This window comes from Triticum urartu, chromosome 6, assembly GCF_003073215.2.
Source record: "Triticum urartu cultivar G1812 chromosome 6, Tu2.1, whole genome shotgun sequence".
NCBI classification, from domain to species: domain Eukaryota; kingdom Viridiplantae; phylum Streptophyta; class Magnoliopsida; order Poales; family Poaceae; genus Triticum; species Triticum urartu.
The window spans coordinates 66,384,199-66,455,541 of NC_053027.1; the positions used below are offsets into that span (position 1 = coordinate 66,384,199).

Sequence of the window (71,343 nt, forward strand, 5' to 3'; positions counted from 1 at the left end):
ACAACGTCAACACAATGCAAAGATCTTGACAATAAGAAGTGACAACGGCACCGAGTTCAAGAACTACACCTTGGATGAATTTCTTAGTGATGAGGGAATCAAGCATCAATATTCCGCACCATACACCCCTCAACAAAACGGTGTCGCGGAGAGGAAGAACCGGACGTTGATGGATGCGGCAAGGACCATGATGGCGGAGTTCAAGTCTCCATACAACTTTTGGGCCGAAGCCATCAACACCGCGTGTCATGCATCCAATTGGCTCTACCTCCGCAAGGGCTTGAACAAGACCCCATATGAGATACTCACTGGCAACAAGCCCAACCTCAAGTACTTCCGGGGATTCGGGTGTAAGTGTTTCATTCTCAAGAAAGGTGTTCGGTTGTCTAAATTTGAGGCTAGAGCTTGTGAGGGCATATTCGTTGGGTATGCTACAAACTCTCATGCTTACCGTGTCCTCAATAAATCCACGGGACTTATTGAGGAGACGTGTAACGTGGAGTTTGATGAGAATAACGGCTCCCAAGTGGAGCAAAATGGCACTTGTGATGTAGGTGATGAAATTCCTCCTCGAGCCATAAGAAGAATGGGTGTTGGTTTCATCCTACCCATTGAGGAACCCCTTGTGGCCGAAGGATAAGGACAATGCTCCACTCAAGTGGAGCCATCACCAACCCAAGGCCCACATGCTTCCGAAGAACAATGTGAAGGCCCTCAACCTCATGAACAAGACCAAGGGCAAGATCATACTCAAGACGGTGTTGACACACCAAGTGATGCCCAAGGTCAAGTTCTCTCCCCCGAGCAAGTTCAAGATCAAGAACAAGCTCATGACGGCGCTCAAGATGATCAAGTAACCTCTCCTGAACTCACCACCGAGGAGGAATTAGAGCGTCGTGCCGCCAAGGTTGCCTCCAAGCTCTCCACCAAGGATCATCTCATGACGAATGTGCTTGGAAGCTTAAGAAAGGGGGTAAGCACTCGTAGACAATTAGCAAATTATTGTGAGCATCACGCGTTTGTCTCTTGTGTGGAACCCCACAAGGTCTATGAGGCGCTAGAAGATCCGGATTGGCTCAATGCCATGCATGAAGAACTCAACAACTTCGAGCGCAACAAAGTGTGGAGATTGGTGCCAAGGCCAACGGGGAACCATAATGTCATTGGAACCAAGTGGATATTCAAGAACAAGCAAGATGCTCATGGGATTATCATTCGCAACAAGGCCCGCTTGGTAGCACAAGGCTACTCCCAAGTCGAGGGTATCGACTACGGTGAAACCTTTGCTCCCGTTGCTCGTCTTGAATCCATTCGCATGTTGATTGCATATGCTTCTCATCATAACTTTAAGTTACAACAAATGGATGTGAAGAGTGCTTTTCTTAATGGTCCCATTAATGAATTGGTTTACGTCAAGCAACCCCCCGGGTTCGAGGATCCCTACTTTCCCGATCATGTGTATCAACTTGATAAGGCACTCTATGGCCTTAAACAAGCCCCACGTGCGTGGTATGACCACCTTACCGAGTTGTTACAAGACCGTGGTTTTGAAGTTGGGCTAATCGACCCCACTCTTTTTACTAAGAAGGTCAAAGGGGAGTTGTTTGTGTGCCAACTATATGTTGATGATATTATCTTTGGTTCTCCTAACAAAGCTTTCAATGAGAAATTTGCCGCTCTCATGACCTCAAAGTTCGAGATGTCCTCCATGGGAGAGTTGAAGTTCTTTCTAGGGTTCGAAGTGAAGCAAAGAAGAGAAGGAACCTTCATTAATCAATCCAAATACACCCAAGACATGCTCAAGAGATTCAAGCTAAGTGACGTCAAGCCGGCCTCCACTCCAATGCCCACCAAGTGCCAACTTGACTTAGATCCCAATGGTAAAGTGGTGGATCAAAAGGTATATTGTTCCATGATTGGTTCCTTGCTTTACCTTTGTGCATCTAGACCGGACATCATGTTGAGTGTGGTAATTTGTGCACGGTTTCAAGCCGCACCTAAGGAAAGTCACTATGTGGCGGTCAAACGAATCTTTCGATACTTGGCTCATAACCCAAACTTTGGCTTATGGTACCCAAGAGGATCAAACTTCAAGCTTGTAGGGTACTCGGATTCTGATTGGGCGGGAGACAAAGTGGATAGGAAGTCCACTTCCGGAGGGTGCCAATTCCTTGGTTGCTCTTTGGTAAGTTGGTCTTCCAAAAAGCAAAGTTGTGTGTCTCTCTCGTCCACTGAGGCGGAGTAGGTTGCCGCCGGTAGTTGTTGTGCACAACTTCTATGGATGAGGCAAACTTTAAAGGATTACGGTGTCACTTGTGACAAAGTGCCTCTTTGGTGTGACAATGAAAGTGCCATCAAGATTTCTCTCAACCCAGTGCAACACTTCAAGACGAAGCATATTGAGATTCGGTATCACTTCATCCGGGATCACATTAGGCGAGGAGATATCGAGCTCAACTATGTCAACACTCATGACAACCTTGCAGATATCTTCACGAAGCCCTTGGATGAAGCAAGATTTCGCGAGTTAAGGCATGAGCTAAATATCATTGATTCGAGCAATGTTGCTTGAACCCGCGCACACCCTATCACGCTCAACTTGTTGTCTAGTTTAGGTGTAGGCATGGACATAGGGGGAGTGTTGTTCTCTCAATGAACTCTCCCTCCCCCCATTATGCATAAATTGATCAAGTCTTTCACTTTAGCCATTGTTGATGGCACTTGTGCTTAAAAGACGAGTTTTGGTCATGGGCCCAAGGCGGTGCCATACCTTTTGACTCAAACATAGGTGGCCTCGGCCACCGCCCTCTTGTGAAGAGGTGTGTCTTGGTCGTTTGCTGGTGTGTTTGCCGTTGTTTTGTCGTTTCGTCGAGCTAAAGCCGTGTCTGTTTAGTTGTCGTGGCATGCTGGGCGGTACTACCGCTGGTGGTGCGCGGTACTACCGCTTATAAGCGGTACTACCGCCCCCCAGCGCGGTACTACCGCTGAGGGATGGGACCAAGGGGTTAAGTCGGGGCAGGGGGAGGTTTCTTCTCCCCCATACCCATTCACTTCGCCCCTCTTGTCTCTTCCTCTCTCCAGCCTCCTCTCGCCATGGGAGGGCTCCGGCGGATCTCCGTCTCCGGGGCGTCCCTCTCCATTTCCCTTGGTGGAGTCGATCCCCACCTCGTCCTCTTGCCATGGATGCCGGTATTGCCCCCGTTCTTTCTTTCGTTTTGTTTCCTTTTTAGTTCTTGTTTCTTAGGGGCGATGGTGGTTGCATCTCTAGATTTTTGGCTAAATCTAGGCTTGAGTTGGTTGGAGAAAGCAACTAGACTATCTCGATTAGAGTTTGGTAGGATTATTTTTGAATTTGGTAGGCCGGTAGTGCCGGATCTGACCACGGTAGTAGGAACCCGCTGTTTCACTACCTCGTGCTAAGAAACTGATGTTTCTCCGCCTCAAGCGGTACTACCGCTCTCTTGGAGCGGTACTACCGCTTGAACTAGAGCAGTACTACCGCTCTCTCTAGGGCGGTACTACCGCTTTGGGCGGTACCACCGCGGGCAGGTCACGGTACTACCGCTGCCTGCCATTTTCCATCATTTTCCTGCCTTACCTTGATCTTTTATTGAGTTTGTTGGCTTATGCTCGTTCTTTCTGGTTGTTTCGCATTGTTCTTGTGTTTGGCTCCAGGTGATGACCGTTCCGAGCAGCAAGGTCGCCGTATCAACCCCGGGCGTGCCACATCAAAACGCTACCGCACCTCAGAGCCTACCGGTGGTTCCTCGAGCACCCAACCGCCTCCAGCAAGTGCTTCTACAAGTGTTCCTCCACCTCCTCAGCAATCGAAGCGAGCCGCCAACAAGCCAAAAGGGAAGACTGTGACTGAGATGACCAACAAGGAGTTTTGGGAGAAGCGTCGCCGCAACCCCTATGCGGTGGACCAAGAACCCACTTTGGTCAACCGCCCGTTCTGGAACCGTTTTCAGTTTGCCATCTACTTTGATGTGATCAAGGCCAAGAAGAATCTTTTTGTTGATGTTCGCTCCATTGACACTGATGCTATGGAGAAGGATCCGGAGTACTTTGGCGAAGCTCTTTAGATGTGCACTCAGCTAACATTCTTAGGATCATGCAATTCAATAAGGATTTCGATGCGGATTTGGTCGCTTAATTCTATGCCACCGTCCATCTTGGGATGGATGTCGACAGGACTCTGACATGGATGACCAATGGCAAGCTGCTTTCTGTCAAGTGGAAGGCTTTCATGGAGTTGCTTGATGTGGTGGATACCGGGCTTGAGACTCCTGTCGGTTTCCGTCCTCACCGCAATGCTACATCCACCCACAAGCAAGCCCTTTGGCCCTACTGCACTGTGAAGATTCACCCAGTAACTGAGAAGAAGACCTATGAGTTGTCTTCGTATCTGGACATTCTTCATCTCATATTCCGTGAGACTCTCTTACCTCGGATCGGGAATCTGGATATGGTCCACTCTTACCTCGTGGACATGCTCCTTTTCTGTCAGCATGAGAAGGAAGCAAGCACTGGAGAGAGCCTAGATATCTCTCATGTCATGTGGTCTGAACTTCTATCTGCCGTGTCTGAGCGCAAGTGTCCTATCTATGGTCCATTCATCATGAGGCTCATTGAGAGGGCCTGGGCACAGACTTATCCCAGAGTGCTGCTAGAGACTGGAGACTTGGTGTCTCACGAGATCAAGCGTCTGAGGAAGAAGGACAACTGGACAGCGCCTCACACAGGGGGTCCATCTGCTACTGCTGCCACAGGGGGTCTGTCTGCTGATGCTGCTGCTGCTGCCATGGGGACCGAGGGTGTGGCTGCTACTGATGATCCTGAGGAGAACTTTGGCCCCTCTAGTGCAGAACCGTCGTGGGCACAGAAGCTTAAGCGCAAGATGAAGAAGCTTTTCTGCATGGAGTCTCATGGTCAGTACATGACTCATGTGGCGGAGAAGCATGCCAGGACGCGCCACAAGGAGCTCATGCATCAGATGGGAGCAACTGTTGTCAGTGGGTCTGAGGGTCAGATCACTGAAGAGGAGGACTGGATTCATCAGAATTGCCACTGGACCGACTCCGATGCCGAGCAGTTTTCGACCCACGATGAAGATGCAGAGATGTGATGTTCGAGCTCTTCCTCCTCCCATCACCTGGAGTCGTAGTGTCACTCTATGCCCTTTTTGGTGTCTCGCTGCCAAAGGGGGAGAGAGTGTAGGGATTTGCTTCTTGTGTCGTGCTTTGAGTCGTCTTGTGTTTTCTTGTGTGTTCCTTCTTTGGTTTGGTTTGGTGTGAGACCTAAGTCCTAGTCATATGGTGTAAGACATATGCTCCCTATCGCTACCTTATTACTTATGTCATTTCAGAGTACTGTAGTTTATTGTGAGATGCATGCTTGTCCTGTTTACTCTCTTCTCTCATATATTTTGTGCTTAGTATTGTTGGACTATAAAATATAGGGGGAGTGTTGATCCGAATGTGTGTGTCGTGCCTTCTCTAGGTGCACACATTCTGGGGGAGCCCGTCTATATTTTGTAGTTCTTAGTTTTCTTCGTTTCATCTCTTTTCCTTGCGCAAATCCCTAGTTGTCATCAATCCACCAAAAAGGGGGAGATTGTTACGGCATATCTCTCTCAAGGTAGTTTTGGTGATTGATGACAACATGTTTGCGGACTAATCTTGTGCGTTGAATTATTCACAGATTCTCCCCTGGCACGAGACGCTTTCTTCCCCTCGGAGTGTATTTCAAGACGGTGTAGCTCTTTCATTTCTTTCTCGATGGACTAGTTGCGTAGAGGGCACCGTACTATCAAGAGGGGGTCCGCTGGGGTTTTGCATGGGTGGAATCATCACGTACACATCAGCTTCTCACCCTCCGAGCTTTTCCTGTCCATTGAAGAGATCTCTCCTCTCTTTCTTGTTCTGTCTGGGTCTATGCGGCAGTACCGCGCACCCAGCGGTAGTACCGCTGAGAAGCCACAAGCGGCAGTACCGCTTCGCAGCGGTAGTACCGCTGGGGGCCTGGCACATCCGCCGTGTCCTCAGCATATTTGAGAGATCCCTTCTCTCTCGCGCGCGCCCCAGCGGTAGTACCGCACTGCCTGCGGTACTACGGTCGAAGGGTCACAAGCGGTAGTACCGCTCCACAGCGGTACTACCGCCCTTGACCCCACTGCCGTAGTACCGCTGGGTAGTCTGGCTCCTACCGCCTCGATTCCAGAGGTATTTTTCTCGTGTCGGGTTTTGCGGCACTAGTCACGGTTGTAGTGGCGGTAGTACCGCCCTACCACCGCGGTAGTACCGCATTTGGGTCCGTTCCCTACTAAGTCTCCTCAGCGCGGCAGTACCGCTGGTTGGCGCGGCAGTACCGTCGCCTGGCAGTAGTACCGCCCCCTCTCAGCGGTAGTACCGCCCTATGCGGGGCTGGTTGGTGGGGGGCAATGGGATTGTTGCCCCCACTATAAAAGGGAGTCCCCTTCTTCCTTCTCACTTACCTCTTCCTCCCCCAAGCTCCATTTATTGCTCAAGCTCCATTAAATACTCCAAGCTTCATTTCCGCCCGATCTATCTCTCTAGCCAATCAAATTTGTTGATTTGCTCGGGAGTGGTTGAGAATGCCCCGATCTACACTTCCACCAAGGGATTTTTGATTCCCCCACTCATCCCTAGCAGATCTTGTTACTCTTGGGTGTTTGAGCACCCTAGACGGTTGAGGTCACCTCGGAGCCATATTCCATTGTGGTGAAGTTTCGTGGTCTTGTTGGGAGCCTCCGATTAAGTTGTGGAGATTGCCCCAACCTTGTTTGTAAAGGTTCGGTCGCCGCTTTCAAGGGCACCAATAGTGGAATCACGGCATCTCGCATTGTGTGAGAGCGTGAGGAGAATACGGTGGCCCTAGTGGCTTCTTGGGGAGCATTGTGCCTCCACACCGCTCCAACGGAGACGTACTTCCCCTCAAGAGGAAGGAACTTCGGTAACACATCCTCGTCTCCACCGGATCCATTCTTGGTTATCTCTTACCTTTACTTGTGCAAGCTCTTTATTGTTTCTACCCTTGCTTGCTTGTATGCTTGTTGTTATTGCATCATATAGGTTTCTCACCTAGTTGCACATCTAGACAACCTACTTTGATGCAAAGTTTAATATTGGTAAAGAAAAGCTAAAAATTGGTAGTTGCCTATTCACCCCCCCCCCCTCTAGTCAACCATATCGATCCTTTCACGCCGCTTGTTACTTCGAATCTCTAGGTTTTGCGGATCATCAGCAAGGCAAGTAACACTTTGATCATACCTTTCCTACTACCCAGTTTTATTGCATTAGATCAATCCTCACACATTGCATGATTAGGATCTAATTAAATTGTGGGATGGGAAGTAGTTGAGGTAGTACCTATTACCTGTTTATTATCAAACCTTTGGGAGTTACTTCTACGTTTGCTTATTATGCCAAGCTATGCTAGTAGACGTGGATTGGGTGAGTGATATCCATGAAAGATGTGAGTTTGTTAATTAATGGTTTATCTAAGGTGGCAACTTAAACACACATCTGGGTGGATTGAGGCACCTGGGTATTCCAGGACTTGCCTGTTTTCTTTTGGACCGCCACCCAGGCTCAAAGGGATCATGAGACTATTCATACTAGAAACTTCCGTGTGCAGCCACAAGCTACTATGGGCTCTAGCATAGTTGACTAAGTCGTGTGAACTCTTACAGTAGTAGACTAGCAGATGTAGGGGATGTAGGTGGTACGATCTACCCGATCGTAAGGTGCTAGCGCTTCTGAAAGACTATGTCTCGGTCATCCGTCTTCTCAAACACCATGTAGTGCGAGAAACCAAACGGAGGCGATCGAGTCTTGTGGGGAAAAGTGCGCAAACCTCTGCAGAGTGTAATAAACAAATCATGATTAGCCGTGTCCCCAGTTATGGACATCTTGAGTATCTAGTACCTGGATTATCATGTGAATCTCAACATGTTACTCTAAATTAATTTTGTTGGGTTATGTTTAATGATGATGTTTAATTGGGATTGAGAATGCTGTCAACCATTCTCAATGTTTAACAACTACCATGATAGTAATTAAATTTTATTCCTTTGAAGTAGGGAAAAATTGGCTTTACGCAAAACTGTAACCATAGAGCTTTCCACCAGCCAAATATGCATATAGTATAGCTGTTTCATTCCATTACTCTCTATGTGTTACCTTGCCAGCATATTCCATGTGCTGACCCGTTTTCGGGCTGCAACGTTAATGTTGCAGACTTTTCAGACGATGATTAAGGAGTTTTAGGTCGCGGTTCTATACTCAGTGATGCCGTTGGAGTTGATGGACTCACTTATCTTCCAAGCCTTCCGATGTTATCGTTATTGTATGGCCTTAAGCCATATTTATTGTAATAAGTTCACTTATGAGACACTCAATGTAATAAGTGTGTGATTGCTACTCTGCTATAAATCCTCCGAGTACTATGTGGTGTCAGCATTACTGATCTAGGAATGACACCGGAGCACAGAGATCAGACTGTTTGAGGTCTGGTCGCTACAATGGTCTTGCATAAGGAATAAGAATTAAAGTACCTCCTCACCCGCACGATCAATAGCACAAGCTATTTTAATCACCTCATTCATTCCCAACTTCTTCCAAACCTCCTTCGCTTTCTGACAAAGAAATAGAACGTGATTTGTATCTTCTGGCCCATTCGAACATGATGGACAGATTGGCAAAAAAATTATGTGTCTATTTGCAAGCGTAACCTGGCACGGGAGAGTTCCATGCAACGTACGTCAAATAAAGATCTTTACCTTTGCCATACATGAAAATTTCCAAATCTTAGACGAGATAGGGTTAACATTGGTTCTACCCATACCATTTGTATATTGCAATATTTTTCCCACGTTGATGATTCCATTCCACCAAATAAGCAGATCAAACAGTGAACAAATCATTTTTTGTATAGCTCCAAGCAATGAAATCCGACATACTATGCATAGAGAGGGGAATAGCTGAAGTCGTCGAGCATCATTTGTCCACAATGTTTGCCTCACCAAATCTTCATCCCAAAAGTTCGTGACTGGATCAATAAGATCAGAGACCTTGGACAGAAGGTGCCCTCCTCTAGGAGTAATAATTTTCCTATTTGCACAATTCGGGATCCAAACATCTTTTTAATATCGATATTTTGTCCATTTCCAATTCTCCAGATATAACCATTTTTCAGTGAATTAACTCCCGTCATAATGCTTTGCCCATAAAAGAAGTGACCTTTTTTAAGCTTGCATTCATCAAATCGCCATCAGAAAAATATTTAGCTTTCAATAGATGGGCACATACAGAATCCGGATTATCAAGGAGATGCCATGCTTGTTTAGCTAGTAATGCTATACTGAAACAATGAATATCCCGGAATTACATACCTCCTTGATTTTTGGGACACACATCTTCCACCAAGCCGTCCAATGCATCCTCTTCTGATTGTCCTCGTCTCCCCACCAAAATTATGACACCACGTCAATGATTCCCTTGCAATTTTTTAGGAATTTTAAAGATGGACATGGCATAGGCGGGGATAGCTTGCGCAATAGATATGAGCAAAATTTTCTTCCCTCCAACGGATAATAATTTCTCTTTCCATCCACTAATTTTTTGTATAATACGATCAATCAGGAATTGAAAACACTCACTGTTGTCCATACCCACGTTGGCAACCCAAATATTTGTTATTGAGAGCTTCAGTCATAATATCCAGAATCGGACAAATTTGCGCCATGTCTTCCACTTTTGTATTGAGGCTAAATAAGATGCTAGATTCTTGAACACTCACCATCAGCCCTAAGGCGGCACAATAAGAGTCCAGGACTGATTTTAAAGCTTCCGCGTTCATGGTATTGGCTCAGATAAGAATCAAAGAATTATCAGCAAAGAGGAGATTCGAATTGATGGGGCATCTCTGTAAACCTTTATTCCAGACATGTTTCCATTCTCCTCCGCATGAGCCAAGAGAGCAATCAGGCTCTTCGTACATAACAAGAATAAGTAGGGGAATAGAGGGTCTCCATGTCTCAAACCTCTCGTTGGCTTAAAACTCTTAGTTTCCTCTGTATTGAAGCGAACCCAGTACTCCACGGTGGATACACATTGCATAACTAAGTTCACCCAGTTTTCTTGAAATCCCAGTCTCAACATAATCTCCTTCAAAAAAGGCCACTCCACTCGGTCATATGCTTTGTGCATGTCCGGTTTTAGGCGCCAACTAGGGGTTCAGGCACCCACGCAACCACACTCTTGGGTCCGGCCCAAAACGCGCGCTCCCTGGCTCCCTCCTGGCTCGGTCACGTCGCTTCACAGCTGATGAACACGGTTGATCATTCAACCATTGACTTTAGAAAAAAACATGAATTAAAAAATGTACATGATTTTTTTTAAAGTTCATCAGTTTTGAAAACAGTTCATCATAATTGAAAAAAATTTCATTGATTGATTTGCAAAATAATCATTGAATAAAAAAGTTCATCAATTTTGAAAAAAAAGTTCACAAATCTGTCAAAAATTTCATTGATTTTGAAAAAAAAAGAGTTCATAAATTTGAAAAAAAAATGGAGTTCTTTAAAAAAATTCGCAAAAAAACATCTAATTTTTAAAAACAAGAAATTCTTTATAAAGAGAAAAACCCAAGTAAAACCGTAACTGAACCACAAACCAGGAAAACTGGTTTGGGAAGCTTCCCAAAACTAGGCTTTCACGAACGTGAGAAAAGAAATAAAAGGCCTGGCTGGCACGGCCCAGATGGCCAGCTCTGTTAGCGACGCAACAGCTGGACCAGCACGGTCCGGCCCAGGAACCCTCTCGTCACTCCCTGTTGTTGTTGTGTGACCCCTCCAACGAAACCCCTGTCCCCATCTCCTCCCACCCCGGCGGCCGCACCCCCGCCCGCCATGGCCCCTTCGGCGTCACACCTCGTCGACGAGCTCCTGGAGGAGATCTTCCTCCGACTGCCCACCCCGGCCGCGCTCGCACGCGCCTCAACCACCTCCCCCCGCTTCCGCCGCATCATCACCGACCGCTCCTTCCTCCGCCGCTTCCGCAAACTCCACCCGCCGCCGCTCCTCGGGTTCGCCGACGAACGTGCAGGCTTCCACCCCGCCGAGGCGCCCCATTCCTCCGCGCCGCTCGCCCGTGCCCTCGCCGACACCGCTGATTTCACCTACTCCTTCGTCCCCAAGCCCAGTAATGACCACTCCTGGCGTCCCTGCAACGTCCGCGACGGCCGCGTCCTCCTCGAGAGCAGCCGATACGGGACCTTCAGAGAGCTCGCGGTGTGCGATCCGTTGTCACGGCGCTACGTGCTGCTTCCGCCCATGCCCGAGCACATGTCAGTCCAGGAACAGCGCCCTTGGGAATTCAGGTCCATCCTGGCTCCCATTGCCGAGGAGGATGAGGATGAGACGTCGTTCAAGGTGATATGCTTTGCGGACTATGAAACCAAGCTGGATGTGTTTGTCTTCTCTTCAGTCACACGCCAGTGGTGCATTGCTGCATCTCCCAGCTGGATTTCTTTGGGCGCGGACCGCCCATGGGGGCTGCGCGTGGTGTTTGGGGGATCCCGTGGCTTCTCCTGTTTTGACTATGTACGTGGCTGCTTCTACTCGGCGTCGCCATGGAAAGACAGGTTGCTCGTGCTGGACACGCGGACAATGGAGATTTCCACTGTCAATGATCGCACTGGCTACCATATGCAGCTCAGATGGCTCCCTGGCCAGGCAGAAGGAGTTTCTGCCAGAGACAATGGGCTGGGCAGACTCCGCCCTGCTCAAGTAAGAAGTCTGCCTGCCATTGTAGTGGGTAGAGAAGGAGCACTTGAGATGTTTTCTCTTGTCGGGGATCACAGTCCAAATGGATCGTTTCATCTCTATCACACAGCTCAGGATACTAACAGTGAATCTCCCAAGGAATGGCAGCTGGAGAACATTATACAGTTGCCTGGCCAGTATGATTATTTCACCTTGGGCGCGGCTGAGGGATTCTTATTCCTTGGAGCCACTTCAGAAGACCAGTTGGATATTGATGAAGACTCACCAGTGTGGTTGTCGAAGACTGACTGGGATGTAGATTATTTTTCGCTGGATGTCAAGACTTCTGAACTTGCAAAGGTTTGTAGGAGGAGGAGGGAATTCTTCCACTATGAAGATGTTTACTGGTACTTTGGCTTCCCTCCATCTTTGTCAAAACCGAGTATATGAAGCGGTAAGTCCATTTTTGCTCATGTTCGTTGTGCTTTGCTGCCCTAATTGTTCATGCAGCAAAATATTGTTTTATGATATTATGATAACTTATCAAACCAGGGAAGGTGGCCATGATTTCATTTGTCTCCATCTTGTTCAGCAACTGCCATGTGACCGCAATTTCATTTCATTCCAGCAAAGACATTGTAGGCCTTGGGAACATGAGGCTTTAATTTACCATTCAGATCTTTTGTTTTTGCTACCTTTTGTCTGTATCGCTTCCTAACTGGAACATGATGGCTCTTGGACTCTTTGAAATAGTGACCGAACAGCTTATGTGCTTTGATTCTTTAATACTGTATTTTCAGTTTTGCATATCAGGCCTTAGCCTACCTATGGTAGCAAATCTATTGCATATTGTGAGTTTCTTATTAGAGTTAACTAAAACACATCTGCAGGGACAAACACATTTGGAGTCTCTTGTTTGGGCTATGCGATGCTTTTGAGAAGAAATGGAGGATATACAAGATGGTGATGCAAATATGCTGGCTAGATATAGTACTCGAGCCCTGGTATTATTTATCAGGAACTATCCATTATGTGCTTCACTATATATGTCCGTGTGCAGCATATTTCAGCGAGACATGTTGTAGGAGGTGAATTTGTATATGTACTTTGTTGTAGGCAAGCTTAATTTTATCGAACTCTAATATGTAAGAGTCATGTGTTGGGAGATTGACACACCCTAAACCTATTTGTGGTGGTGTGTTCACATGCCTGGACCTAGTTGTGGTTGCAGCCACAAACAATATGCTTCTGCTCGCTATGTTCATCCAGCTTCCATGCATCTGATGATTCATGACTGTTTTAGTTTTTTTTGCTGATGCTGTTTTCAGTGTTTATGTGGGGTGCTTTTTTGAAGTCATTTTCAGTGTTTACCTTTTCAGAGTCAGGAATGCAAATTTGATAATGTCCTGTTCAAGTATATTTTGAAGCAATCCACAAAATACTCATTGTCACTCTGATTTTAGGCTGGCACAACACACTCCACTCTGCCAAAAGTATTAAATTGTGTGTTGCATTCGATGACAATAGCAAATGCAGAAGTTCCAATGATAAAAATTCTGTGAACAGTCTAAAATTTTGCATACTGAACCTGAAACGTTAAGCCCTAGAAATCAACCACCTGATTGAACAAGTCCAAAATCTTTTAAGCACCGACAATTGCCTCTTGAGTTATTTTCATCCAAGAATCACTGACAAGTTATGAACATTCTACAAAATTAATACATGCAGAAGGTAGATGACAACAAGTCATGAACATTCCAAAGAATTTTGAGCTATCTACATATCTCAAGCAAATTTCGCAGCCTTCCTTGATGACCAACAAAGATTTTGAGCTATCTACGTATATCACCAATATAGAACATCTCAGTGCCAGTTCACCTTGGTGAATCCCATCCCCAATATGAAATATATCAGCTCCTTTTTCCTCACTGTAATGGAGTCGAGACCAACTGGCGAGTTTTCTCCTTGATCATGTTTGAGATTGGCTGCCAGCCCATCAGCCATGGCTTCCTACTTGCAGGGAGCGCAAAATTGAGCTCAAACATCTCCTTGCTGATGTTCCCACCCTCACAGAAGCCAACCAGCCGGGCCACTATGTCGGCGCTCTCTTCAATGTGCGCTTTGTCGTTGGGATCTGCCCAGAGCTTGTTCACAAGCTGCAGCTTCCGCTGCTTCGCCTCGAGGGGGACTTGCCATTTGATGAAGAGGCGATCCCGCTCCTCTTCTGTCAGCCTTGAGCCCATCCTTCTCGCAAGAAATTCTCGCTCATTCCTCAACGCCTTCATGCTGCAGCAATGCACAAATGGATGGAATTTGTAAGAAGTAAGAAAACCATTTTGGAGACAAATAACACCTACACGGGACGAGTTGAATGATGTAGGTAACAAAGCAGGGTAGAACAATATCACCAAAAGACACTAGAAGCATGTCGGTTTGTCATCGTATTTACCTTGAGGCTAGAGAAACTGCTGGGTCATCACCAAGTGCAGCAGGGCTTGCGTCACCGACCTCAGCGAAATGCTGCTGCAGCCATGTCAATCTTCTGACTTCAACCTCGATGTATATCTGATCAGCCATATCCCCTCTGAATAACAGGTAGAACTGGGTCCTGTGTATGATTGATACATGACAGAGATCCCACAATTGTATAATGTGCTGCATCTGCTCCTTAAATAATATCTCCCATGATTCAGGACCATCCTGTTGAGATCCAGCATTTTCAACTGGATCTTCATCCATCTCATTTGCTTTGCCTTCGTTAGATTCCAACTCCAATACCTGTAAGAACATTCCAAGAGAACATGTTTTAGCAGGGGAATAAAGATAATTTCTCGACATAACAAATTGAATGTGTGTGCAAGATCAAGTGAGATCAGAAACCAGAACCTGGCAGACAAGTAGCTGCTTTTGGTACTGAAGTTTTGCCACTCTCTCCTTCAGTTCAGTGACATAATCCCTAATACTTCTCACGTTTTCTTCGGCGGCATTTTGGAACATCTTCTGCATTCTTTTCATGTTCACTGAGCTGGATCGCCTGTAGCGTGGAGTTTCATCACGTGATGATAAATCCCCAGTGTCTCCACTCTTGGTGGGAGTAGCCTTTTCTGAACCCTCGTGGGACACCTTGTCCCCCTCTGGAGCCCTATTTTCAACTTCCAACTCCAAAGGCGTGCTAGAAGAATGGGGAGAGCAAGGTGCTCTTATCAGATTTGGTCTGTTGCTTATACCCAGTGGAAGAAGCGTCCTCTTCTTCTTCTTTGATCTGTTGGAGTTCGGAGTAGTCTCAACATTTGGAAGTGACATCACCAATTTATCAATAGATCTCTGCACATTTTCTAGTTTTGCCTCAAGTTTGGCAATGTCACTGTCCTGCAGATGAAGTCTATTAATTTCATCTTTCAAATCAGACCCATTTCCTTCATCTGTAACCATCTCAACATCTCTGTTCTCAGATCTAACAGACTGCATCTCCCTGATTTCTGCCTGAAGTTTAGCAATAGTTTCTGCTGCATCTTGGTTCCCATGCTTGTGGCATTCAACCTCCTTGTGCAGTACATCAATTGCTCGGTTCGCTTCAACCTCAAGTTGTTGTTGTAGCTGCTCAAGCTTGCGAATTTCATGCTTTAACATAAATGGAGCAGTGGATGATTGTCTAACCGAGCTCCTTATCTTAATCTTATTATTACTTGGCTCAGAGAACGTGAGGCACTTTCTGGTCTTTTGTGGTGAGTCAAAGGGATTCCACCCCTGCAATGAAAGCATGGATTTGGATAATACTTAGTTTACAGTTGCAAGTCAGAACTTCAAAAGTTCTGGAAGAAGAAAGGAAGAAAGGGCCTTACTGGCTGGTTATCACCCGTCCTTTTTTGTATTTCTTCAAGTGCTAACTGTGCGCTATCTCGTTGCTTCCGTAGCTCTTCCATCTCCAGTTCCATCTGCATGGTTGTTTAGGACCAGTTACAAATGATAATGTTCTTATTCGATGAATTCTGAAAAGTCAGAGTATTTCACCCTTGGTCAGAGACCTTACCTGCTTAATCTTTCTGGCGAGGATATCAGAGGAAGAGGAGGCACGGTCAGGGGTCCTCAGTTCTGCTTCTAGCCTAGCAACTTCTGTCTGTAGATGCTTAACAAGTTGCTTATCGGATACAACCTGTATGGGCAATGGAGTAGTGAGTTGACTTCAGCAACTAAAGGTAAGACAAAGAAATGCAGTCTCACTTGACTCTTACCATGTTAACTTTTGCAGTATTTGTGACCTCCTTGGCACATGTCGCAAAGAATAAAGTATTCCTAGATTGTTCTGCATGTGTTAGGGCTGGGCTCATGGTGCAGATGATGGCTGTTCTTGCATTTCCACCCAAAGAAAGCTGCAGAATACGGGTGAGCTTTGAATCCCGGTAGGGTATGTGGCCACTTCTCTTCTCTGAGCTGCAATGCAAGTTTACAATTATTTCTTTTGGAGTTCCAATAACGATGGCCTGTTCTCACTAGATTTTTGCTATTTAAATCGAGAAAACCGATATCAATGACATGCAATACTTTTACACACATAATGTGAATGACATTTCAGCAATTATATGCATTCTAAAAGAAGATGTAGCCACTTCTGAAACATGAAAAACATATCTGCTTAGCAAGAATATGTTCATCTTAATAATTTCAGCAATTTTATATTGTAATAATTAGAAGTGCAAAACCTTAGTGTTTCACTTAAAATAGTAGCTTAGCAACAATATGTTCTGTCTGATGCAGTTCATGAGCACTTGTGCTGTGCACTCTCTTGTGAAACTCATTAGGAGGCAAGTGCCCACTAATTTGCTGAGAGGCGCTACATTTCCAACAGATAACAAATATAATTCATACTAATGAATTAGTTGCAAGTAATTTGGGGACTCATTTCATGATAGTGCAGAGAAGACGCTACTAACAGTAAATACATCTGATCCAAACCAATGATGTACAAGTGGAAATTTTGTTTTTGAGAAATCCAAACCTTAGCTTTCGGATGACAGTAGTCAAAGTCAACAAGCTGCGATTAATATGGCCGCCTTCTTTCAATCTTGCACCAATTGCATGTGTTTGTGCAGCACGCTCGCTTCCAGCAAGGTCAACAAAATTCTGCGAACAAAGCAAAAGTTAATTTGAACGGATTGACCATAATCAGCATACCATTCTCCAAAAGCAGCAAAGTAAGCATACCAAGTTAGCAACAAAAGATTTAACACAGCCTGATGCTTCACGGAGCCTACTCTCCACAGTCTGGATATACATATACACAAAAGAAAGGTTAATCATCTCCTCTGTATGCTTTCCTCACAAAGATCGAATCTAAACCAGAATGGTTCTTCTTATACATACCAGCCTAATGATTTGGTGCGAACGTGAACTTGCGTCGTTTAGTGCAGTTTCCCCAACCTGTCTTTGTTCTGCAGTTATTTGGAAGCTCATTAGGTAACTATCACTACACTATCTTCTTCTTTTCTAAGATGGTAGGCTATACATATGTAGCAGTACCTTCACAAATGCCTATTAGATGCCTTAGATGTTGGCTATCCTTGGCGATTTCTTCATCCAACTTCTCCACGATGGTTCCTTTCTGTTTAATCATATATACATATTATTTCATTGCTGCTGCATGAAATAGGACTTATAGTGTATTAATTCGACAAGATTGCAAACCTCAGGATCATCTAACAAGCGAAGGGGACCAGAGTCAGGTCGTAGAAGATCCTTCACATTCTCATTGTATATTTCCATAGCAGATATCTTGATAATAAATTCCCTTTCAGGATTCTAAGCAATCAACAAAAGCAAGAAAAAGTCATGGTTTGCTTCAAACTTGTTAGAAAACATTCTTGGATAACTGCTCAAAATGATTTGCTCGACAGATCTGCACAACTGAGCCTATAAAAAAGACAACTACTCACGTTTTCGATGTGTTTGTAAATGTCACGGACAGCGCTCTCTGTCACACCTCTCATGGTGAATGTTTTGCCACTGCTTGTCTGACCATAAGCAAAGATTGTGGCTGCAAAACCAAGACAAGGAAAGGGTCACTCACAGATCGACGTTCCACTACAACCAAGCTACAAAGTGAGCAGCAGTATACCATTGATGCCTGTCAATGCAGACATAGCAACATCCTTAGCTCCATCTTCATAAACCAAGTCTGTCTGGCATGCTGGCCCAAACACCTTATCTGCAAAGAGATACAGGAATGAATTGGTTATTCAGAAGGTCACTTTTACGATACAGAATTGCTTCAGCTATTCAGTGATGAATCGTTGGACAGTGTACCAAAAGTGTAGGAGGTGGGTGCTGCCCGGTCCTGTGACGGACCCGTGTATAAGATTGTCTGACTGTCAGCGCATTCCCATGCCACCTTCTGGTCCTTCATGGCCAACTCCCTCTTGCTCAATGGTCGCACCCTCACAGTGACAAGGATCTTCTCCTCCTGGGCTCTGGAGCTGCCACCAGGGGTAACCATTGGTGTGCGTTGAATCTTTGATGCAGGGGTGCTTGGTGTTGGGGGTCTCGATGTACTCATTTTGTAAAATCCCCGAGGTCCTTCAAGTCTTCAATGTGAAGTGGACCCAGGAAGGATGTGCAAAATAGCAATTATCCAGCTTCCTCAAGAAACTAGTCTGGGAAGGGACACCAGGATCTGCAACAATGCAACAATGGTCAGGTTCAAAATTCCTAGAACAATAAGATTAATATCATATAAAATGAAGTGGCAGCTCATTATCATTCATCATAAACAAAAACATTGACAAATTGCCAAGGAAATTGAAGGCCTTGTTGGGGGCCTGAGAAATACTTTTACTTCCGGAAGTAGTATGACACATCGATCTAGCTAGCTAGCAGCAGTTCGATATTTCAAAAAAAAAAGTGTCTGATCGTTCGAAAGGGAACGCCAGATTCAACTACACAGCAGTTCAAGCACAGATCCGGCTTTTCTCCATTTCAAAGAGCGACGATTACATGAAGCGAATCCAAAGAAACGAACTAATTTACAAGCAATCGGTCCTAACCACGTCGCACGGCACGGGTCACGTTCCCATGCCGCCTAATCAAATCACCCAATCCGTCGTGGTTATTAAACAGAAACAAAAGGACCGCCCAATCAACCACCGGGGGGAAAAGGAAACCTAATTAATAGCACACTACGCTTATTATACAGAAACCAAAAAGCACTTCCGGCAACTAATTTCCAAATCTGCAGCGCCCGCGGACGGGGGGAGTCGGAAATGCCGGCAGCCACTTGTTCATCGGTCGAGCGCACGGCATCTATGACGGCCGCCGGCTCCGCCGCAGATCGGAGCACCGGGCGGCCTCAAGAGGGCTCCACTTGCCGTTCCCGGGCGCAGAAGCCAGATGGGGCACAGACGAATTGGGGGGAAAGTCTGCTGCGGGTCAGGCTCCGTCACGAGGGTAGAAACCACTCACCAGAGCAGCGATCCGAGGACGCCCGCCGCCACCGCCGGTGCCGGGGCGCGAGGCGAGGACGAGGAGTGGGACGGCGGGGAGGCTTGTGCTGCTCCCGCTGGCGGTGCGGCGCTCCCGTTTGAATTCTCCGGCTGGGGAGAGAGAGGGGGAGCGGGGTGGGGTGTGGGGTGAGTGAGTGAGGCGAGGAGGCCGCAACGGCACTTTGGGTTTGGGAAGGTGTTTCCGCAACTCGCCGCTTCTTGATGGCGCCGCGGGTGCCGCTGGCAGTGGGGCCCGTTCGCCGTTCGGTTTGACCCCACGTGCTTCCCGATGGGGTTGCTCCTAGGATGCCAGCCACCTGGCTCGTGGACCCCAAACGAGGTCCAACGGTCGACTCCACGGCTTTGAATTAATCACGCTGAATTCCATTTACCTCGTTCTTATTACACCAAATTAAATCTCATTGAGTGTTTTGACTCTTCCCCACTACATCAAGTATATTTTCGACTTACTGCCTCCGTCCTGGTTTAATAGCCATCCTCGTATTTTGGGTCGTATTTTGACCATGATTTTAATTAACTATAAAAAATTACTCCCTCTGTTCCTAAATATAAGACCTTCTAGTAGAGATTCTAATATGGACTACTACATACGAAGCAAAATGAATAAATCTACACTCTAAAATATGTCTATATAGTACATTTGTATGTAGTTCGTATTAAAATCTCCAGAAAGACTTATATTTAGAAACGGATGGAGTATAAGTTACACATAGCAAAAATAATGCCATTGGAAACTATACATGCAAATACGAATCTAACAATATTTTTTTATGACATGCATTAACTCCTACTAGTCAAATATGTGGTCAAAGTTTAAGCCAAACTACAATGGGGATTACCAAATTCAAACTAAGGTAGTAGCGTCTCTAGACCGATTCAAATTGGTCCAAAAATATTCAACTCGATGGAGCATTTTTGGACCAATTTGCATTGTCGAGTATTTTTAGATCAATTCAACTCGGTCAAACATTTTTGGACCAATTTGAACCGGTTGAGCATTTTTAGATCGGTTCAATTCATTCAGGCAATTTTAGACTCAATTTATCCAATTAAGCATTTTTTTAGATTAAGTCTATTCTCTGGAACCTGGTTGAGGAGAGTCGGACATGGGGCCCGGTTAGGTTCGGTTTGCCTCATGTTAGTATATATAATTACTGTTAATTAAAGTAGGATTTATATTCCCATTTTTAATGGTTCAAGTAGTTATTGTTATTCTCTAACTAGTAATTGTGTACGTGCAATGCATGTTGATATTAGGGAGAGAGTTAGTTGGATGGTGATATTAAGTAGGATGTCAATTACTCTAAAACGATCAAGATTCCCCTTACAAAAAAAAAACAACGTCAAGGTGCACACACTACCATCCGTTGGCCTCCTTTTTAACACTCAAAACCTCTATTTCATTTGCGACCAAAGTGACATCCTTCACAATAGGAGGGATGATTTATGGCGGAGCATCATCAATCCAAACACTAGGAGAAGAAAAAATTAGCTAGTGAGACAAGCTCATGTGCTACCATATTAGCTTCCTCAGCATATGATAACATTCATGAAAGATCGCTCCTCCATTGCCGACAAAGCTACTCCCTTTTTCATCGCCTTAATGACATCCATATTGTCAGAATTTACCAGCAATGTATTGCACCCCAAAGATTGAGGAAGGTTAAGCCCGATTTTAAATTTATAACTTCCGTAGATAATACATCCAAACACCATTCAACAGGATTTTCCGCATCCCATAAACTGCCCTGCTGAGTCACTACTTCGGTCTAATTGTGGCGTCTTTGTTGAAGATTTGGGTTGAGGGTCTCAAATGCAAATTTTAAATACAATGGAGGTCAATTACCAAGAAGTACAAAGACTAAATTGCAGAGTGAACTATGTCTAAGGACTTAAACAGAACTAATCTACACGATATGGTAAGCCTGAGAACATATAACTGCAAAATATAGTTGTGAATATATAAATGAGGTGACGTTTGAGGAATCAAATGCAAAACAACCAAAGAAATTAGGTTCTCCATCCTTGGCGGGATTTGATGATCCATTGATTCTGTTTGCTTGGTGGGAGCATGTGTTAGTTCATTTAGGAGTACAGGCTAGTACGACTTGGGAGCACATATTAGTTCACTTTGGGAGCATAAATTTGTCCGGAAACAGTTCATCAAAATATATATCATGGGATCTAGTTTTGAAGATTTCGACATGAGAAATGTGATGGTGTAAACGGTTTGTAACTTTGCATTGCCTGGTTCACGGGAATTTTCATTTTGAAAAAGCAAGTTTACGAATAAAAAGAACAAGCAACCAACCTCCCATGGCAAAAAGTACAACTTAACCAGTAATTTCGGTAAGAGTAATGCTACACGTACAAACGAGTTACAAACTTTTACAAAGAAGATTAATTTGACTGGTCAATAGGTGGCGAGGCGGCCCACTTTCCCTGAAAATTGGGGGGGGGGGCAAGTTTATGATTGGTTAGTAGATGAAAAAAATCTTAATCAGCGTGTAATTGCGTGTAACTCTTTGTATGTTTAGCATTATTGTTTCGGCAATCTCCGCGTAAACATGAAGGAGATTCAGTCCACGCGATCGATCGGAAACACAACAACACATTACATGCATGCATCCCCTCTTGCAAACTAAACACGCATCACATTTCTTATTATTCGAACCAAACAAAGAGGACTACGTACGTGCGTACGTAGCTACATACGTTCATCCGCGCACATACAAAGATCACATGAACTAAACCGGAGATTTATTTTATTCGAGAAGTACCCTGGAAGAAGCTAGCTTCCAGATCATGGCTCCTGCTTGCTAGCCAAGCCATAGCCAGCTAGCTAGCTAGTTGTGCACCTCAGTGCGGTCCATGGCCTCCGGGACGTCGTTGGCGGCCCGGCAGCACCGGATGCAGTCGCCGTGGTACCCACGGCGGCAGCAGCCCCACCGACCGCACGGCCCGTAGCCGCCGCCCCCGCGGCCCGGGTACCCTCCGCCTCGGCCGCCGCCACCCCAGCCGTCCTGGACGCCGGCACCGTTGGTGTCCACCTTCCCCTCCTTGTCATCTGCACGCGATCACACATATAAGAAGTTATGAACACGTACGCACGCGAATGCTGAAAATTATAAGAGGTGAAGAGCAGGGAAGACAATGGAGCTCACGAGTTTGCTCGGAGGCCGCGGCGGCGAGGAGGACGGCCGACGCGAGGAGAACGGCGAGCACGAAGAGAGCCTTGGTGGACGCCATTACCGGTCGATCTAACAAGAGCTAGCTAGATGGTGCAGTGAAGAGTGGAGGATGCGTTGCTCGTTTGTGGAGAGTGATGAGGAGGGTGAGGCTATTTATAGCGTCAAGCGAGGGCACAGGTAAGCATGGGAGCGGGAAGAGATGAGGAGTGGGCGAACGTGCATGCATGCAGCGATCAGATTCACGTGCATGCAGCGACCAGGCAATGCGAAGTCCTTCGACGGTTCGTGCAGATTCATATGCGCATCGTTGTGCACACACCAACACACGTATCCCTTACTTTGTTCCCCATGCGGATACTATACTTACTGACAATTTTTTAAATAAACTCATCATCCTCTGGGTCAACAAACTCCTCATCGGACGAATCCATCGTGCCTGTACAAATGTGAGAAAAAGTCTAATAAACGGTTTGGAGATTTATGACCTGTTCGGCAATCCACCAGCTCCGAGAATCTACGGAGTGGCTGTTTGCTCGCTTCAAGATTTTGAACTACAGCTCTGTCCGTTCTCGGAGCAGAGCTGTGGAACGGAGTGCCACCAAACAGGCCCTTAATCAAACAAATGGTGAGCGAGTTGCATGATGGCCAGAGTAGGGCATACCGGGGTGGGTGAGTGTGCACGTGTGTGTGGGGGTGGGGGGGTGGGGGGAGGGCACTCCGGGTAGGGGTAGCGGAGCCTAGGGTGGTCGCAGAATGGGGAGGGCGTAATGCAGACACAGACAGAATATGAGAGGAAAAAGGCGGGCCAAGGCGAAGGAATGGGGTTTTAGGGGCTTTCGGATAGCCCGGACAAATGGATTGTGTACAATTACACCGGCTTTTCTTCATTCGAGCGCTATCTGAACTGTTCGCCTGACCATATGAAACAATTTAGGGGTTCGATTGGAGAAGTTCTTACACGGTCATTAGGTGCTACTTGCCAATTTCAATGAGTACCAATTAACGACGTAGCTCGCATTGTGTCTGACGATTTTGTCACATGCTCTCCCAAGTTAAATGGAATAAATGTGTTCCGTTTCAAAAAATAATAATGAGAGTGAATTCTACTTTTTATCCTGTAGTTGTACATTTCTGACACATATTACCTCATTTAGTGAAACTTCTATCGAAATATCAGACTTTGGAGACTTTTAACACGGTTTTACCTTGGTTTTGCATTTTTCTAGATAGGAAAGGCTTGTTGCGTCAATGATTCGTAAAAAATATGTAAAGATCGAAGGGCATCATTGACGATCATCTTCAGACTTTTCTTGTCCATCTGTTTCATTCCTCCTCCTCATCCACATATTATTGGACCTCGAACGTCACCTCACACCTTGCCTGATAGACACATGTCAGAAAACAACGATTTGAAGCTTCCAAAAAGGGTATTATAGACGAATTTTCACTCGATCGGATAATTAGCGTCCCAAATGTACAACTACAAGGTAAAAAATGGAATTCACTTGAGAAAAAGGAAAAATCAATGGCAACAAATGGCGTACTGTACCCCCATGTACGTACGCGATCACATGGAGCACACAGCGGCACTGGTCCTACGACTACGAGCACACATCGGAGTGTCGGAGAGAGACCACTTCCCTTTGGCATCTCTGAATCGTAGTTTGAATTGGGTTGCCCCGCCTGCCTGCTTCTGATTCCCATGTTCGAGCCCATCATCCGTTGTCCTATCTGCACATACACGCATAACTTGGGCTGCTGCGGTGTCATTCAGCGAACCTACCCAGCTCACCAGGCTGCAAAACGAACCAGCTCGAACTCTGAAAAATACATTGATTACTACTTTAGTGATCTAAAAGCTCTTATATTAGTTTACGGAGGGAGTACATCCGTATGTAGTTTGTACTGAAATTTCTAAAAAAGACTTGTACTCCCTCTGTCTCATAATGTAAGACGTTTTTTGACAGGGAGTATATACAACATGTGTAAGAGAGTGATGCTCGTGTACGGTTAGCCAAGTTTATACTGTACTTGCACTTGATGAATGTCTCGATGGCGCTGAATAAAACAACCATTCAACAGCACCAGCTACCAACTGTTAGTCGACCATTACTCACTAGTCACTACTGCTCACTGTCAGCAGAGCAAACGCTCGAGGACTGTTGCTGTATCACGTGTCAGGATATGATACTCTGCGGTAGTCCTGAAGCCGCACAGTCAAGGAAATTTTCAACTAGATGGATCGCCAATCCTGCATGGAGAAGGACTCTGAACCCGCACATGCCATAGCACCATCGCAATTTATATACACAAGTAGAGAGGGACTCCTGATGGACAATTTAAGTGCTCCAACCAAGTTAAAAGACAAGCAAAATCGGCTCGTTTTCCGCCATATAGCAAGGAAGCAACCTTGACATCAGAAGCAGGGCAACGGAAGGGCTCTGGCGTGATCAGTCAGTAGGAAGAAGTTGAGTGTTTGATTTCCAACAACGTCGGAGCGCTCAATCGCGGGGCTGCAGCCTTGATATGTACTCGTCATACAGCTTCGCTGCTCCCTCCAAATCGCCGAGATCAGCGCAGCAGTCGGCTATCGCGCCGTAGGCCTCGGTGCAGCCAGAATCCTCGCCGGTCTCCTTTGATAGCGCCAGAACCTTGTAGTACCAGCTCATTGCTTCTCTGTACTGTCCCAACCTTTGCAGTGATGCGCCTAAGACAATAAATACCAAGCAAAATGAGGCGTCACAGTGGTTTGTTTACCAACAAACAATTAAGGTTAGTCTAAGCTGTCTCTAAATGAAGCACATGGCAGAAATCTGAACAAACAAACACACATGGAAAAGGTAGGTACATACAGATGTTCAAAGGGGACAGAGAAATGGTAATGTTTTCCAAGGGCATCGAATTTCTGTTATGTAAAAATGGAGAGTGCATCAATTCTAGGTCGATATAAATCTTGCTACTATACTTCAAATCAGTACTTGCTTAAAAGTAATTCCTGGTATATGCAAAAGTGAATGCCCCAAATTATGAAAGCAAACATACATGCAGATAAGATAATAATCCTCTCATGCACAGCTAAAGTGCAGAATCCCCATCTATTGGGACAAATAGGATGATGTTTTACTTACAAGTTTATTACTCTACGTGCAATTGCTCATTATGATTCCGTGCACTACAGAATCTATTCAAGTAGGGAGCAGGAATACAATTGCTTGCAGGAGTAACTTAAACGTAAGGATGGGGAAAATGCAACCTAGCTGAAACAAAATCATACATTACACTTATTTCTTGGGATATTCAGACATTCTGCTATTCTACAAGTTAGTCACCAACACTGTAGCGGCCTAACCACAGAATTATACTTACAATGGTGGAGGGTCAGTATTAATTAAATGCACTTTTGTTTATCAGTGAACAAAAACAATGTGATGCATGATTTTGATTATCAGGAACGGGAAGAAATAAACCTAATCCCCGCGCAGCTTTCTTCTCCTCAAAGCGATCCCCTATGCTTTCTGCAAGCTCCAGAGCCGTCTTGAACTCCACTACCGCCTTATCAAGGTCCTGATTCCTCATATAATTCTTCCCATTTTTCAAATTTACCACCAACTGCTGCTTCCTGGGATCAACAATAACCTCAATTTCTCCTGCTCTCCCTACAGGCGCATAAGTAAGGCCAGGAGCAAACGATTCAATCTGCGCCTGCCTTCTAAGAGCAGTATTAATCTGACGAAGTTGATTGTTCAATCGCTTCAGTTCGTCCTTTCTTTGCCGTGCTAATAATCCTAGAATGTAACATCGGAGAGGGAAAAAAAATAGCACAGCATGAAACGTCTCTCTTCATCAACTATACATAATAGATACTATCAGTTATGCCTGTGGGCATTGGTTTGAGCGTCTTACCACCCACGGCAGCTCCTATTAGAGCGACGGCAATGAAAATCGGCATATTGGCAAAAGAACTAGTTGGTTGACATGTCTCAGCTGATGCCTCAAGAGGCATTATGAGCATCGACATTGTTGAAAGAACAGCAGTTTTCAGCAGGCTAGCATGCGCAGTTTTCTGCAGGCATAGATTATACAGGCAGATAGTAAAGCACAGTCAATAGCAGAGCTGCATCACAACGTAACGGAAAAAACAGAGTAACAACTAACAACATAAGTAAAGAATGTACATTCTGAACATGATTGTGATTCACTCTTGAAATGCTACCACTAAAAGTTGCTTCAAAATATGATGGCTGTGTTCGCTGTGCTCCCACGCAAGAACATGGCGCGTCTCCCTCGGGCGGGAGAAACCTCGTTTATTTTAGCTGCCCAGCAGATTTTTTTTTTTTACCAATGCCTGGAATTGGAGTCCCCATCTATCCCACAGTCCACAGCCATGTTCATAGACTCTCACCAAGAAACGCAATGCTCTATTTGGGTGCTTGGGCATCAGTTCACTAACTCTACAGTTTACACCATGACTGAATTCATTTGGTTATCTTGAGTCCATAGCAACCCAAACCCCAAAGAATCGTTCGTACCTGGTGATCAGCAAGGATTAGCCCGAGCGCGCGCGTCATCTGCCACGCCTCCCCATTGCTGGCATCGAGGTGCGCGAAAACGCCGCCGCCACCGCCGCGAGCCCGATGAAGGGGCAGGGGACCGAATCGGAGCGGAACCGCCGCGTCTGCTCCCACATGGAGACGGCGGCATGAATAAATCGATGCGACGCTAGCAGAGTGGCATATATGTATAGTAGAATCGGGAGCGTTAAGAGTACGAGGGGCTCACCGCAGAGACGGCCGACGCCGGCGACACGGACGGGTAGAAGAAGAGAGGGACCGGGAGGGCGTCGGTAAGGGTGGCCGGCGCGGCGGTGGGCTGCCGCGCCCCGGTAAGAGGCCGCCGCCTGCATCGCCGGCTCCGGCGGCGCCTCGCGTTGGCTAAGCGGCCGTAGGTGTGGAAGAGTGGGGAACTGGGGGATGGTGGTGTCACGTGACACGCGCCTGCTGAATTGGAACGGCTTGGGAGGTGTGAATGGGCCCGTGGGCTGTGGCACATAGTTTCAGTTCTACCTCCGTCTTTGACTTGCTAGCCGGATAATCCTATTCGAACGCATTTTTTTTAAGAAACACTAACTTTATTAATAGTCATAACAATTACAGGTACACTGATGTGAACCTAAGATCAAAGAAATACAAAGTAACTCTTATGGCTAAGACTTACAATAAAATCTCTTGTAAACACCTTATTTGCGGTATCAATCTTTGCTCGAAAAAGTATTCCAAAGACTTCAGTAAAGAGTCCGCAATTAGACGCATATAGGTACCTACTTAGCGACCGAGCGCATAAACCCGCAGGCCTTATGTACATTTTGGGCCGGCTCGTTCACTTTTTTCGGTTCTGTACCGTTTTTTTGTGTGTTCTTTCTTATGGTATTTTTTCGCCCTTTACTTTATTTTTCAAGTTTTTGTATTTTTCCCTGTTTGTTCTTAATTTTAGTTTCATTTTTACTTTTTATTAATTGTTTATAAATCATGAATATTTTTCAGATTCGCCGACCATTATTATGAAATCATGAACTTTTTCCAATTTGTGAACATTTTTTTTACAAATTTATGAATATTCTTTTGAAAACCTGGAATATTTTTTGTGAATCGGCAAACATTTATTAAAATTGAGGAAATATTTAGGAAATTCATGAAGATTGTTTTTCTTTGACGAATTGTTTTCAATTGCATGATTATTTTCTATATTGATAAACTTTTTCTGTAATTCATAAACATTCTCTGGATTTTCAAATGCTTTTTCAGAAATCATGAACATTGCTGAATTCACAAACATCTTTTAAAATTCACTAGCATTTTCTTAATACACAAACATTTTTCCAAAATCGTGAACATTTTTTAATTTCCCAAACATTTTTTCAAAATCGTGATCATATTTTGAATTTGCAAAAAATGAGCACACGGTCATTTTATGATTTGTTGCATAAAAAAATAAAAAAAGTCAGTTTAGAACTTTTTGAAATATGTAATTATCTCTACTACTTAAGAAGAACGTAAGGTTCCCATTTCACCTTTATTCCCGCCACCCCTTCGTCCAGCCTGTATGATAATCAATCACCTTAATTTACTTACCTTCTGAACCAATTCCACTTTTTTTTAAACGGAGGCAAAAGATTTGCCTCGTCGATTAATTAAGAAGAAGAGAATTTCCCGGTTAATTAACAGAAAACCGGGCGAAAACCGATACATATAGATCATATGCGGACTACTCGCTAAGAAAGAAACTCCATGGCCTCACGGTCAACCCAACAAACGTACCTAACACGCAACAACCACAAACCCTTGCACTTCTATGTCGCAAAGAAACCCTCAACAAAACCAATGTTGAATACATCAGACGCCAAGAAATCCACGTAGACGAGCCACTCGGAGATGGAGAACGAAGAGACTGAGTATCCTCCATTAAGCAGCCGCAGACGCCTTATCAATGGCGCCACTCTTCTTACCTATGTTTCTGAGAGCCTTCTTCACCTTCTTTATTTTGCCTATAGAAACCTCATCCACTAGGAGGCAAGCAATCACATTGCGAGACCCAGGACAAGTTGCCTCCAAGGAGGCGAGCAAACGGTCAAGCTTTTTCACGAAGACCACCTCGTCAATACGTGCCAACATAGCGTCACTGTCAAAAGATGGGCGACCGAATAGGCTTCGGCGCCTCAGAAGTAGCTGCCAAAGCACCTATCTCATCAACCTCGGCACCCACGGATGCCACCTAGGCAACAACCTCAGGTGAGAGAGCAACAGCAACGTCCAAACCTCCACGGTCCACATAGGCGAGTGGCTGACTGGGCTCCAACGACAATGGTGAGGTCGCAGTAGGCATCGCCAAGTCCCCTCCAAGCGACCCCATCTCCTTAGGAAGCACCGTCGAAATAGGCGAAGTGGGTTTCCCACAAAGTTTCTGCAACTCAGGCATAATCTGCAGCACCGGAGCCACGACCTCGACAACGGCTTCCCTCCCAGAAGCAATCGGCACGACGGGCAACGGCAACCGACAAGATGTAGCACGAGGGGAGAGATCTCCATACATGCCTGCTTCCCCATCGGTAGAACCAACCAGGATCTCAGGGGACGAGAACAAATCAGGGGCAACCCCAATCTAAAACTCAGGCAGCGAAGACACATCCGGCACCACCTCAAGTTTGGCGAGAGTGGCCTCCACTCTCACCAAAACACTCCCGACTCGCGCAACACAGTCACGAAGCTCAGTGCGAAGCAGCTCGGTCTCCTCCGCCAACCCGACTTGCTGAGCCGAGACAAACTGGAACTGCACGTCTGTCATGGAGACATCACTGGTGGATGGAGGCGGTGGAGCATGACATTGGGCCGGTGAAGCTTGGTGGACATGCTTCTTAGCACAGCAGAAGCGGGCGATGTGCCCAGATCGAAGGTAGTTCGTGCATCGGATTCGATCCCTGCAGGAGTGTGCATAGTGACCTCAACAGAGGCATAGGAAACACATGTCTCTCAACCACGCCGGCGGAGGACGCCACATATTGATAGCAGGGCGACGGAAAGGAACGGAAGTCGAGCGGCGCCCTCTCGAGACAAGCTGCCATCCCGCCAATGCATTCCCACTTGGAGCTTGAGACACAGGGGCTTCCGGCGATGCCTCGCGGTCGAAACATCCTCTCCAATCTCCCCAACCTGGACGCACTGGAGGCGCCTGAATGACGTGTCCGTCGCCCGCAACAACATCGTGGGAAGTTACAGCAGTGGGCACTCCGTTGTCCTCGTCCGAAATGGGGCCATCATAGGCAGCTCCCTGAAGGCTGTTGTATCCAGCAGCAACGACGGCCGGCGTGGTACGCGTCGGAGTTGCCAGGACCAGATCGGACCTGGCCGGCATCTTGGTTGTGGAGGGAAGCTTGCGTGAGGCAAAGCGTTCCCGCACTGCCGGGTCGGCCTTGCGGGAGGCGAGGTAGGCTGCAGCGACGTCTTCGGCAGAGGGCGACAGCGGATGGGCTGGGGTAGTGCCGACAGAAGGAGCCTGAGAGGCCAGTATCGTCGGAGCGGGAGCGTTGACAGGAGCAGCCGAGGTGGCCTCCACCGCCCGAGCGGGGTCGCTGGCAGGAGGAGCCGGAGAGGCCCGAGCGGCTGCCAACATTGTAGCGGGGAGGACATCGGCCAGAGGGGCCGTGGCGGCCGCCGACGTTGGAGCGTGGGGAGCCATGACAGCTTGATGGACGGGGAGGAGAGCTGGCGGAGGAGAGAGAGCACGCGACGGGGATTCCGAATCTGGTCTCGCTGGACGCGGAGCAGGCCAGAGCCAGGAGATCAGGCCGGCGGCGGCCGCGCGGCCACGCGCGCGAGCGCTTTCGCCATAGCTCCACCGAGATTTGTTTTACCTTGTTCAATTCCACTTTAATATACTTACTAAACTTCTGATCAAAATATAAGGTAATTCACGGGCAGAATTTAATGAACATTTATTTACACAATCGTATTATTATTGATAGGTAAATCACAAGCTAACGTACTAGAATATTTCTATCCCATTGTAACGTATGGGCATTGTTCTAGTTTAAAGAAGAAAAAACAGGAAAGCAAAAAAACAGGGCGCCACACACATGAACCGGCCAAAAGAAGCGCGTGGGGGAAGGAGGGTGTGCACTGGCACGTTCGCCGATGCCTTGCGCGCCAAATAGGAGGTCCCTTACTGGCCCGCTCATATTTTGGGTCATATTTTGACAATGATTTCAACTAATATAATATAAGTTATGCGTAGCAAAATTAATATCATTGAATACTATCTTCAATTATGAATTCAATAATATTTTTTTTCTATGACATGCATAAACATTTTTCTAGTTAAATATGTGGTCAAACTTTTTTTTACGGGAAAAAATGTGGTCGAACTTTGATCCAAAATCCGATAGGTACTAATAAACACATATAGAGATAGTAATACCACGTAAGGAAATGGAGGACGTAGATGACATAGATAGTTGAGAAAGAGAGAGTGTATTTTTACTTCCGTAGAAAGTCTCCTTTTTACGAAAAGGATTAAATTATTATAAAAATTCATCGGAAGTACAAAACATCTCAAACATAATAAAAATTAGAGGAACGCCCGTGTGTTGCAACGGGACCACATTAACTTTAAGAGTTCAATATTAATATCATACATATCAAGTGACACTGGCGATCTTTTTGGCCATCAAATCCTCACACACACACTCTCTTCCTCCCTCTTCCTCACTCTCTCTCCCTCCCTCTTCCTCACTCTCTCTCCTCCTCTCCTTCTCTCTCTCTAACACACACACACCCATCTTATTAGGTAAGGGACCATAATCCATCTATTTCACACACACACTAGTGCATAACAATATGGATCATGTGTATTATATTTGCCACCACAACTAAAGGCCTGATGAAGACATGTACCTAGGGTAGGGACACGGACCTGACCGAAGAGTCCTACTCTAGGACATCCCTGGGAGAAATCACCTTTCAATCGACTTGAAGGCACCCACTCGACAGGTTCAAGACACTCGACCAAGAAGCTATCACTCGACCATGAAGCTAATCACTCGACTTCCAGGAGACCTACAGTCACTCCGCAGGCAAACGGTCAGCTGTTAAGTAGTCTTTATGGTCATCATAGCACTTTATTAGATGCGTTACCAGTAACGCCCAATCTTAAATGTACCTTAAACCCTGCATTACTGAGGGCAGGAGGGGGCCGGCGAACTCTATATAAGCCACCCCCCTCCTCAGTATGAGGGGTTCGCACCCCTGTAATCTATACACGCATAATCCAGTCGACCGCCTCCGGGCTCCGAGACGTAGGGCTATTACTTCCTCCGAGAAGGGCCTGAACTCGTAAACCTTGCGTGTAACAACTTCCCAATAGCTAGGATCTCGCCTCTCCATACTCACCCCCCTACATCACTGTCAGAGTTAGAACCACGACAGTTGGCGCCCACCGTGGGGCTGGAATCTTAGCGCTTAGTTGGAGAAGTTGTGATTTTTCTCGATCCCTTTGATCATGTTTTCTTGCGGAGTTTTGGTGGAGGGCCGCGAGATCCGTCTCGGCGCGCTCACCTTCATCGTCGACGACTCCGCCTGGCTTCAGGAGGCACCGCTCGACATCGACGCGCTCCCCGTCCGCGGTGCGACACATTTCCGCGCATGCGTTCGTGGCGTCCTCCTGCGGCAACCGTCGACCCAATATGGGTCGGCCCCCGTATCGTCTCCCCGCCCTGTCTCCCACCAGCGCAAGCGCTCCGGTCGGTCAAGACTTCAGCGATGGGTGAGGCACGCCGTGGCCCGCCAATCGGCAGCCCCGCAAGTCGCGGCCATCGAGCCCGTCGAATCCCTCTACGGCCTGTTTGACCTGTCGACTGGCTCCGTGGAGACCGCATCCGAGTGCGACAGCAGCGATCCAACGGCTGAGGTTCTGGCGGTCGATGGAATACACAGTCCCCCTGGTTTCCCTCGCACTGATGGAGGCGCGGGTGGGGGCGATCCGTCGCATCCCCACGACGAGTATCTCCCCGAACCTCTCACGTCATTACAGCGAGAGGAGCTTCGCCGCCGGAACATGGACGCGCTCCGCACTCCTATCGTCGGAGATACCCCCGAGGCCCGAGCCTTGGAGGACACGCGTTTGGCCAACTTGGCCGAGCGCACTCGACTGGAGAATCTCCAGCGAGCGCTCGACGAGCAAGCGCGCCGGCCGGCTCCCGAGTCCAGTCGACGCCAGCTCTTCCCGCCGACGCAGGTATATCGAACCCCAGTTCAGAATTTGGCCGCTGCAGCCCGTATAGCAAAATCGATTCAGCCCTCCCAGTCGGAGGCTGGCAGGGGCTTGTTACAGATCAGAGCATTGCTCCGGGCGGCGGGAGACCAGAATTCCGCTGTCTCACAATCGCGGAATAGGATCCACAGTCGGTCTGTCGCAACAGATACAGTCGAGTCAGCTCACAGCCCGAGATCTCCCCCGAGGCGTGAGGGACGTGGTGGTCAGCTTGATCAGTACAGGAGGAATGAACAGTATGATCACCGATTCGACCGTGATGGTCGACGTCGAGTGCCAACCCCTCCCCCGAGGAGTTGGTCGTATGCGCCTCGACGGCAAGATGACAGACGCCCTCATAGTGTTGGGCAGAGGATTCCAGTCGACCCCAGAGACCCAGGCTTTGATGCGAGATCCATCCTCGTTCAAGGTTTGGTTGACAGGAACAGAGCTCATCGAGAAGGCCACAACAGAGATGCGCCTGCCAGCAACAGAGTACGCGCTTCAGGACCAGAGTGTTTCAGTCGAGCCATCAGAGCCGCAGTGATTCCTCCCAATTTCAGGTTGGCGACTGGAATCGGCAAGTTCACCGGTGAATCTAAGCCTGACACCTGGCTCGAAGATTACCGAGTGACTGTGCAGATTGGCGGTGGCAATGACGAGGTGGCCATGAAGCATTTGCCTCTCATGTTAGAGGGCTCGGCCAGAGCATGGCTAAATCAGTTGGCACCCAGCAGCATTTACACTTGGGAGGACCTCTCCCGAGTGTTTATCACAACCTTTGAAGGAACATGCAAGCGACCTGCAGGCCTAACCGAGCTGCGATCTTGTGTGCAGAAGCCGAATGAAACTCTGAGGGAATACATCCAGAGGTGGATCACGCTGCATCACTCGGTTGAGAACGTGCCAGACCATCAAGCAGTTTGTGCCTTCAAGGAAGGTGTTAAATACAGAGAGTTGAATCTGAAGTTCGGTCGAACTGGAGAGATGTCTCTGAATCGGATGATGGAGATTGCCACCAAGTATGCTAACGGAGAAGACGAAGATCGACTCCGGAGTGGCAAGCAGAAAGCAGTCGCCCAGGAAACTGGAGGCAATTCCAGTCGGAAGCAGAAGCGGAAGGCCGAGCCAGCCGCTCCTGGAGAGGCCCTGGCCGTAGCCCAGGGAAACTTCAAGGGAAAACCCAAGGGCACCTGGAAGCCCAAAAAAGTCAAGGATCAAGACGGAAATGATGTTTTGGATCTGCCATGTCACATCCACACCAAGAAGGATGAAGAGGGTAATTTTATTTACCCAAAGCATACCACTCAACAGTGTCGACTCCTGATCCAGCAGTTCCAAGGAAAACAGTCCAAGGATAAGGAAAAAGAGTCGGACAGAGTCGAGGACAAGGAAGACAGTGACGATGGATACCCCCAAGTCAATTCCACCCTGATGATTTTTGCCAATGTCGAAAGCAAAAGTCGACTGAAAGTCATTAATCGAGAGGTGAACATGGTTGCCCCGGCAACACCCAGTTACCTGAAGTGGTCTCAGACTGCCATCACGTTCGACCAGTCTGATCACCCAACGCACATTGCCACCCCCGGGAGGCAAGCTTTGGTGGTCGACCCAATTGTTGAAGGCACTCGACTGACTAAGGTCCTGATGGATGGAGGCAGTGGCCTGAACATATTGTATGCTAAAACATTGAAAGGAATGGGCATTCCGATGTACAGACTCAGCACCAGTAACATGAGTTTCCATGGAGTCATTCCTGGGAAGAAAGCCCAATCACTCGGCCAGATCGCTCTTGATGTGGTTTTTGGTGATTCAAAGAATTACCGCAAGGAAAAGTTGACATTCGAGGTCGTGGACTTCCAAAGTGCTTATCACGCCATTCTGGGCAGGCCAGCTTACGCACGCTTCATGGCCCGGCCATGTTACGTGTACCTCAAACTGAAGATGCCTGGCCCCAAAGGTGTGATCACTGTCACAGGCAATCGGAAGAAGGCGGAAGAGTGCTTTCAGAAGGGCTCAAAGATTGCAGATGCTCAGATGGCAGTGGTCGAGCTGCAAGAGTACCAAAAGACTGCCGACCCAAGCGAGTTGCTACGAGCCAAGAAGCCTGCTTCAGAATCAGCTTTTCAGTCGTCCGGTGAAACAAAAACAGTCGACATTCACCCAACCGACCCCGACGCTGCCCCGACTCACATCTCAACGACGCTTGACTCCAAATAGGAAGAAGCGCTCATCCAGCTCCTTCGTGAGAACTGGGACATCTTCGCATGGAAACCCTCCGACATGCCTGGAGTTCCCAGGGGGCTGGCTGAGCACCGTCTACGGGTCGACCTAAAATTCAAGCCTGTGAAGGAACATCTTCGACGGTCCGCCGTCCAGAAGAAGCAAGCCATTGGCGAGGAAGTGGCTCGGCTCTTAGCAGCAGGGTTCATCCGAGAAATTTACCACTCCGAGTGGCTCGCCAATGTCGTCATGGTCCCCAAGAAGGACAAGTCACTTCGCATGTGCATTGATTTCAAACATATCAATCGGGCCTGCCCGAAAGATCATTTTCCTCTCCCTCGCATCGACCAAATAGTCGACTCGACTGCGGGATGCGAGAGATTGTCTTTTCTAGATGCTTATTCCGGATACCATCAGATCCGTCTGTATGGACCCGACGAAATCAAAACAGCTTTCATCACCCCATTCGGATGCTTCTGTTATGTCACCATGCCGTTCGGCCTCAAGAACGCCGGAGCCACGTTCATGAGAATGATTCAGAAGTGTTTACTCACTCAAATTAGTCGAAATGTGGAGGCATACATGGATGATATTGTGGTCAAGTCACGGAAAGGTTCCGACCTGCGAGCTGACCTTGCCGAAACCTTTGCCAACCTCAGGAGGTATGATATCAAGCTCAATCCATCAAAGTGCACATTCGGAGTTCCAGGCGGAAAGTTACTCGGTTTTCTCGTTTCCGAACGAGGGATCGACGCCAATCCTGAGAAAATTGGCACCATACTCCGGATGAAGCGTCCTGTACGCGTGCACGATGTCCAAAAGCTTACAGGCTGCTTGGCCGCTTTAAGTCGATTCATTTCTCGTCTCGGTGAAAAGGCGTTGCCTCTCTACCGACTGATGAAGAAGTCTGACAAGTTCGAGTGGACCGCAGAAGCTGACGCAGCGTTTGCAGAACTCAAAGCTCTGCTCTCCACCCAGCCGGTGCTTGCTGCCCCAATCAGCAAAGAGCCTCTGCTGCTGTACATTGCGGCCACAGGACAAGTTGTCAGTACAGTACTCACGGTCGAGCGGGAAGAAGAAGGAAAGGCCTTTAGAGTTCAGCGCCCAGTCTATTATCTGTCTGAAGTTTTGACCCCTTCAAAACAAAGATACCCTCACTACCAGAAGCTTGTATATGGGATTTACATGACCACGAAGAAGGTTGCACATTACTTCTCTGACCACGCCATTACAGTCGTCAGCGACGCCCCACTGTCAGAGATACTGCATAACAGAGATGCAACTGGTCGAGTGGCCAAGTGGGCGATTGAACTCCTTCCCTTAGATATCAGGTTCAAAGCAAAGAAGGCTATCAAGTCCCAAGCAATCGCAGATTTCATCGCCGAGTGGATTGAACAGCAACTTCCGACTCAAGTTCACTCGGAGCACTGGACCATGTTTTTCGACGGATCTAAGATGCTGAATGGTTCCGGTGCTGGGGTAGTTCTAGTCTCCCCCCGAGGAGATAAGCTCAGATATGTTCTCCAGATTCACTTCGATTCCTCCAACAATGAAGCAGAGTATGAAGCACTTTTGTATGGGTTGCGCATGGCCATTTCACTCGGCGTCCGTCGCCTCATGGTCTATGGCGACTCAGATTTGGTGGTTAATCAGGTGATGAAGGAGTGGGACGTCAGAAGTCCAGCTATGACTGGTTATTGCAATGCAGTGAGAAAGCTAGAAAAGAAATTCGAGGGGTTAGAGCTTCATCACATCCCCCAACTAAAAAACCAAGCAGCTGATGACCTGGAAAAGATAGGCTCCAAGCGAGAAGCCATTCCCAGCAACGTGTTTTTGGAGCACATCCGCTCGCCGTCAGTCCAGGAAGATCCTTTCACAGAAGAAGCCCCACAGCCGAAAAGTGCCACAGATCCGACTGAAGTCGAAGTTCCTGCTGTGGTCGACCTGATCATGGAAGTCTTGGCCATCACTCCCGACTGGACGATACCATACATCGCGTATATCCTAAGGAAAGAGCTCCCAGAGGACGAGGAAGAGGCTCGACAGATCGTCCGCCGATCCAAGGCCTTCACAGTCATAAAGGGGCAGTTGTATAGAGAAAGTGCGACTGGAATCGGTCAGAAGTGCATAACTCCGGAAGAAGGTCAGATGATCCTTGATGAGATCCATTCGGGGACCTGCGGTCACCATGCGTCCTCCCGAACCATTGTGGCCAAAGCATACCGAGCGGGATTTTACTGGCCAAGAGCAAATGAGATGGCAAAGGAGATAGTTGACAAGTGTGAGGGGTGTCAGTTCTACTCCAACATGTCCCACAAACCCGCATCAGCCCTGAAGACCATTCCACTCGTCTGGCCCTTCGCTGTCTGGGGACTGGACATGGTCGGCCCTCTGAGAACAGGCAGGAGCGGTTTCACCCATGTGCTTGTGGCAGTCGACAAGTTTACCAAGTGGATTGAAGCTAAACCCATCAAGAACCTCGATGCTGGCACTGCTATTAGTTTCGTCAGAGGACTAACATTCAGATATGGAGTCCCTCACAGCATCATCACCGACAATGGGTCAAACTTCGATTCGGACCAGTTCAGAGCTTTTTGCGCCTCTCAAGGCACACGAGTCGACTACGCGTCGGTCGCGCATCCTCAGTCGAATGGGCAAGCTGAAAGAGCAAATGGTCTGATTCTTAAAGGACTGAAACCTCGGCTGATGCGTGATCTCAAGCACACGGCAGGTGCTTGGGTCGACGAGTTTCCGTCAGTTCTGTGGGGATTGAGGACCACCCCTAACCGGTCGACTGGAAGAACTCCGTTCTTTCTGGTTTATGGAGCCGAAGCGGTTCTGCCAAGTGATCTTCTTCACAACGCGCCCCGAGTCGAGCTTTACACCGAAGATGAAGCAGAACAGGCCCGGCAAGACGCAGTCGACCTCCTCGAAGAAGAGAGGGAGATGGCCATGATCAGATCGACCATTTATCAGCAAGACTTGCGTCGATTCCACGCCCGGAATGTGAAGAGTCGAGCCTTCCAAGAAGGAGATTTGGTCCTCCGAGTGGATCAACAGAAACCACACAAGCTTGCTCCCACTTGGGAAGGTCCCTTCATCATCACCAGAGTCCTCCACAACGGGGCGTATCACCTCTACAATGTTGATCGCCAGATTGACGAGCCGCGAGCTTGGAATGCGGAACTACTCCGCCCCTTTTACACTTAAGTTCCTTCCCATAAAGATGTAATAAGAGAAACTTCCGCAGTTCATTTTTATCAAAGTCAAGAGTGTTCCAATGATTGCTGTCACTTTTGTTTACATACGAGAACCCCCAGCGGGTGACTTAGCCGCGAACCCGTTTCGCCTAAGTTCAAAAAAAATCCTACCGAGTGGAGAGCAAACCTCCCACTCGGGGGCTTAGCTGCAGTCCAGCACTCGCCTAAGTTCTCCCACGCAGAGACACTTAGCTGCAGTCAGCACTCGCCTAAGTTTGAAAAATCCTACCGAGTGGAGAGCAAACCTCCCACTCGGGGGCTTAGCTGCAGTCCAGCACTCGCCTAAGTTCTCCTACGAAGAGACTTAGCTGGTCAGCACTCGCCTAAGTTTGAAAAATCCTACCGAGTGGAGAGCAAACCTCCCACTCGGGGGCTTAGCTGCAGTCCAGCACTCGCCTAAGTTCTCCTACGAAGAGACTTAGCTGCGGTCAGCACTCGCCTAAGTTTGAAAAATCCTACCGAGTGGAGAGCAAACCTCCCACTCGGGGGCTTAGCTGCAGTCCAGCACTCGCCTAAGTTCTCCTACGAAGAGACTTAGCTGCGGTCAGCACTCGCCTAAGTAGTTTGAAAAATCCTACTGAGTGGAGAGAAAACCTCCCGCTCGGGGGCTTAGCTGCAGTCCAGCACTCGCCTAAGTTCTCCTACGCAGAGACTTAGCTGCAGTCAGCACTCGCCTAAGTTTGAAAAATCCTACCGAGTGGAGAGCAAACCTCCCACTCGGGGGCTTAGCTGCAGTCCAGCACTCGCCTAAGTTCCCCTACGCAGAGACTTAGCTGCAGTCAGCACTCGCCTAAGTTTGAAAAATCCTACCGAGTGGAGAGCAAACCTCCCACTCGGGGGCTTAGCTGCAGTCCAGCCCTCGCCTAAGTTCTCCTACGAAGAGACTTAGCTGCGGTCAGCACTCGCCTAAGTTTGAAAAATCCTACCGAGTGGAGAGCAAACCTCCCACTCGGGGGCTTAGCTGGAGTCCAGCACTCGCCTAAGTTCTCCTACGAAGAGACTTAGCTGCGGTCAGCACTCGCCTAAGTTTGAAAAATCCTACCGAGTGGAGAGCAAACCTCCCGCTCGGAGACTTAGCTGCAGCCCAGCGCTCGCCTAAGTGTGAAACACTTCTCATGTCCCGAGGACGACGAGAGGCAGGTCGACTGCCACCTTCTCCTTCGGAGCTGCACCACAGACACAAAGTTACTTCGAGTGAAGATCAAATCCCACTCGACGGGTCATCCACAAAGAGATTCAAAGACAAATCAAGTTCAAATAAAGCCTAAAATATCCGAGAGACCTCAGATCGAAGTACTCGAGCCCACAGCTCGGCAGAGTTTAACTGTTACACTTCCACTCGGCATTCCGAGGCAAATTTAAGGCAGAGTTTAACGGATTACAAAATACACTCGGCATCCCGAGGCAAGTTTTCTCATTCCTCAGGAGGAGGAGGACTGGCAGGGGCGACAAACTCATCCAAGTCGATCCCATCTGCGATGCGGGTAGCAGCAGCAATAAATGTCTCCATGAAGTCCTGGAAGTTGTGCTTCCTCGTGTTGGCAACTTGGATGGCGGCCAGCTTCTCCTCCCGCGCCTCCTTGCAATGGACGCGGGCCAGAGACAGAGCCACGTCGGCACCACACCGAGCTGAAGACTTCTTCCACTCTTGCACTCGGTCAGGGATTCCGTTGAGTCGAGTCATCAGAGACTCGAGATCGTTCTGGAGTGTGGACTCCGGCCAAAGCGTCGGGTCGATCCGCGTCATGGAAACCTTCAGTCGAGCCAAATAATCCACGACGCCGTCAACGCGGGATTCCAGTCGGAGCAGGTTCATGGCAGCTTCGTCTTGCACCGGAGAGTTGATTGGATCCAAACCTGTTTCGATCCGCCCGGTCTCCTCTTCGAAGTTCTGGCAAAGTTCTGCATGCACGGCCCAAGGATAAGTCAAATTTCATAAAACTGAGTCGACACAAAAAGAACCAGTCGGAACTGATTGTGCACCTTCGAGCTTGATGTACAGCTTCTTGGCAAAGCTCCCTAAGTAGCTCTCCAGGTCGTCTCTCCTGCGAGCGACGCTTTCCATCTTCTCGCTCAGGGTGAGGTGCTCCTTCTTCCAACGCGAACACTCCCTGTTGGCTTCCTTCAGAGCGGTCTTCAACTTGGTGTTCTCCCCTTCTAATTGGTCGACCGAAGCCAGCTTCTGAGCGGCCAGAGCGGTCTTGTCATCAGCCTCCTTACGGGCAGCAGCCAAGTCCTGATCCTTCTTCTCTAGAGCTTCTTTCAGTTTTTCTGCAAAAAATGACGATTGAGTCGGAGAAAGCGAAAAGATACTCAAGCCTAAAAACCAACCAGTCGACAAAGGTGTCTTACCTGCGGCGCCGTCTCTGACATTCTGCAGCTCTGTCCTGGCCAGCTCTAGATCAAGGTTCATTTGAATTTGCTGCTTCTCCAAGTCAGCCAATCGGGTTCCAAGATCACAAGATTTCTGAAGTCAAAGAGGAGGAGTTACAATTTCAGTAAAAAGGAAAAAGCAACAAAGGCAGTAAATACTAAGACTACGGTCGACTGCCAGCAGTCCACCATAGTCTCGGGGACTACACCCAGTGGGTGCACTTAGCGTGCCCCCACCGGTTCCTATCCCACTCGACCGTTCCCTGAAGTCGAGTCCAAGACAAGCTGCTTCCGAGCAGTTAAGAGACAATAACAGAGTTTCTAAGACTACAGCCGAAGCAAAACATTCGACAGTAGCCTCGGGGGCTACACCCAGTGGGTGCACTCAGCGTGCCCCCACAGTAAAAAAGAAGAAGAGAAAAGACGTCGACTGCCCGCAGTCGACGAGGTTCCATTCGGCACGACCCGATCAGACAGAGCGAAGAAACTCAACTACGACTCAATTTAAAAAGACTACAGTCGACTGCCAGCAGTCGACCGCAGTCTCGGGGACTACACCCAGTGGGTGCACTTAGCGTGCCCCCACTCGTCCAAGAATCGGCAAAAACACCCAGTGGGTGTACAAACTTAAAGATCTTCGGAAAAGACATTGCTCTGAAGAGCCCAGCTTGCGTCGTAAGCCGCCTGGCAAGCCTCCCGAGCCACTTTTACCTGCTCCATCATGACTCCAGCCTGGCGTACAACCTCCTTCGCAGCAGCCGCTTGGTCCTCAGGGACGGGGTACGCAGCAAAAAGCGAAGACGGATCTGCAGTCGACGCTGAAGGCTGCACACTCGTCAAAGGAACAGCGAAAGTCACGGAAGCCCGAGTGGGTTCGCCATCATCCCGAACTGCAGCCTCAGGCGCGGGAGTGGATTGCGGAGCCTTGCCAGCCAACACCTTCTTCTTCCTCTTCACCCTCAGTGGTGTGTCGTCGTCGTCGTCCGAAAGGTCGATAACATGAGGAGGAGCTGCAAGGAAAACATTCAATCGACCAACACTTCAGTCGACTCGTAAGCAGGACGACAGTGATCGTACTAGGGTTGGAGGTGACAGCGTCCTCCATCTCTTGGTCGTCGTTCCTGGCGGAGACCTTAGAAGTTGCACCACTGCAAATCTCGAAAGTTAGTCAGTTGGCCCAGTGAATCGACCAAGGATCCGTCCACAGTCGACAAAGGAAAGCAAGTGTCGTTGTTACCCCGAAATGGTGGGAACAACTATCTTCATTTTTTGGCAAGGCCTTGGGCGGCTTAGATGGCGCCGTTCGTGGGTGCTTGGGAGCCTTCCCGGTCGGCGGAGGAGAAGAAGTCCGAGGGCGTTTCGACGCCTGCCCAACAGGAGCGGCCGCCTTGCCACGTTCCTGCGCTGGATCGTGGGCGAGCTTGGACCGTCCCTCCGGGCGGGAGGGTTCAACCTCCTCCTCCTCCTCACTGGAGAAGATGTCGTCGCCCTCCTCTCCCTCACCGTCAGACTCCCACTCGACCTGGTCGTCCCCGCTCTCGCCTCCGCTCCCCTCACCTTCCTCGGTCGGCCCTTGTGCCCCGTTGGGCGTCGAGTACATCTCGGTGGTAGCCTGGAGGACAACGGACAGGATGAAAGTCAGTCGACTCACACAAAGAAGACTAATACAGAAGGCCAGATATCCGACACAAAGACATACCTGATCCACTTCATATGAGTTGTCGAGTGGAATCACCCTTCTGGCTCCTCGGGGGTTGTCTTTGTTCCCCGTGATGCTTGACAGCCACCCCTCCAGCATCTCATCGGTGACCTCCTCCGGGTGGATCCGAGTGGTGTCGTCAAGGCCAGAATACAGCCACATCGGATGGTCTCGCGCCTGGAGCGGTTGGATGCGCCTCTGGAGAAAGACCTCTAACAGGTCCATCCCAGTCACCCCCTCACGGACAAGTTCAACCACTCGACCCGCCAATACCTTGACTTGGGCACTTTCCTCCGGCGTGACCTTCAGAGAGATAGGCTTCTCGGCTCGGTCGAGTGAAAAAGGAGGAAGACCGGTCGACTGCCCGGGGGTCGCCTGGTCCTGGCAGTAGAACCAGGTCGACTGCCAGCCGCGGACTGACTCTGGGAAGGTGATAGAGGGGAAACAGCTCTTCCCCCTCGTCTGGATCGCCAGACCCCCGCACAACTGGATGACTTGCGTCTTCTCGTCACTCGACTTGGCCTTCTTCACCGACTGGGAGCGGCAAGTAAAGATATGCTTGAAAAGCCCCCAATGCGGACGGCAACCCAGGAAGGCCTCGCACATGGAAATGAACGCGGCAAGGTAGACTATGAAATTGGGGGTAAAGTGATGAAGCTGCGCTCCGAAGAAATTCAAGAAGCTCCGGAAGAATGGATGGGGAGGCAGAGAAAACCCTCGGTCGATGTGGGTGGCTAGGAGCACGCACTCACCGTCGCGGGGTTGCGGCTCAATCTCCCTCCCCGGGAGACGCGCGGCCTCGTGGGGAATGGCTCCTCCCTCGACCATGTCGTCGAGATCTTCCTGTCGGAGCACCGATGGCATCCAATCGCCCTGAATCCAACCCTTGGGCAGGGTGGTCCGGGAGGAAGATCCACCTCGCGAAGACTTCTTTCCTTTCCCCGCCGCCGCCGCCTTCTTCGCACGCTCCAAAGCAGTGGTCTTGCCCTTCACCATCGTCGCCGGCGAGGTCTCGCACGGGCTAACGGTGCTAGGGTACGGCCGAGGGTCGCAGGAGAGCTGGCGAAGGGAGAGAGGAAGGAAGAAAGAAGGAAGCAGAAGAGAAGCGCACGGCTTGGAAACCCCGAGCCGGCAACTTATAAGGGGCTGCTCCCGAGTGACTGACCGGTAGGCCCAGGCAGCCCAGTCAAATCCCGCAACAGACGCGCGCGCAGTACGTGGCAAAAAAGGCGACGCGAGGATCGAGGAGTTTCCGCTTTTTCACTTCCGATTACTGCGGCCACTCCCGTCCCGCGCGCTTCCCAAAATCCAAATCCCGTGAGATCCGCGGGCCGCAGAGCCGCTTGCCAAAAACAGAGTATCCCGCTCGTACCAACACTCGGCATGTCGCAAGCAAGGATATTCACTCGACGGAAGGCCTGGAATGGATCAAGGCGACTGAAAAAGGTTGGCACCGTCATCCGTGACGATTGTCCCGAAACGAGGCGCTCACATAGCCCGAAGAACCAGTCAGAAAGATCTCCAACTCTTTCCCCACTCTAGCCTCGATCCATTCGGGGGCTAATGATGAAGACATGTACCTAGGGTAGGGACACGGACCTGACCGAAGAGTCCTACTCTAGGACATCCCTGGGAGAAATCACCTTTCAATCGACTTGAAGGCACCCCACTCGACAGGTTCAAGACACTCGACCAAGAAGCTATCACTCGACCATGAAGCTAATCACTCGACTGCCAGGAGACCTACAGTCACTCCGCAGGCAAACGGTCAGCTGTTAAGTAGTCTTTATGGTCATCATAGCACTTTATTAGAGGCGTTACCAGTAACGCCCAATCTTAAATGTACCTTAAACCCTGCATTACTGAGGGCAGGAGGGGGCCGGCGAACTCTATATAAGCCACCCCCCTCCTCAGTATGAGGGGTTCACACCCCTGTAATCTATACACGCATAATCCAGTCGACCGCCTCCGGGCTCCAAGACGTAGGGCTATTACTTCCTCCGAGAAGGGCCTGAACTCGTAAACCTTGCGTGTAACAACTTCCCAATAGCTAGGATCTCGCCTCTCCATACTCACCTCCCTACATCACTGTCAGAGTTAGAACCACGACAGGGCCCGCTTCCAAATGCGTCTGCGCGCCGGCCACCCACGCCGGGTCCTTTAAGTGCCGCTTCCACCGCACCAACTCCCAGGACCACGGCGACGGCTAGGGCCAAGGAAGCCGCCCTTCTTCACCCCCTTCACCGGTCACGGCCAACGCGGTGCCGCGGCACCCGGCCTCGCCGTCCTCGTCCTCCGGCATCGTCGTGACCCAGTGACGTAGCGCAAGCATCGGCCTCGAGAATCAAGAACTGTAACACCCCAAGAATCATGCTACAGTAACTCCACACTAATGATTCCAAGTAATCATCATTATGCCCTAAGAAAAACAATTAAGAAATATTTAAACCTCAAATTCAAATTTAAAGTTAAGTTAAATTATTATTTATCCAAACAGAGAATAAAAACATGTTCGAGTTGTTGCATATATTCACTAAGTAATTTTCATCTAGAAAAGAACATCATTTTGCTCACCAATTTAATCCCAAGTAAAATATAAAGGACCCGACAACAACTAAAATCGCCATTTCAAAATAAACAAATGTTTATGTATTTCCAAACCACTTGAAATCTTGTGTGCTAGCTCAAAAAATTGCCTACTATTTATGTGACATGTTTTGGAATCAGCAAAACTTATTCAGTATTAAATTAAAAATACAAAATGGTGGATAAAATGCAAAATAGAAAAATTAGAAAGAAGGAAAAGAGGCTAAGTGCACACTGTGCACTAGAAGCCTAGTGCTACAGTAGCACGGCCCAAGCCCACCATGGCCTTTTCCCCCTTCCTCTGTTCTCTGTGCCATGGCGTGGCGGCCATCCCACGGTGCCATGGCCGGATGGCCACCACGTCGACTCCCCTCGGCCAAACCCTAGCTCGCCCTCATCCTTTCCCCCTTCTTTTCCCCATCGGCCCCCTCCTCTTCCTCTCGAATCCGAGCTCAAACAAATCATGGTGACCGCTGCCTCACCATCGTTTCCGCGGCCACCGTCGTCGCTGTCGCTCGGGATTACGCCCAGGAGGTTCGCGTCGCTCGACCTCGTCCGTTCCGGGCAGCGGAGCAAGCCGGGCCGCCTCTACGCTCGCCATCGTCGTCTTCTTCGTCGCATACGTCGTCGTCCGTCGTCGATTACCGCCGTTCCGGTCAACCTCGACTCTCCCGACCTAACCATCCGCATCACAGTGAGCTGCTCCTCCCTATCCCCCTCGCCTCGCTGTCGATACATCGCCGTAGACCCGTGCCCGCCCGAGGCCGCCATGGCCGGAGTTCCGCGTCCGTGCGCGCACAGCCACTCCTGGCCTGCTCGCGTTGCCCCTCCTACCGCCGCCCGTCGCGAGCGACCACGCATGCGCTCGTCCGCCTACACTGCCCGCGCTGCACCTTGCCTGCCGCCGCTCGCCGTTCCCAGCCGCTGCTCGTTGAACTGCTGCGCTGTTGCTACTGCTGATGCCATGCCGCTGCCGTTTGCTGCTGCTAATGCTGCTTTGACGCTGCTGCTCTTCATGCTGCGTTAGCTACTGCTGCTGCTGATGTGCTACTCTACTACCGCTCCTAGCCACTACTGCTGAAGTTTGCTGATGCTTGCTAGATGCAGTTGTTCTGCTCCTACGGCTGACCATGGCCATGGCCAGTGTGTGCGCGAGTGCGTAGTGTGTAGGCACCACAGCCCTGTGTGGCCGGCTATGCCACACCCTGGCCATCCTTTTAGTTAGTTTAATTAGTAGTACTATCTAATTTGTACGATAGTAGATGATATGTGGACCCACTAATGGTTTAGAGAAAAACAAATTTAAAATAATTGTCTAAGTCAATGACATGTGGCCCCATACACTGTTCATATATTGACTAGTCAACCTTTGATTGGGTCAACCCAACCCCAGGCCTCACCATCATACACTATGCTAGAATAGCACTAGGAGACAAAATTATTTTACTGTTTAATTTTGAAATATAAATAAATTCGAAAAATAATTAAAACTTTGAAAATTAATGGAAAAATAACCGTAGCTCGTATGAAAATACTTTGTACATGAAAGTTGCTTAGAACAACTAGACAAATCTGAATACGTAGTCCGTTCGTATGCCACACATCCCTAGCATAGCAAACATGCAACCTCCGCCTCCGGTTTGACTGTCCAAAAACGTCAAACACTGGGAATACTTTCCTGTATGTTTTCCCCCTTCGCCGGTATCACATATCCTTGCGTTAGATCACCCCTGGCACCGCGTATTGCCTTGGTATATTTTGTGATGCTTTGTTTGCTTCGTATTTACTGTTTCTTCCCCCTCTTCTTCTCCGGTAGACCCCGAGACCGACGCTGATGCCACTGAGTACGACTACGTCACCGACGACCCTTCTTCCTGTACAAAAGAGCTTCCAGGCAAGCCCCCCCTCCCCCTTGATCAACCAGATATCGCCCACTCTGTTCTCTCTTATTCTTGCATTAGGTTTGCTACCGTTGTTGATTCGATAGCTCCTATTCTGTTGCATAGCCTGTCATTGTTGCTACTATTGTTACCTTTACCTGCAATCCTAAATGCTTAGTATATGATGCTAGTTTTCCATCAATGACCCTACATTCTTGTCCGTCTGCCATGCTATACTATTGGGCTGTGATCACTCGGGAGGTGATCACGGGTATATACATACATACTATACAAGTGGTGATTAAAGTCAGGTCGGCTCATAGAGTACCCGCATGTGATTCCGGTGTGGGGGCTGAAAGGACAGGTGGCTCCATCCAGGTATGGTGGGCCTGAGTTCCCGACGGCCCCCGACTGTTACTCTGTGGCTGAGCGACAGGGCAGGTGGAGACCACCTAGGAGAGAGGTGGGCATGGCCCCGGTCGGCATCCGCAGTTACTTCAAAATAACACGCTTAACAAGATCTTGGTATTTGATCTGAGTCTGGCCACTGGCCTATACACACTAACCAACTACGCAGGAACGGTTATGGGCACTCGACGTCGTGGTATCAGCCGAAGCCTTCGTGACGTCAGCGACTGAGTGGCGCGCGCCGGGTTGGACCGCGTAATGCGACTTCCTTTGTAATGGAGGTTGCCAGGTCTGCTCACCGTCCGCGTACGCAACGTGCAGGTGTGCAATGGGTGATGGGCCCAGACCCCTGTGCGCATAGGATTTAGACCGGCGTGCTGACCTCTCTGTTGTGCCTAGGCGGGGCTGCGACGTGTTGATCTTCCGAGGCCAGACATGACCCAGAAAAGTGTGTCCGGCCAAAAGGGATCGAGCGTGTTGGGAAATGTGGTACACCCCTGCAGGGAAGTTTATCTATTCGAATAGCCGTGTCCCTTGGTAAAAGGACGACCCGGAGTTGTACCTTGATCTTATGACAACTAGAATCAGATACTTAATAAAATACACCCTTCCAAGTGCCAGATACAACCCGGTGATCGCTCTCTAACAGGGCGACGAGGGGAGGATCGCCGGGTAGGATTATGTACGCGATGATACTTGATGAACTTACCATCTACTCTCTTCTACATGCTGCAAGATGGAGGTTGCTAGAAGCGTGGTCTTCGACAGGACTAGCTATCCCCCTCTTATTCTGGCATTCTGCAGTTCAGTCCACACATGCTACCCTTTTCCATTTGATACCAATGCATACATATGTGGTGTAGCTCCTTGCTTGCGAGTACTTTGGATGAGTACTCACGGTTGCTTTGCTCCCCCTTTTCCCCATTTCTGTACCCGGTTTTTGCGACCAGATGATGGAGTCCAGGAGCCAGAGGATCCCGAGGAAGATTTCTACATGGAGTTCGGTTTCGAGGAGTAGTTAGGAGGTCCCAGGCAGGAGGCCTTGCCTTTTCGATCTGTATCCCCGTTTGTGCTAGCCATCTTATGGCAACTTGTTTAACTTATGTCTATACTCAGATATTGTTGCTGAAGGAAATATGCCCTAGAGGCAATAATAAAGTTATTATTTATTTCCTTATTTCATGATAAACGTTTATTATTCATGCTAGAATTGTATTAACCGGAAACATAATACATGTGTGAATACATAGACAAACAAAGTGTCACTAGTATGCCTCTACTTGACTAGCTCGTTAATCACAGATGGTTATGTTTCCTAACCATAGACAAAGAAGTTGTTATTTGATTAACAAGATCACATCATTAGTTGAATGATCTGATTGAAATGACCCATTCCATTAGCTTAGCACCCGATCGTTTAGTATGTTGCTATTGCTTTCTTCATGACTTATACATGTTCCTATGACTATGAGATTATGCAACTCCCGTTTGCCGGAGGAACACTTTGTGTGCTACCAAACGTCACAACATAACTGGGTGATTATAAAGGAGCTCTACAGGTGTCTCCAAAGGTACATGTTGGGTTGGCGTATTTCGAGATTAGGATTTGTCACTCCGATTGTCGGAGAGGTATCTCTGGGCCCTCTCGGTAATGCACATCACATAAGCCTTGCAAGCATTACAACTAATATGTTAGTTGTGAGATGATGTATTACGGAACGAGTAAAGAGACTTGCCGGTAACGAGATTGAACTAGGTATTGGATACCGACGATCGAATCTCGGGCAAGTAACATACCGATGACAAAGGGAACAACGTATGTTGTTATGCGGTCTGACCGATAAAGATCTTCGTAGAATATGTAGGAGCCAATATGAGCATCCAGGTTCCCGCTATTGGTTATTGACCGGAGACGTGTCTCGGTCATGTCTACATTGTTCTCGAACCCGTAGGGTCCGCACGCTTAAAGTTACGATGACAGTTTATTATGAGTTTATGCATTTTGATGTACCGAAGTGTTTTCGGAGTCTCGGATGTGATCACGGACATGACGAGGAGTCTCGAAATGGTCGAGACATAAAGATTGATATATTGGACGGCTATATTCGGACACCGGAAATGTTCCGGGTGATTTCGGAGAAAACCGGAGTGCCGGAGGTTACCGGAACCCCCCGGGGAAGTATTGGGCCTTAGTGGGCCTGAGGGAGAGAGGGCTGCAGCCCAGAGGTGGCGCCCCCTCCCATGGGGAGTCCGAATTGGACTAGGAGGGGGGCCTTTTCCCTCTCCCTCTCCCTCTCTTTCCTTCCCCTCTCTCCTAGTTGGACTAGGAAAGGGGAGTCCTACTCCCACTAGGAGGAGGACTCCCCTTGCGCGCCCCATAGGGCCGGCCGGCCTCCCCCTTGCTCCTTTATATACGGGGGCAGGGGGCACCTAGACACACAAGTTGATCTCGTGATCGTTCCTTAGCCGTGTGCGGTGCCCCCCTTCCACCATATTCCACCTCGGTCATATCGTAGCGTGCTTAGGCGAAGCCCTGCGTAGAACATCAAGATCGTCACCACGCCGTCATGCTGACGGAACTCCTCCCCGAAGCTTTGCTGGATCGGAGCCCGGGGATCGTCATCGAGCTGTACGTGTGCTAAGAACTCGGAGGTGCCGGAGTAACGGTGCTTGGATCGGTCGGATCGGGAAGACGTACGACTACTTCCTCTACGTTGTGTCAACGCTTCCGTTGCGACTACAAGGGTACGTAGATCACACTCTCCCCTCTCGTTGCTATGCATCACCATGATCTTGCGTTTGCATAGGAAAATTTTGAAATTACTACGTTCCCCAACAGTGGTATCAAAGCCTAGGTTTTATGTGTTGATGTTATATGCACGAGTAGAACACAAGTGAGTTGTGGGCGATATAAGTCATACTGCTTACCAGCATGTCATACTTTGGTTCGGCGGTATTGTTGGACGAAGCGGCCCGGACCGACATTACGCGTACGCTTACGCGAGACCGGTTCTCCCAACGTGCTTTGCACAAAGGTGGCTAGCGGGTGTCAGTTTCTCCAACTTTAGTTGAACCGAGTGTGGCTACGCCCGGTCCTTGCGAAGGTTAAAATAGCACCAACTTAACAAACTATCGTTGTGGTTTTGATGCGTAGGTAAGATTAGGTCTTGCTTAAGCCTGTAGCAGCCACGTAAAACTTGCAACAACAAAGTAGAGGACGTCTAACTTGTTTTTGCAGGGCATGTTGTGATGTGATATGGTCAAGACATGATGCTAAATTTTATTGTATGAGATGATCATGTTTTGTAACCGAGTTATCGGCAACTGGCAGGAGCCATATGGTTGTCGCTTTATTGTATGCAATGCAATCGCGATGTAATGCTTTACTTTATCACTAAGCGGTAGCGATAGTCGTGGAAGCATAAGATTGGCGAGACGACAACAATGCTACGATGGAGATCAAGGTGTCGCGCCGGTGACGATGGTGATCCGACGGTGCTTCGGAAGATGGAGATCACAAGCACAAGATGATGATGGCCATATCATATCACTTATATTGATTGCATGTGATGTTTATCTTTTATGCATCTTATCTTGCTTTGATTGACGGTAGCATTATAAGATGATCTCTCACTAATTATCAAGAAGTGTTCTCCCTGAGTATGCACCGTTGCGAAAGTTCTTCGTGCTGAGACACCACGTGATGATCGGGTGTGATAGGCTCTACGTTCAAATACAACGGGTGCAAAACAGTTGCACACGCGGAATACTCAGGTTATACTTGACGAGCCAAGCATATACAGATATGGCCTCGGAACACGGAGACCGAAAGGTCGAGCGTGAATCATATAGTAGATATGATCAACATAGTGATGTTCACCATGAAACTACTCCATCTCACGTGATGATCGGACATGGTTTAGTTGATTTGGATCACGTAATTCACTTAGAGGATTAGAGGGATGTCTATCTAAGTGGGAGTTCTTTAAGTAATTTAATTGAACCTAATTTATCATGAAACTTAGTACCTGATAGTATCTTGCTTGTTTATGTTTGATTGTAGATAGATGGCTGTGCTGTTGTTCCGTTGAATTTTAATGCGTTCCTTGAGAAAGCAAAGTTGAAAGATGATGGTAGCAATTACACGGACTGGGTCCGTAACTTGAGGATTATTCTCATTGTTGCACAGAAGAATTACGTCCTGGAAGCACCACTGGGTGCCAGGCCTGCTGTTGGAGCAACACCAGATGTTATGAACGTTTGGCAGAGCAAAGCTGATGACTACTCAATAGTTCAGTGTGCCATGCTTTACGGCTTAGAATCGGGACTTCAACGACGTTTTGAACGTCATGGAGCATATGAGATGTTCCAGGAGTTGAAGTTAATATTTCAAGCAAATGCCCGGATTGAGAGATATGAAGTCTCCAATAAGTTCTATAGCTGCAAGATGGAGGAGAACAGTTCTGTCAGTGAGCATATACTCAAAATGTCTGGGTATAATAATCACTTGATTCAATTGGGAGTTAATCTTCCAGATGATTGCGTCATTGACAGAATTCTCCAATCACTGCCACCTAGCTACAAGAGCTTTGTGATAAACTATAATATGCAAGGGATGAATAAGACTATTCACAATCTCTTCGCAATGCTGAAAGCTGCGGAGGTAGAAATCAAGAAGGAGCATCAAGTGTTGATGGTCAACAAGACCACTAGTTTCAAGAAAAAGGGAAAAGGGAAGAAGAAGGGGAACTTCAAAAAGAACAGCAAGCAATTGCTGCTCAGAGAAGAAACCCAAATCTGGACCTAAGCCTGAAACTGAGTGCTTCTACTGCAAGCAGACTGGTCACTGGAAGCGAACTGCCCCAAGTATTTGGCGGATAAGAAGGATGGCAAGGTGAATAAAGGTATATTGATATACATGTTATTGATGTGTACCTTACTAATGCTCGCAGTAGCACCTGGGTATTTGATACTGGTTCTGTTGCTAATATTTGCAACTCGAAACAGGACTATGGAATTAAGCGAAGATTGGCTAAGGACGAGGTGACGATGCGCGTGGGAAATGGTTCCAAAGTCGATGTGATCGCGGTCGGCACGCTACCTCTACATCTACCTTCGGGGTTAGTATTAGACCTAAATAATTGTTATTTGGTGCCAGCGTTGAGCATCAGCATTATATCTGGTTCTTGTTTGATGCGAGACGATTATTCATTTAAATCAGAGAATAATGGTTGTTCTATTTATATGAGTAATATCTTTTATGGTCATGCACCCTTGAAGATTGGTCTATTCTCATTAAATCTCGATAGTAGTGACACACATATTCATAATGTTGAAGCCAAAAGATGCAGAGTTGATAATGATGGTGCAACTTATTTGTGGCACTGCCGTTTAGGTCATATCGGTGTAAAGCGCATGAAGAAACTCCATACTGATGGACTTTTGGAACCACTTGATTATGAATCACTTGGTACTTGCGAACCGTGCCTCATGGGCAAGATGACTAAAACACCGTTCTCCGGTACTATGGAGAGAGCAACAGATTTGTTGGAAATCATACATACAGATGTATGTGGTCCGATGAATGTTGAGGCTCGTGGCGGATATCATTATTTTCTCACCTTCACAGATGACTTAAGCAGATATGGGTATATCTACTTAATGAAATATAAGTCTGAAACTTTGAAAAGTTTCAAAGAATTTCAGAGTGAAGTTGAAAATCATCGTAACAAGAAAATAAAGTTTCTACGATCTGATCGTGGAGGAGAATATTTGAGTTACGAGTTTGGTGTACATTTGAACAATGCGGAATAGTTTCGCAACTCACGCCACCCGGAACACCACAGCGTAATGGTGTGTCCGAACGTCGTAATCGTACTTTACTAGATATGGTGCGATCTATGATGTCTCTTACTGATTTACCGCTATCGTTTTGGGGATACGCTCTAGAGACGGCCGCATTCACGTTAAATAGGGCACCATCAAAATCCGTTGAGACGATGCCTTATGAACTGTGGTTTGGCAAGAAACCAAAGTTGTCGTTTCTGAAAGTTTGGGGCTGCGATGCTTATGTGAAAAAGCTTCAACCTGATAAGCTCGAACCCAAATCGGAGAAATGTGTCTTCATAGGATATCCAAAGGAAACTATTGGATACACCTTCTATCACAGATCCGAAGGCAAGACTTTTGTTGCTAAATTCGGAAACTTTCTGGAGAAAGGAGTTTCTCTCGAAAGAAGTGAGTGGGAGGAAAGTAGAACTTGACGAGGTAACTGTACCTGCTCCCTTATTGGAAAGTAGTGCATCACAGAAAACTGTTTCAGTGACACCTACACCAGTTAGTGAGGAAGCTAATGATGATGATCATGAAACTTCAGAACAAGATACTACTGAACCTCGTAGATCAACCAGAGTGAGATCCGCGCCAGAGTGGTACGGTAATCCTGTTCTGGAAGTTATGTTACTAGACCATGATGAACCTACGAACTATGAAGAAGCGATGGTGAGCCCAGATTACGCAAAATGGCTTGAAGCCATGAAATCTGAGATGGGATCCATGTATGAGAACAAAGTGTGGACTTTGGTTGACTTGCCGTTGATCGGCAAGCAATTGAGAATAAATGGATCTTCAAGAAGAAGACTGACGCTGACGGTAATATTACTGTCTACAAAGCTCGACTTGTTGCGAAAGGTTTTCGACAAGTTCAAGGGATTGACTACGATGAGACCTTCTCACCCGTAGCGATGCTTAAGTCTGTCGAATCATGTTAGTAATTGCCGCATTTTATATTATGAAATTGGCAGATGGATGTCAAAACTGCATTCTGAATGGATTTCTGGAAGAAGAGTTGTATGCAACCGAAGGTTTTGTCGATCCAAAGGGAGCTAACAAAGTGTGCAAGCTCGAGCGAATCCATTTATGGACTGGTGCAAGCCTTCTCGGAGTTGGAATAAACGCTTTGATAGTGTGATCAAAGCATTTGGTTTTATACAGACTTTTGGAGAAGCCTGTATTTACAAGAAAGTGAGTAGGAGCTCTGTAGCATTTCTGATATTATATGTGGATGACATATTACTGATTGGAAATGATATAGAATTTCTGGAATAGCATAAAGGGATACTTGAATAAGAGTTTTTCAATGAAAGACCTCGGTGAACCTGCTTACATATTGGGCATTAAGATCTATAGAGATAGATCAAGACGCTTAATTGGACTTTCACAAAGCACATACCTTGACAAAATTTTGAAGAAGTTCAAAATGGATCAAGCAAAGAAAGGATTCTTGCCTGTGTTACAAGGTGTGAAGTTGAGTAAGACTCAATGCCCGACCACTGCAGAAGATAGAGAAAAAAGAAAGATGTTCCCTATGCTTCGCCATAGGCTCTATCATGTATGCAATGCTGTGTACCAGACCTGATGTGTGCCTTGCTATAAGTCTAGCAGGGAGGTACCAAAGTAATCCAGGAGTGATCATTGACAACAGTCAAGAACATCCTGAAATACCTGAAAAGACTAAGGATATGTTTCTCGTATTATGGAGGTGACAAAGAGCTCATCGTAAACGGTTACGTTGATGCAAGCTTTGACACTGATCCGGACGATTCTAAATCGCAAACCGGATACGTGTTTACATTAACGGTGGAGCTGTCAGTGGTGCAGTTCTAAACAAAGCGTCGTAGGCGGGATCTACATGTGAAGCGGACTACATAGCTGCTTCGGAAGCAGCAAACAAGGAGTCTGGATGAAGGAGTTCATATCCGATCTAGGTGTCATACCTATGCATCGGGTCCAATGAAAATCTTTTGTGACAAATACTGGTGCAATTGCCTTGGCAAAGGAATCCAGATTTCACAAGAGAACCAAGCACATCAAGAGACGCTTCAATTCCATCCTGGATCTAGTCCAGGTGGGAGACATAGAGATTTGCAAGAACATACGGATCTGAATGTAGCAGACCCGTTGACTAAGCCTCTTCCACGAGCAAAACATGATCAGCACCAAGACTCCATGGGTGTTAGAATCATTACTGTGTAATCTAGATTATTGACTCTAGTGCAAGTGGGAGACTGAAGGAAATATGCCCTAGAGGCAATAATAAAGTTATTATTTATTTCCTTATTTCATGATAAATGTTTATTATTCATGCTAGAATTGTACTAACCGGAAACATAATACATGTGTGAATACATAGACAAACAGAGTGTCACTAGTATGCCTCTACTTGACTAGCTCGTTAATCAAAGATGGTTATGTTTCCTAACCATAGACAAAGAAGTTGTTATTTGATTAACAAGATCACATCATTAGTTGAATGATCTGATTGACATGACCCATTCCATTAGCTTAGCACCCGATCGTTTAGTATGTTGCTATTGCTTTCTTCATGACTTATACATGTTCCTATGACTATGAGATTATGCAACTCCCGTTTGCCGGAGGAACACTTTGTGTGCTACCAAACGTCACAACGTAACTGGGTGATTATAAAGGAGCTCTACAGGTGTCTCCAAAGGTACATGTTGGGTTGGCGTATTTCGAGATTAGGATTTGTCACTCCGATTGTCGGAGAGGTATCTCTGGGCCCTCTCGGTAATGCACATCACATAAGCCTTGCAAGCATTACAACTAATATGTTAGTTGTGAGATGATGTATTACGGAACGAGTAAAGAGACTTGCCGGTAACGAGATTGAACTAGGTATTGGATACCGACGATCGAATCTCGGACAAGTAACATACCGATGACAAAGGGAACAACGTATGTTGTTATGCGGTCTGACCGATAAAGATCTTCGTAGAATATGTAGGAGCCAATATGGGCATCCAGGTCCCGCTATTGGTTATTGACCGGAGACGTGTCTCGGTCATGTCTACATTGTTCTCGAACCATAGGGTCCGCACGCTTAAAGTTACGATGATAGTTATTATGAGTTTATGCATTTTGATGTACCGAAGTTTGTTCGGAGTCCCGGATGTGATCACGGACATGACGAGGAGTCTCGAAATGGTCGAGACATAAAGATTGATATATTGGACGGCTATATTCGGACACCAGAATTGTTCCGGGTGATTTCGAAGAAAACCGGAGTGCCGGAGGGGTTACCGGAACCCCCCGGGGAAGTATTGGGCCTTAGTGGGCCTGAGGGGAGAGAGAGGGCTGCAGCCCAGGAGGTGGCGCGCTCCCCCCCATGGGGAGTGCGAATTGGACTAGGAGGGGGGGGGCGGCCCCCCCTTTCCCTCTCCCTCTCCCTCTCTTTCCTTCCCCCTCTCTCTTCCTAGTTGGACTAGGAAAGGGGAGTCCTACTCCCACTAGGAGGAGGACTCCCCCCTCCCTTTGGCGCGCCCCATAGGGCCGGCCGGCCTCCCCCTTGCTCCTTTATATACGGGGGCTGGGGGGCACCCTAGTACACACAAGTTGATCTTCGTGATCGTTCCTTAGCCGTGTGCGGTGCCCCCCTCCACCATATTCCACCTCGGTCATATCGTAGCGGTGCTTAGGCGAAGCCCTGCGACGGTAGAACATCAAGATCGTCACCACGCCGTCGTGCTGACGGAACTCGTCCCAGAAGCTTTGCTGGATCGGAGCCCGGGGATCGTCATCGAGCTGTACGTGTGCTAAGAACTCGGAGGTGCCGGAGTAACGGTGCTTGGATCGGTCGGATTGGGAAGACGTACGACTACTTTCTCTACATTGTGTCAACGCTTCCGTTGTCGATCTATAAGGGTACGTAGATCACACTCTCCCCTCTCGTTGCTATGCATCACCATGATCTTGCGTGTGCGTAGGAATTTTTTTTGAAATTACTATGTTCCCCAACAGTTGCTTCCGCTGACTCTTGTGTATTCGAGCTTATATATTCGAGCCCTCGAGGCCCCTGGCTTGTAGTATAAAGCTTGTATTATTTTAATTTGTGTCTAGAGTTGTGCTGTGATATCTTCCCGTGAGTCCTTGATCTTGATCGTACACATTTGCGTGTATGATTAGTGTACGGTCAAATCGGGGGCGTCACAAGAACGCTCGACAACGGAGAGGGAAGAAAGATCATATACATATCATAAGAAAGGGAGTTTATTTACTGGTCTCTCGATGTATTGTTTCCTTTGTTTGAAGATTGATTCCCATCCGTGAGTTAAGGTAAGGTTAATGTGATTGAGCAATTTTTCTGAAAATCAAATATTTTTTTTTTAATTAATGTGATTGAATGATTTAAGGTAATGTTAATTAATTTAGATTTGATCTTTAGAGATTGTTCGTGATTGATTCTACATTACTAAATAACTTGCGCCAGTATGGAAAGTTCTGATCTGTTCATATTTCTTTCGTTGTGTGAGAGGGTGACGTGAAAATAAACCGATGAAGTGGGGGGAGGGGACGAAAAAAATCTACGAAAAAAAACCAGTGAAGGTGGGAGGAGGTACCAAAAAAACCATGAGAGGTGGGCCGAAAAAAACTGAAAGTGAGATTACCAACTGCTCCATTAGGAGTAGAGATTACATCTAGATTTTGAGACCATCGAACGGCCACTTCCACCACCAAAACAAGCCATCGACGCGTCGTTGACACCGCTCCCATACCTGAGCCGGCTTGACCTTGTCGATGACAACCATGAAGTCTTCATGCATGTGCCCCTGAGGACCAGCGCCCTGGAGGCGTAATTTGTGGTTGTTTAATCCTGGAATATACCTGAAGTATCTGACACCAGATCTCGAGGAGAGACCCTAATCTCATTGCCCCAAGGAAATGACAAGAATCAACGTCGTGACTTCGGCGCCTACGTCTAGACAAAAAAACTCGAGATGGATCAAAGACCAGAAGACAAACTCAAAGAAGAAGCAACCCATTCGCCCAAGCGCCGCACCTGTGAGGACTAAAAATCTATAATCTAAACTTCTAACCATGGTGGATGGACCTGGATTGCCCTCCCCTCCACCGGCTGGTGGAGCAACAGGGAGAGGGGAGACGAATCCACAGGCTTGCATCGAGAGTTTGCTCTAGCCGCCAAGGGATAAGGAAGGAAATGCTAGACATAGAATGTCCATATTAAATACACAATGATAGTATTTTATTGTACAGATGAGGTTTGAGATTTACACTCGATCACAACTAGTTGTGATTAAAAATCAAGGAAGACTACTTTTCATCTTTGAACTTTTCCAAAAGTTCACCTTTCTTCTTAAATCATTTGTTTAGGTCAAATATACCCTCAACTTTCTAAACCGAATGCTAACATGTTTTTTTATATTTTTCGTTCCTATGAACATCGTGTTATAAAAAGCCGTGGATTGCCCCACCCAAACTAGTTTAGAGTTCAAATGGCTGAATCCAATGTAATCGAACCACGATCTTTCAAAGGTCCAAAAAAATCTTCATCTCGTTGCTTCGCCCACCCGTTGTTGATTTCCCCTCGAGCATTGCACATCCGCAGTGCCCAAATAGCACTGCATCGCAGCCGCCATTCAAGAATGGGCATCTCACCACCTACAAACAAAAAAAAGCATGGCATAAGATAGAGTGAATTGATATTTTCATCCAGATGCATGGTCAAAAAAAGTAAGTAGGTTATCTTGGCATCCCACCTTTTTCTTCTTCTAGATTTCTTTGTACTTGTACTGGAATGATATATGGTTTTTATTCATTGGATGTAGAGGGCACATTTTTTTAAATAAAATATCTCCATGCCATCTACCACATCTACAAATTTTTATTCACTGTACCTGCTTATGTAGGTGCAAGAGGTTAGGGTTGGAGCTTTTAGATGGATGCCCTTAGATGTGTTCGACTGGGTTAGGCCCTGTTTTGGTTTCAAAAGTCTTTAGGTTTTGGTAAAGGAATGTCCATGTGAGCATGAAATCGTGTGAGAGATTGATTTAGAAACCAGTGTGTTTATTTCGAACCAAACTAAAATTAGAATGAAGAGTTGAACTTTCAGTAAAGTTCAGCGACGAATAGTAGACCTTTTCCGCTGAGAATAGACCATGTTATTTATGTGGGTTGTGTGTATTGCTGTCCATAAATAATATGGTTGTATGTTACAACATTAAAAATAGTAAAAATAACGCTAGGATGGCCTGCCAACCTTCCAAACCGGGTTCCCCCATCTCGCTGGCATGAGAAGGCACTTGAAGGCAGTGGCGACACTTACATGGAAACCCTAACCGACTTTCTTTGGCGGGCGGCGGGGGGGGGGGGGGGGGGGGGGGGGAGACAAGCGAGGATGTTAGTTTTCTAATTGCGTTGTTTCTGTTTATATTAGAGTATAAGCAAGTACGTAGCTGCTTCTAAGATGCCATGCCTTCTACACTTCTGTAATTAGTACTCCCTTTTTAAACTAATACAAAAGGAGCACTAGACACACAGTAGACACACAAAAACATTTAGCCTTGAAACATTTTATTTTTGGAGCTTGATATCGACCTGTCAATTGTTGTAAACTTTGTGGGCCGCCAATGAATTTCTTAGATCCAACATGCTGATCCTTAGAGACACGTGCACAAAATCTCTTAGTCGTTGTCGACAAGGCCAAGATGGATCCGACAGAGAAGCGGCAACAACGGCGTGTCGGCGGATCGTTCTGACGGCATTAGTGATCGTTCGGTGGTATAGAAATCTTGATGTAATTTTTATTATGTTTTAGATATGCTTGGTACTTCTTGTGCACTTTTATAATAGAATCGATCTTTTTTGAAAAATAACAATTCTTGGATCATTCAACAAATTCACCACTGGCTTGTTTGCTGCTCTGTTTTAGGAACATGTTTCCTTTTTTTTTCTTTTTAAGTTTTAGGAACAAATTTCGTTTCAGTAACACGAGTTCTCAAGCAGCAGCACACTCGCTAGTCACTCTCCCCCCGTCCCCCGACTGCAGCTAGGCTGTGTTTGATAGCAAATGGCGAAATAAGTTGAAGTAATTTTGCCAGTAGGTATGAGATACCATAGTTTCATCAAAACATAATATTTTAAAGTATTCACAATATATAGAACCTATTTGGTTGTTGTCGCACACCGCTGTAAATTTTGCTACCTAGCTATTGTGTTAGCAGTGCAAACAAGCGCAGCTAGCTGGCCATTTGAATATTTTTTCTGTTGCATTCAACTAATCTGCTATGCACATGCAGCTAGCTAGCATATAGCTTACTGTTAGCAGGGTAAACACGTCTAGCTGGCTTCTTTATAATTTCTGGTGCATTATTCCCGGCAGCTAGCTAGGTAGCCTTTACCTTATCATACGCGTGCATAAAAACAGGAGAATGCAAAAACTAAACAGGCAAGGTACGTACCAACCATCCACCACAAGGTACGTACGTACCTAACCTAGCTAGCTCGTTTCTTTCCCTTGCTCTGTTTTAAAAAACAGTTTTGCTAGAACTTATCTAGATGAGATTTAATTTGGTCTCATTCATTTTTTATAGCCATTGGATATGGTGCTATAAGATGCGTGTGTGCTGACGTGGGTTGTATCCGTTCTTATTTTTCAGGTGAATGAGACCAAATTACGTCTTATCTAGATGAGTTCTAAATACTCCCTTTAAAAGAAGAGGTCCAAGTTTTTTTTTATGCAGAGAAATTACTACAGTTTCAAGAATACTCTAGTTTTAATAACACAATATTTAGTGCTAACCAAACAGGTCACAGTAAATAAAACTATAATATTTAAAAAAACGGTAGTATTTTTAAAATACTTAGAAAATACTTTGCTATCAAACAGGGCCTAAACTCCGCCGAAAACCCTAGCCGCCAATCCCCTTCCTCCGGCCCAGGCGGCGGCCCCGCGCGCCATGCCCCCGCCGCCGCCGCACCTCGTCGACGAGATGATTGAGGAGATCTTCCTCCGTCTGCCCACCCCTGCCGCACTCGGCCGCGCCTCGACCGCCTGCCCCCGTTTCCGCCGCGTCATCACCGAGCGCTCCTTCCTCCGCCGCTATCGCAAACGCCACCCGCCGCCGCTTCTCGGCTTCGCCGACCAATATCCAGGGTTCCACCCCGCCCAGGCGCCCTACCCGTCCGCCCCGCTCTCCCGTGCCCTCGCCGACGCTGCCGATTTCACATACTCTTTCGTCCCCAAGCCCAGCGAGGGGTACTGGGGTGTGTGCGACGTCCGCGACGGCCGCGTCCTTCTCGAGGAGGTCAACCTTGATAACAACGACATCGCGGTGTGCGATCCCTTGTCACGGCGCTACGTGCTACTTCCGCCCATACCTGGGGACCTGACATCCGAGAAGAAACGCCCTTGTCAAAGCACGCCCTTGCTCGTGCCGGTTAGCGAGGATGAGGATGAGACCTTGTTCAAGGTGATCCTCTTTGCTGACTATGGTACCGAACTGGCTGTGTTTGTCTTCTCTTCCATCACCGGAAAATGGTCTGTAGCCGCATCAACCAGTTGGAGCTCTTTGGGTGGTCGCCCCCCTGGGTTGGACTTGGACAGTCACCCGTTTGGATGCCGCGGCCTGTCCTGTTTCGCCCGTGGCTGCTTCTATTTTGCATCGCCTTGCAGGGACAGGTTGCTCGTGCTGGAGCTGGACACACTGTTTTCTACTGTCAACAATCACACTGGCTACCAAGTAAAGCTCAGATGGCTGCCTAGGCAGGTGGAAAATGATTTCACCAGGAACAACATGCAATGCAGAAGTCGACCTGGCCAGGCCAGACTGCCTCGCATTGTACTGGGTAAAGAAGGGGCCATTGAGGTGTTTTCTCTCGTTGATGATCACAGCCCAAATGGCTTGTTTTATCTCTATCATTATACCCAACAAAATAATGCTGAATCTTCCAAGGAATGGCAGCTGGAGAATATTGTACCGTTGCCTGGCGGATATAACTATTTCATCGCGGGCGCAGATGAGGGATTCTTATTCCTTGGAGCCACTACAGAAGATCAGCTGGACATTAGTAGAGGCTCAGGAGTGCAGTTGTTGACTACTTACTGGGATGTAGACTATTTTTCGCTGGATGTCAAGACTTCTGAACTTATGAAGGTTTGTAGGAGGAAGAGGTGTTTCTTTACTCGTGAAAATGTTTACTGGTACTTCGGCTTCCCTCCATCATTGTCAAAACCAAGTATATGAAGTGGTAAGTCTATTTTGTTTATGTTTGTTGTGCTTTGCTGCCCTAATTGCTCACACTGGAAGTTACTGTTTTATGCTACCGTGAGAACTTTGTGAACCCGGAAATTTGGTCTTTATTGTTTCTATATCCTATTCAACAATTTCCATGAAATGGGGGCAATTGAAAAAGACACAATGTCATTTCATATCAGGGAAAGGCATCTATATCCTCCAAATCTGGGTAACCTACACAGCAGTTAATGTTTGAGGGCATTCACATCGTAGGAAAGACTTCAATTTAATTTACCACACATCTTATCTGCTACCTTTTATGTATGCTACTTTCTAACTGAAACAAATATAAGATGGCTATGGGACCCTTTTGAAGCATGACTGAGCAGCTCATGCGCATTTAATCTTAAACTAGCACGGTGGCCCTCTCAAATGCGAGGGTATCCCCTTAGTTGAAAGTGTATGGAAAATACTTAACAAATAGGAGTGTGAGATTTTATTTATGGTTTCATAGATATTCACGTTATTTGATACAAAATAATACCACCCTATACACCGACCAAAAAATATTGTGCTAAATAAAATATCATAGGTGCATGTAACATCTTCAACTATTATCATTTTTTGGGCAAATGATTATACAATATTCTAAAATTACTCATAAATGAACATATGTGTCGCTCGTACATCTTATTAGATCAACTAACATAGTGACCCACACAAATGAGAAGGCAACATCTTTATATTTATTTGTTTGGCTATTAACATATTTATATTTGCGGCTTGTTGTATAAGGATTTTGTTCAGATAAACATGTTTGTACCTAATTTAGTTCATCTGAATGCTACCTCTCTACTTCTGTTAAAATAACATGTATCGTCAAATTTGTCTGGATAAATCTTAAATTTATATCAAATACTACCTATGTTTTGTCAAGGACTCGTCTCTGCCAGCCTGGTGTGCCCAAGGTGGCTGCAGATTTAAAGGTGCTTCTCACTGTGACGCTTGCACCATGGTTATTTTACTCATCACAGAAAAAGAAAAAAGATAGTACTACTGCCCTTCTCAAATACGCTGATGAAATAAAAGAATGTACATTTGATTTGAGACGAGAATTCACTACTAAACAACAATCCGTGCTGGTAGAAAAACATCATGGTAAGTGATCTCAATAAAACATTGAAGTTGCATATTGAATACGCGTCCAAACCTGTGAAAGAAGAAAATAAATAAGGAAACTTCAACATGCATCATATCCACTGACCACACCCATTTTTGCTATTTAAGATTTTATACCTCTTAGAGATATATGACAACAAAGATCAACAATGGTTCTAGAGTAACAGATGTTCAAGCCCACACGATATATTCAAGTGTCTATTGCTCTATCTAGAGGTATATCCGATTGGAACCAAATTTATGTGTGAAAAAACGGAAATCTCAATTAGTTATGCATTATTACTCCTAATCAATACATCCACTTTAGCATACATACATGGTGAGAGAAAGCACATATTAATGAGTAATAAACATGAATAACATGATGTACATTTTATGTGAGCTATCTCATTACTATTGTCTACAACAAATATTTATCGGTTTATAGTTTTACCAAAACCCGAACCTAAGAACATGTATAAAAAAGTATGTATCCACACAAAATAATTATCGGAGAAAAATATAAAATTAAAATTAGTCACTACGCAGTTGCATGAAAATAAACTACATGGCAGACTAAGGTCATTTAGAGCATCTAGATACATGTTTACATCAACATTCTTGGGAAAACAGCTAAGCCATATTTAGTGATATGAGAAAAACTGAATCCAAACACAAAATAAATCATGCTAGACCTAAGAATAGTGTTGTGGATCAGCCCTAATATCCTCTAAAAAATCGTGTAAAAGAAGAAATGTACTAACTCTATGGCTCTAAAACATGCTGTAAGCCTGTAACTATGCTCTTACACTTTCTAAAGCTGTGTCAACATAGTTATCTGGGCCAATGATTGTACAGTATAATGTTAATAGACAAAGATATGCAACTAAATAATCTCGAACTTAGGTGCGAGAAAGTTTTGATGTACTGTTACACAATTCTAACATAAATAAATCAATAATGGAAGCAGCAACATTCCAAGTCATAGTTGCAACTGCAAAGGTTTACTGTGCGGTATGTAATTGCATCTTTGTAACACTATTGAAGAACAGCCATATGCAGTTCAAAATCCAAAGTTGATTGTAAAATGTCCATAAGAATTATTTGTCCCAACATCCAGCTCGGTATAAAACCATATGTGATGGTAGGCCATGATACTTATACTTGCCTGTAGAATACAAATCAAAAGCATTAGAAAAGCTTAAATATCTTTGAAGGAGAATTTAGCTAGACACAAACAGGATCCATACCCTTAAATCTCATTTTTTTAGTCTGTACAGGGGTGGAAATTCCCACTGCAATTTTTCTTGTTATAATAATAAAAACAGAACTATACAAAACAGCTGTACAGAAAGAGAGAAAACTAAAATATGAAAAATGCAAAACCTGGGAGGTAAGCAAACAAGCCTCTAGAGAGAAACACTCTTGCTAAGAACATCCTTCTTTCTCATATCATCTATTCACCTTGGCAAAACACAGAAAACAACATGAGTCTGCTAATGTTCCAAATGCTAGCAATCATTCAAGAAACTTGTGCAATGTTGCAGCAGAGCATGTAAAATATTGAACTGTTTGCTCCTAGAAAATGCATCATTCAGCACACACATGCATATTGGCAATGTGATATACAGGCAAATTAAAAAATGAATGACCGGGAAGGAATTAACCCATGGCTAACTTAAACTGAAGGTCTAGTCAGCAAAGTTAACATGTAGGAGTCCAGCCTTCCACCGGACAGCACTCCCTTAGACCAGCGGCGGCAGGAGGAAGCATTGTAAAGATGAATATCCTAAAGACGCATGGGTGGCATCACGGTAACGTGGATTCTCCTAAAGACGCATCAGACCAAGCTTGAATTATCAGATTCGGAAATTAAAAAGAGGACTGGGGAGAGAGAACAGAGCATGCGAAGAAGAAACGGCCAACCGGTTTCTCTGGGCACCGTAGATTGGTGGCGAAATCTCCTTCGCGGTTATCCACGGAAATGCCCTGCAAAAGACTACCCGGACTGGACGCAGCTCCACGCGGATTTCATGCCGTTTCGTCTGGATCCCTTTAAATTCCTCTTCACCGTCTCTGAAGCCATCCATGGCGGAACAAAGGCACAGTGTAATCTTCAGTTCTGGTGCAGATCCAGGAAGGCCTCCACAAATTTTTTTGACTGGAAACTGTGAGGCAACAGCCCCACAGCATTTTATTAAAACCCAACCACCAAGCATAACAAAGGTTCTGTAAAGGAAATCTAACTAAAGGATGAGAGGCCTACTTACCTACTGAGCTATTTACAACCTATACACAAATATATACATGGATACATACAACCAATTAAGGCAAAGAATTAACCCAAGCTAACAGCAGAGGTTTAATAGTAGACTTGAATCTGTGAGAGTGCAGGGTAGCATCATGAATGAAATTTCTCTTCCAAGCAGCAATAGATGGCCTTTCATGTCTGAATATTCTGCCATTTCGGAGGAGCCAAATATTCCAAGCTGCTAGATAAACAACCTCCCTGAAGAAAGGTTTGCCAAAGCTTTTCCTTGCAGCAAATAAACATTGGGCTGGTGTTAAACCAGCTAACCATTGAATGCCCAAGTAGTTCCATACTCTTGTGCTGAATTGGCATGTAAAGAAGAGATGATCTCTATCTTCATGGGCATGGGCGAAGCATAACGAGCAGGTGTTATCATCCTGAGTGGATCTCCAGTGCCTTCTCACTAGCATGTCTCTTGTATTGAGTCGATCATTTAGCATCAACCATGCAAAAACCTTTATCTTCATTGTCGCCTTACTTTCCCAAATCCACTTGGTTGGAGTATCTGTGGCCATATGAGAATGCATTACAGTGTAATAACTCTTTGCAGAGAAAACACCTTTACCAGGTGTCCATGACCAGTAATCTGGTATCTGTACATCAGCATGAAGGTCAAAAAGACCAGACTGGACAACATTCAGTTCATCCATTGCTTCTAGCGACAAGGGCAGATGAAAAAGATCAGCCATATTAGGTGTGCTGAGAACCTCACGTACCGACACCTTGTCATCAATGACAAAAGAGAATAGTCTCTGAAATCTCTCTCTGAGGGGAGTAGATGAGCCGAGGAACACCCAAGCATCATACCAAAAAAGAACAGAGTCCCCCATGTTGATGATTACCTCTGAGTGGAGTCTGAAAACATCATTGAGCTTAAGGATATCTCTCCACCAGTAAGAACCACATAAAACTATGCCATGAGGAACAACACCATCATAATAAGTGTTCCATATGAGAGTAACCCATGGAATATCTGCTTTGTTATAAAACTTGGATAGGTGCTTGGACAAAAGAGCTCTGTTTTGGATGCTGAGATTGATTATCCCCATGCCACCTTTATCTTTGGGTCTGCACACAAGGGGCCAAGCTGCAAGTGATTGCCTAGGAGTATCAGAATTTCCTCTCCATAAGCATTGCCTCATAATCCTTTCAAGTTGCTTTATAATGCCAGCTGGCAAACTTAAACTGCAAAGAAAGTAAATAGGCAAAGAAGACAGTACTGACTGGAGGAGTTGTAACCGAGCACCCTGATTGAGAAGACTTGAACTGGCAGATAACCTTCTTTCAACCCTATCAACCACAGGAAACAAGTCTTGGATTGTGGGTTTAGTTGTTCCCACAGGAAGCCCCAGATAAGTAAAGGGGAGGGTTCCAACTTGGCAGCCGAAAACAGCAGCCAACCGGGCAGTTTCTGCATCATCCACATTAATAGGCAAAATGCAAGATTTATGGAAGTTTACTCGAAGACCTGTGGAGGCATGGAAGTCTTGAAGCATCTCCTTGAGAGCTAAAAGCTGCGAATCCACCGCAGGTACAATGAGAAGAGTGTCATCAGCATATTGCACTATAGGGAAATCTGGATCATGTGGTTCAATAGGTAGGGAGAGAACACCAGATCTGAGCATATGATTGACCAGGGTTTGCAACAGGTCGGCTGCAAGAACAAACAAAAGGGGTGACAATGGATCACCTTGCCGTACTCCCCTTTTATAGGTAAATTGCTTTCCGGGCACCCCGTTTAAAATGACAGAGGAAGTACCCGAGGATAGTAGCTCTCTTATCCAACCAATCCATTTGCTATCAAATCCTTTGTGATGCAAAAGTCGGAGAATTAGATCATGCTCAACAGTATCGAAGGCTTTGGCGAAGTCCAACTTGAGAATCAAAATGGGTTTCTTGGATTTGTGGCACTGATGGATATATTCTAAAGTCCAAGCAATACAATCCTGTATAGATCTACACTTAAGGAACCCATATTGATTTTTGTGAATGCACTTTAGGATCACCCCCTGTAATCTGTTGGCCAACAGCTTCGTCAAAAACTTCAGGCAAGTGTTGGTCAAGGAAATAGGTCTGAAATCATTAGGACTTTCAGGTGAAAGTTTTTTTGGAATTAGGGTGATTAAAGACCCATTGATGCTGCTAATAGTGATCTTGCCATCATAGAAATCCTAAAATAACTGCAAGAAATCATCCTTAATGATGTGCCAGCAACGTTTGACAAACAAACCAGTAAAACCATCAGGGCCAGGTGCCCTGTCAGTAGGCAGAGACTTTAGCACTTCATTTATTTCCTCTTCAGAAAAAGGAGCAGATAAGCTATCCAGATTATCCACTCGTTCAATCAGTGAGGCTAAGTCAAACTTCATATCAATCTCCTCAGAAACACCCATTCTGTCCTTGAATGTACCCCATAACATGCCAGCCATCTGCTGGTGGTCAGAGACAACAGTACCATCTTCATTCTGCAGAGAGGAAATTGAGTTTCTCCGAAAACGTTCAGTTGCCATTGCTTGGAAAAACTTAGAGTTTTCTTCCCCAACTTTTATCCACCGAACGGTACACCTCTGTTTCCAGTATAAAAACTGTAGATGGAGAATTTCCTCAATATGAAGTTTTACTATTTTCCTGAAATTAAATTCAGGTCTCGTTAAAGGCCTTAACTCCTCAAGATCATCAAAAAAGATTACCACCTTGTTACACACTTCAATGGCTTTCTTGAGTTTAGAGAGGCTGATGTACCAGTGTTTAAGAGCATTCCGAAGCCTTTTGAACTTTTCTGTCAAACGAGTTGCAGAATTTGTTCTCTTGGTTGGAGCACTCCATGATTGTTCCACACAGTCAAAGAAACCTGGCAGATCCACCCAATAGTTTTCAAACCGAAAAATCTTGGACTTGGGGATAGTTGTTGCAATGGAGACAACACAAGGTACATGATCCGAGGCTGTTCTTGCTAAAGGAAAGACCATTGTGTTAGGATAATCATTAATCCAAGTGGAAGAAGTAAAAAAACCAGTCCAATTGCTCCAGCAACGGGTTTTCTTGCATGTTAGACCATGTGTATGATCTTCCTTTTAAAGGTAACTCAAGAAGACCAAGGTGACCGATGACTTCATTGAAGAGGAAGATATCATTTATGTCTCCTCCTGGCAAGTTTATATTCTCAGGAGATCTAATGAAATTAAAATCTCCCACAAGAAGCCATTTATCATCAGTAGGAATATCCAGATCATACAACCATTGAACAAAATTATCTCTAGGCTGTCCTTGACAAGGCCCATAAACATTAACCAAGGTCCATCGACTTGCATTATGGGCAGAAGTGAATGATACTATAATACCAAACGGCTTAATATCCACTAATGTGCCAGTGAACATGTTGGAACACCACAGCACAAGAATTCCACCAGAGGCACCAGAAGAGGGTGAATAAACAAAATTATCAAACCTTCGCGGGCAAAACTTTCTAATCGCATGTTGATCAAAGAAATCACATTTAGTTTCTTGTAGACAAATGATAGAGCACTGGCTTTCTTCAATTTTCGCCCTAACACTTCTCTGCCTATCTTCAGAATTTAAACCTCTCACATTCCAACAGAGAACCTTCCAATCTCTAGTTTGGTGTGCATTCATGAGGAGACAATAAAAGGAGACAGAGATAATAGTTCACTGCATAACAGTGAAACAAAAGGCCATAGATAAAACCATCCACACAAAACAGAGTGCAGACCACAGTGCAGACGGCAAACAAGAGAAAGACAAGGTTCAGATAACTGGCATGACAAGGGACATGCCTCCCTGTAAAACAAATAAGAGTCTCAATCATCATGGGAAACTGCAGGCGTGGGGGCAGTGTCAGAAGAAGCCATAAGCTTCTCCGCAGTCAGCTTCTCAGCCGGGACACCAAGAGCTGCTCCAATCATCTGTAGTGTGGCAATTGGGGTTGGAGGAGGGGCCTGGTCTTGAGGTGCATTATCATCTGACTTGGCCTGCGAAGCTGGAGTGGAGTCAGTCTTTAGCTTCTTGGCTCTGGGCCTCCTGAGAGGCTTGGGCTTAGGAGACATCGGAGATATGGGTTTGAAACCCTGGGACTTGGCAGCACTCCTGGTCACCCTTCTGTCAGAAAAATCAGAAGCAGCCTGAACAACTGAAGGTCGACTCTTTCTGGCACGAGCTTTTCTGATTGGTTGCACTGTAGAGGAGAAAGTGCAAGCCAATGTGTCTGCTTGACTTTCCTGAGCAGATGCTTGAGAGAAGGGCACACTGTCCTCTGGCACCTGTGCAAGCCAAGGCATTTTGAACAATCCCAGGTTCGGGCCCTCTCGATGGAGGTAAAACCCTACGTCCTGCTTGATTAATATTGATGATATGGGTAGTACAAGAGTAGATCTACCACGAAATCAGAGAGGCTAAACCCTAGAAGCTAGCCTATGGTATGATTGTTGTGTATGAACGTGATGTCCTACGGACTAAAACCCTCCGGTTTATATAGACACCGGATAGGGTTAGGGTTACATAGAGTCGGTTACAATGGTAGGAGATCTACATATCCGTATCGCCAAGCTTGCCTTCCACGCCAAGGAAAGTCCCTTCCGGACACGGGACGGAGTCTTCAATCTTGTATCTTCATAGTCCAGGAGTCCGGCTGAAGGTATAGTCCGGCCATCCGGACACCCCCTAATCCAGGACTCCCTCAGTAGCCCCTGAACCAGGCTTCAATGACGACGAGTCCGGCGCATAGATTGTCTTCGGCATTGCAAGGCGGGTTCCTCCTCCAAGTACTTCATAGAAGATCTTGAACACAAAGATAGTGTCTGGCTCTGCAAAATAAGTTTCCACATATTGCCATAGAGAGAATAATATTTACACAAATCTAATCTGCTGACGTATTCCATAGTGTGACATCACACCATGGCTAAGCCTTTATTCAAATCATTTTACTGTCCCATCTCAGCGTGTTATGCGAGGCGGTTTCCTTGGCACGTCTTGTTAAAGCAGAGATCGTGTCCCCTTATTCCGGGATTCTCATCAATACGGGCGTGGGTAACCAAACCGCGCCATTGATTACGGCGCTTGGGAGAAAAGCGAGTTTTACCAGGCTGGTGGGGACGCATAGTCGCGTC

General features: G+C 46.7%; 4 protein-coding genes across 4 annotated transcripts; 1 reads left to right on the forward strand and 3 right to left on the reverse strand.

The window, feature by feature from the left end:
• Nucleotides 1-10,859: 10,859 nt before the first annotated feature.
• On the forward strand, nt 10,860-13,045 carry LOC125512582. Its single transcript, XM_048677671.1, has 2 exons — nt 10,860-12,242; nt 12,679-13,045. Exon 1 carries the CDS (start codon nt 10,934-10,936, stop codon nt 12,236-12,238), a length of 1,305 nt encoding a protein of 434 aa, XP_048533628.1. The 5' UTR covers nt 10,860-10,933; the 3' UTR covers nt 12,239-12,242; nt 12,679-13,045.
• A 383-nt stretch (nt 13,046-13,428) lies between these two features.
• On the reverse strand, nt 13,429-19,444 carry LOC125512581 (kinesin-like protein KIN-7A). Its single transcript, XM_048677670.1, has 15 exons — nt 19,241-19,444; nt 18,089-18,455; nt 17,901-17,990; nt 17,719-17,819; nt 17,471-17,584; nt 17,306-17,387; nt 17,150-17,217; nt 16,991-17,050; nt 16,785-16,909; nt 16,021-16,219; nt 15,819-15,941; nt 15,631-15,723; nt 14,675-15,535; nt 14,238-14,566; nt 13,429-14,074 (listed from the first exon to the last, which is right to left on the reverse strand). Exons 2-15 carry the CDS (start codon nt 18,336-18,338, stop codon nt 13,714-13,716), a joined length of 2,856 nt encoding a protein of 951 aa, XP_048533627.1. The 5' UTR covers nt 18,339-18,455; nt 19,241-19,444; the 3' UTR covers nt 13,429-13,713.
• Nucleotides 19,445-21,915: 2,471 nt separating this feature from the next.
• LOC125515898 (late embryogenesis abundant protein M17-like) lies at nt 21,916-22,595 on the reverse strand. The gene is made up of 2 exons (XM_048681385.1): nt 22,446-22,595; nt 21,916-22,348 (listed from the first exon to the last, which is right to left on the reverse strand). The coding sequence occupies exons 1-2, from the start codon at nt 22,528-22,530 to the stop codon at nt 22,128-22,130; spliced, it is 306 nt and encodes a 101-aa protein (XP_048537342.1). The 5' UTR covers nt 22,531-22,595; the 3' UTR covers nt 21,916-22,127.
• A 2,158-nt stretch (nt 22,596-24,753) lies between these two features.
• On the reverse strand, nt 24,754-27,455 carry LOC125515789 (protein FLUORESCENT IN BLUE LIGHT, chloroplastic-like). The gene is made up of 5 exons (XM_048681289.1): nt 27,252-27,455; nt 27,002-27,147; nt 26,376-26,535; nt 25,940-26,257; nt 24,754-25,179 (listed from the first exon to the last, which is right to left on the reverse strand). Exons 1-5 carry the CDS (start codon nt 27,373-27,375, stop codon nt 24,974-24,976), a joined length of 954 nt encoding a protein of 317 aa, XP_048537246.1. The 5' UTR covers nt 27,376-27,455; the 3' UTR covers nt 24,754-24,973.
• Between the last annotated feature and the right edge of the window lie 43,888 nt (nt 27,456-71,343).

Coding starts and splice junctions, on each gene's coding strand:
- LOC125515898 (XM_048681385.1), bottom strand. CDS start 22,530: ATGGCGTCCACCAAGGCTCTCTTCGTGCTCGCCGTTCTCCTCGCGTCG. Junction 22,349..22,445: donor CGCGGCCTCCGAGCAAACTC/GTGAGCTCCATT, acceptor GATCGCGTGCAG/ATGACAAGGAGGGGAAGGTG.
- LOC125515789 (XM_048681289.1), bottom strand. CDS start 27,375: ATGCAGGCGGCGGCCTCTTACCGGGGCGCGGCAGCCCACCGCCGCGCC. Junction 26,258..26,375: donor AATAGGAGCTGCCGTGGGTG/GTAAGACGCTCA, acceptor GTTACATTCTAG/GATTATTAGCACGGCAAAGA. Junction 25,180..25,939: donor GAAAGCTGCGCGGGGATTAG/GTTTATTTCTTC, acceptor TTATTGTCTTAG/GCGCATCACTGCAAAGGTTG.
- LOC125512582 (XM_048677671.1), top strand. CDS start 10,934: ATGGCCCCTTCGGCGTCACACCTCGTCGACGAGCTCCTGGAGGAGATC.
- LOC125512581 (XM_048677670.1), bottom strand. CDS start 18,338: ATGAGTACATCGAGACCCCCAACACCAAGCACCCCTGCATCAAAGATT. Junction 17,388..17,470: donor GCTTGTTAGATGATCCTGAG/GTTTGCAATCTT, acceptor ATGATTAAACAG/AAAGGAACCATCGTGGAGAA. Junction 16,220..16,784: donor ACTGTCATCCGAAAGCTAAG/GTTTGGATTTCT, acceptor CTTGCATTGCAG/CTCAGAGAAGAGAAGTGGCC.